The 72089-nt window shown below is 33.6% G+C and overlaps 1 protein-coding gene across 1 annotated transcript; it reads right to left on the reverse strand.

Moving 5' to 3' along the window:
- Nucleotides 1–13374: 13374 nt before the first annotated feature.
- K441DRAFT_583091 (uncharacterized protein) lies at nt 13375–13593 on the reverse strand (the record flags this gene model as incomplete). Its single annotated transcript, XM_067644486.1, has 1 exon — nt 13375–13593. A coding segment is annotated over one exon (219 nt), but the record flags the coding sequence as incomplete, so codon positions are not given.
- Nucleotides 13594–72089: the final 58496 nt, after the last annotated feature.

Consider the following 72089-nt stretch of genomic DNA (forward strand, 5'->3'; position numbering starts at 1 on the left):
GAATACTTATTTATACTAGTGCGCAATTAACATTATAGCCCTAGCCGTATAAGCTAGGTAATTAGTTAAAGGCTATATAGTTTGGCCTAGCACCTATTTACGCCTAGTACACAATTAGTAAGAAGTAAATATTAGGAAAATACTAGAACTAGAAAAAAAAGAAATATATAAGTCCCAGATCTAGAAATATTAAAAAAGTTCCTATATAAAAACTCCTATGAACTTTATAACGACTTAAAGCCCCCTTATATATACTTAGAGAAGTTCCCACGTAAATAAAAGAATACTTAAAAGAAAAAAAGATAAGAATTATAGAGGATATAATAGGGTGGCTGTATAAGTGCGAGTGGGGCTACCTAGGAGGTGCTGGATATAACGGGAACCAAACTTTCTTTAGAAAGTTAAAAAATAGATATAGATATTGCATAGAAATAGGAGGAAAGAACTACGTCTTTATAAATAAGTGCGACAGCTTTTTATATAGAGGAGGGTGTAGTTTCTATAGAACCTAGGCCAATAAGGTGGCAGAGGCAAGCCGACTAAAAATGCCCGAATAAAGAATTCTAAAGGACGAACCCCCCAGACCAACCCCTTTAAGGTCACAATTAGTGCAAGTAGAGCCAGTGTTTAGGCTGTTTTTTAACAAAGATATTGTAGAATAATCCCTATACCCTAAGGTGGGAATAGAGGAATAGCACAAGGGGAGGAGCACGAAGGACGTAGAAGATATTATAATATAAGCTACGGAGACTATAAGAGAGGAAGCGGTTGCTCCTAAGAGCCAGAACTTAGAAAGCACTCTAAATAATAGAGATTAGGGGATAGGACCCTAAAATCGCTAGCATTACACCGAAAAACCTAAATAAATATCTAACCTCCTAAAGTCACTTTTAGCTATATAAGAGAAAAAAGACCGCATAAGGATAAGAAACGAGGCGATATTAAAAACATACGCTAAACAATTGGCGAAAGATTTCGAGAATATGGAAAGGCTTATATAGCTAAGACTGGGTGAAACCATAAAGCAGGTATACGGATTAGTTACTAACGCAATTAATTAGGTATAGAGAGTAGAAGTATAGACCGAAAGAAATAAGCTATAAAAAAAAAGACAGCAGAGACGGGAAAAAAGGCCCCTGCTAAGGAAAATAAAACAAATACTGGAAATAATAAAACGATAACAACGCTGTGGACTACGGTTTTAAAAAAAGGCTTCTAACTAAAGATATAGGAGGAAGTAAACAAGGCGGCCAAAACTATAATAGTAAAGAGCAGCTATAAATAAGACCTTAGGGTCTTTCTAAGGTTTAGCGGGGAATAACCAGACGAGATAGCAATGGAACTCGCCATTAGGAAGTGCCTAACGCCGGAGAAAGGAAAAGGACTGGCCCGGGTAACGCAGACCAAAAAGGTAGTAGCGATAGTTATAAGAAGCAAGCATAACGTAGACACAATCATAGCTAAAAAAAAAAGAGATAGCGACACGTGTTGGAGCGGAAAAGATGGAAACTAATAAAAGATAGGAGAAGTTTATCTTCTAAGGCATTATAAGGATACGCCGGATCGAGGGGAACACGGTAACAGTTAGTGAGGTAGATATTAGGAGAGACCTAAAGAAACAATGGGATAGAAAGGCTAAGAAGATTCTGGTAATCCTATTAGCGAATAACCCGGAGAAGTATAACGTAATAGTGTTTACTAAGGAAGATTAAAGAATCGGGAACTATATAGCGCTATTTAGGAACAAAATAGGGGCCCTAAGGGTGGCTGAGAAAACCACGCCTAGATAGTGTAGGAACTGCTATATATTCTATATAGGGCTTTATAAAAGGGAAGCAAAGTATAAAAATTGCGGAAGAGCCTTATACGGTAGGTGCGAGGAATAGACAAAATACGGAGTGTGTTATAAAGGATACGAGAGCGCGGATCTAAGGTATCCGCTAAGACCTAAAAAACAAGGAGGACAGTGGTGCTACCCTAATAAGTGGGTAGTAAACGCCAAAAGGAAATAAACGAGGGAGGAAATTAAGAGGAAGGCTAGAGAAATTAAAGAGGCTAATAAGAATAAGAGTAAGGAAACGACCGAAACGCAGGCGAAGGTAGGTAAAGGAAAAGAAAGAGCCTAGCTAGTATAGGTCTAAATATTATCTATAACAATGTCGCGGAATCTAGAGCGTGCTATATAGCGCTACTAGTATAGGCGGCGAAAAGAAATGCGGATGTTATCCTGGTGTAGGAACCGACCATTCTCTATAAGAAGAGTAAGTCTATAATCTTACCGGAGGGATACACGTTATTCAGCCTATTAGAAAACTAGATAGTAGAAAAACCATGCTTGCTTATATATGTAAAGAACGGGTTAAGAACAAAAGCACTACTAAAGAGGTCGAGATGCGTAACAGGAGTATTGGTGGAAGGGATAGACGTATACAATATATACTTACCACTAAAAGAAAAGACAGAGAGCGAGACAGTTAGGGCAATTGTTAAAATATAGGGAAAGAAAAATAAGATTGTAATGGGAGACTTTAATAGGGCGTTTACGTAGAACCAAAACGGGGGAAGCTATTACGGACCAACGCTGGACTAGTGGGCGGAGGGCATATAACTAGTTAACGACCTAGAAGTCCCCACAAGGGGAGGAGCAACGCTAGACCTAATATTCAGCAACGTACGAGAAGCCGTAGGGGGGGTCAACGAGATCCACTCGGGCTCTGACTACCAAACGCTATAGGCGTAGGTAGAGACGAGAGAAAAGGTAAATAGAGAAAGGAAGAGAAGCAAGCTTAACCTAAAGAAGTGCGAAGAGTACTAGCTGCCCACTGTTTTAAATATAAGTCCTCCCTTAACATAAGGCAGATTAACAGGAGTTATTATACCGCCTATATAAGGCGGAGCGCTTATAAAGGGCTTAGCTAGAATGTTAATTAAACCATCTTATAACGCACCAACAGCTCCTTTACTATAGATAGGGAGTAAATATACGAGATTAACTGGCTAAGATAAGTCTACTACTTAAGCAGTATTCTACTCCGTAAAGGGTAGGCGTTAGAAGTAGACTATATAATGCTACTCCTACTAGGTAAGGCGTTATTAGGAGGTTATTATTAGCTTCCGGTTCTAGTTTATAACTTTATATAAACGCCTCCGAACCCTATACTATTGGGGCTATCTAAAAGCTAAGTTACCTATTTACCTTATCTTAACCTTAGGCCAGGCTCGTCAGCTATTGATTTATTAAGGCGACAGGAAGTTATATTAAGGCGCGTAATAGGGCTTAAGTAAAGCTATATAACTAGATAGGCATTGCTATATAAAGCAACACTTAACTAGCTACCTCTATATCGCCGTCTTAGAATAATTAGAAGAAAGGAGTTAATACTAGCCCTTATTGTTTAATATAATCCTCCTATAAAGGCATAGTAAGTAGGGTATAGATAGGGAAGGATTATGCTCTTATTATAGCTGTATTATAGTGCATTCGTAATACTATACTAGTATCCCTAAGTTAGTAAATTAGCTTAACTTTTAAGGCATAGTTAAAGCGGATCCTACTATTAGCTTTCCCATTAGCTAAGTAATAGAGAGGAGCAGGATATAAAAGGCCTCTATATCTTTTAACTAGACCTATATTAAGCATAGTATCCTTTAAGGAAATCCCTCCTTACTTTCTCGTAAAGATACTTAAACTATTAGCTGCCTTATCTCTTTAATAATAAGCAACTTAGAAGCCATAATAGAGGATACCACATTATATTAGATTAAGGTGCGCTCTAAACATTAAATCCTTTATGGGATACCGCTAACAGAGCTAGAATATACCGCTTATTTCCAATCCTAAGGGCTCCAATAAGGCCGTTAATATAGTAGGGTAGGTATATAATAGTTACTTCCCCATAGTTTTATCCATTTGCTAGCTTACTAATATAAGTAAAATATCCAGTTAGCACTAAAACGTAAGAGTGATTTAGAGAATAATAAGGCCGATACAGAAGGAACTATAAGGAAATATTTACCCCATATTAACGAGATAAAGAAGTCGTCTTAATATGGCCCGCTTAGTAACTCCTTCCAATAAAGCTTATTAACCCTAGCTTACTCTATTAGGGGCGATAAAGAGACTAGGTAGCTTAGTTAATTAACTTAGCTATAAGCTTAGCCAACTTAAAGGGAAAGTTAGCAGCCTTAAAAAAAGCGACTGCTATATTATAGGTTATCTAGGGAAGGTTAATAATTGGATTAACAGCCTAAGAAGTAACTGGGAAGAAATAGAAGATACTATTAGGCGGTTTTAAAACGAAATCCACACTCTTAAAAGAGGTAGTAATGAAACTTTAGATTATAAAGGTAAATGGGTTATAAAGGCTGGAAATAAGATCACGGCATTTAAGAGGAAAAGGGCACGCTTAGTCTAAGGATAGAGAAGTCTACAGAATTAAGAAGGAAATTTATTAGCTTAAATAGTACGCTCTTTAGTTATTATATTGTTTGCTTATTAAAGGAAATTTATATATTAGATTTAAGCTAGAACTAGCCCTACCCTTTATAGCAAGTATTTACTATATTTAAATGCTTAATTAGCAATAAGTTAGCAGATTTAACTAAGCTTAATATCTAAAGCGAGTAAAACCACGTTCCCTTATTATGTGTTTAAGTCTAGTCGCTCTTTACTAGCGTCTTCTTTACTAGTAAAGGATAGAATTTGTCCTTAAAATAGAAGTTAGTTTGTAGAATAATAGAAGAAAACGAGGGTTTTTAGGTCTAGAGGCTATAAAGGCTAATCTATAAATATATAAATAACTAAATAACATTAACTATTACGCCGCGCTATAACATACATATCCGCCTAGTAATGCCGCCATAATCTATCGGCTTTATTTAGGCCTTATTTAGTAACTTTTTTCTACCTATAAGATTTTACCGTTTTAACTATTAAAAATTTAAAATAGAATAAACAGGTTAAATAAATTAAATAGGTTAAAAATTAAACAGGTTTAAGCCTTCCGTTTAGTAGATTAACCTATTTAAATAGCTTAGCAGCTAAAATTAAGGCTTAAAACGGCCGTTTTAACTTTATCGCGTCTACCGCGATTCTGCGGCCCAAAGTAGTATAGAGTCCGCGATTTCTAAGTCTTAGCTATAAAATGGTTATTAAACAGGTGAAAATTAAAAAGTACCTCTTTAGGTACTTTTTAATACCTACCTAGCCGTTTTGATGTTAATCTAGCCATCTATATACTATCCTGCCCGATTTATAAAGTCTTTAATCGTGTATATTAAGCACGTGATTGCAATTAACGATTCTACTAAATGATAGATATCTACTAGTTTATTCTACACCCCTATAAGGCATTAACTCGTGGCGCTTACAATTAGAGCTATTTAGCGTCAAAGATTTAAATAGGTTGAATTTTAGTGGTCAAAACGGTGGAATCTTATAGGTAGAAAAAAAGTCACTAAATAAGGCCTTAGAAGTCTGTCCTATCTTATACACGGTCCCACTTTATACACAGTACTAAAATATATCTTTTTAAAATACTTATATCTTAATAACTATAATAGCTATTTATACAAAATTGTAAATATAGCTTATTAAATAATAAGAAAAGCTTTTTATAAAATAAAAATATAAAAATAATATAATTTATAGTAAAATATAAAAGGAAATTACTTTTATATAGGTTAAAAAATAAAATATATTGTATAAAGTCTAATTTTAAAAAAATTATTTTATAAAAAGCTTTTCTTACTATTTAATAAACTATATTTAAAATTTTATATAAATAGCTATTATAGTTATTAAGATATAAGCATTTTAAAAAGACGTATTTTGTATAATTTTAGTACCGTATATAAGGTGGGACTGTGTATAAGGTGGGACAGACTTTTAAGGTTACCAAATGCTTTCAAAAATTCTTATTTATGGCTTACTTTGACCTTAACTATACTTTCTGCTTTAAGGAATAAGAAATTTCTTATAAAGATTTTTGCAATTACGTTTATCTCTTTTAGCATTTATTAAGGATTAAGGCGTTAATTAGGATTTCCTTAGCTTAATATTGTGTTTCTATATAGTTACTTTTATATTAAAAATCTCTTATTATTATCCGCATATAAATAAATAAGTTCTTATATATTAGATTAAAGTTAGAGACTTGCTTATAGCAAGCAAGCTTAATAAGTCCTCTACCTTTATATGCTTAGTAGTAATAAGTTAGCTACCCTATAACTCGCTTAGTCCTTAAGGTTGTCGCTTTACGGATATCTTAGAATTAACCTTTATTAACCTATCCTCTTTAACCTAGTTAAAATGTGCTAGAGTCTTCTTAACTAGAATAAGATAGAACCTTTCCTTTAAAACAGTTAGTATATTCCGTATAATAATAGCAAGAAGAGGGCCTACTAGGTCTTATAGGTTTAGAGGCTATATAGGTTAATTTATAAACGTATAAATATAAAATTGACTATTGCGCTATATAAGAATATAGCAATCTATGTTAAAGTGTCGCTTTAATCTATCGGCCTTTTCTAAGAAGGTCCCCTTTTACTTTCAAAAGTTCTTATTTATAGCTTACTTTAACCTTAATAGTAATCTTTACTTTAGACACATAACTATAATAAATAATTAATAGCTTAGTAGCTCTTTAGTGTTTTTATAGGATAACTAGGGTGTAGGTTAACTCTGAATTTCATATTAATAAGGTAGGAATATTAAGAATAAATATAGGATATATCCCTTAATACTGGCCTAAGTTATAACTTTAAGAACTAAATCTTATTCTAAGAACTGGGTCCAATTCTAAAGACTATATTCTAATTCTAAAGACTATATTCTAATTCTAAAGACTATATCCCAATTCTATTTTTGGGAAATAGGCCTATTAACTATTAGGAACGCTTGCTAGGCTAAATACACTAAATATAGCTAAAAAGGTAAACCTACTTATTTACGGGCGGTTAGTAATTCTACCGCAACACTTTAGTAGTTAAGGTTTTAATATTCTTAAGATCGCGTATAGGCTATATCTATATAGCTAACAACGGTGTAAGGGATAGTGTTAAGCCAAGCGGCTTAATAGTCTTAGGAGGGGTAAGTATAGGGCTATTTTTACCCTAGCTTAAATTGTAACCCGACCCTAAAGCTAAGCCCTAACCCTAGCCCTAGGAGATAGCTAATTAACTATTATAAAAAGGGCGCGATCCTAAAAACTAGATCCGGTTTTAAGAAACTAGATCCTAATTTTAGGAAATAGGTTAATTAACCGCTATAAAAAGAGGTTAACTGTCTATATCTAGCATATTAGGTTTAGCTTGTTTTAGGACCAGCCACGTAATTATATATAGGCGCTTATATAACCAACCCCAGTTAACCTACTCTTAAGAGCCCTACTATATTAGAGCCTTACGCGTTACGGAATAAACTAAAACTAGTTATTATAGCTTAGTATTTAACTAAGCCCTACAAAGCCTTAGTCTAAGCCACGTTAGGTTAGCTTAACTTTTCCGCGCCCAATCTTTAATCTTCTATATTCGCTCCTACTTTACTTTCTTCCTTATACTTTTCTCCCTAGTCATTTCCTTATTATAAGACGCCCTTAATATATTCTTAGCCTCCCTATACTTATCTACTATTATACCGTCCTTATATACTAGCCTCTTTAATCTCCCCTTCTTGCCTACCTACCTGCCTGCCATGCGGCCCTCCTAACGTAGCTTTTAGCGCGTTTGCTTATAATAGTAAATCTCTTTAAATTAGAGATAATTAAAATAAAGCCTATTAGGGAAGGACTAAATAACTTTCGCAATTTATTTAACTTAACTTGTTAGAATTTAGGCATCCCTAGCTCTCTAGACTTATTATATTAAATAGGCGATAAAGGTATTTGTTAATTTATCTAATAAGTCCCCTCTAACATATATAGGGCTTAAAAATCTTATAGTCGACCTTATTTTGGCATTATAAAACCTTCCCACTGCTTAATTACTGCTATCTAGCGCTAGCCGTAGCACTCTTCGTAGCGACCTTCTCTAACTTAGCTCCTTAGTTAATTCTAACAACTTTAATATTAAACGGTTTACTTCTTTCCTAAAAACAGTTCTTAATCGCGAATTAGATAAGGACGTATAGAGTAATACTATCGCTACCGCAACAGAGTCTATACCTCCCCCCTAACCGCTACTATTCTATATTTAAACCCTATATTAACGTAATATAAGCAGCTTCGCTAACTTATCTAAATACAGGAAATATATAGATGATATTCTAAAGGAGGAGCTAGGCCCTCTTTATGTTGGGATTCCTAACTTATATAAAGTATTCTTTAGGGGAGTAGAAGGCCTTAGGGCGGTAAGCGCCGCCGTTTTTAAGAAATGTAAGGAAGGGGATAATCCGCTATACGCTAAGGGCGGCTAGTATAACTAGCCTAAAAGCGCAGAGCAAGATAATATCCTAAAGTGGTTTAATAACCTAATTAGATTATTTTTAGGCTTTATAGAGGAGTATAGGTCCGCCCTAAAAATATAATAAAAGCTCATTATATATACTAAGCAGCCCTTATAAGGGTCTACGGCAAAGCAAAAGCTAGATATTAGTTTTATAGATAATCTAATAGCTAGTAAAAGCTCTTAATGCTATTAGTTATATATACTTATACTAAAAGAGCTAAAGAGTAATTTAAATATTAATATACCCTCGTAGATATAGTTTAATTTAGGGAAATATATAAGAGAAGTCTTCGCCGCTTAGGACACTCGTTACTTTGTCCTAGGCTTTACCCTCTATAGATCTATTATGCGGTTATAGGAGTATAACCAGGTAGAAGGCATCACATTATTATTATTTAATATTAATAAAGACGGACTATAATTTACCTTAGCAATATTAGGATTTCTCTAAATAAATAAGAAGTAGCTTGGGTTTAATCTTACTATTCTAATATTAGATAGCAAACAATATATTAAGGTTGTGCGCAACGGTTAGACTAAGCGTCTTATCCTTAATAAACTTATAAAGTGTATACGCTGTATCACTGGTTAAGCGACTACTTACTAGAAAGTACACCGTAAAGGAACACCTAAGATACCCCTTATTATTAAAGACTTGTAGCAGTACCTAGAGCGCGAGGAAAAGGGTAAACTGCTGCTTAAGGTAATGGAGAAAGAAGTGGTTAACGTAGCTAGGTACTATTACTATAAAACTATTTATATAGGTGGATAAGATAATAATATCTTTAATATCTATAAGGGGCTAGATATTAAAAGAGTAACAAACTATAAGCTAGAAGGCTTAATAATGCCTCTAAGATCGGCCGTAGCGCAAATTAGTATAAGGAAAGGCCGTAGTTCTAGTAGAAAGAGGTTTTCTAGCTATAGCGCCCCATTACCGCCCGGTAAGCGCCTGTGTTTAACCTCTCTAACTAAGCGCTCTATTATACAAAATCGCGTATATTGGCGCGTTATTACTAGTAATTATAGGAAACCTCTTTATAAGGTAAGCTCTTAGGCTATAATGCTTACTATACTAAAGGGTGGTATTAAAGGATATAAGTCTTTATATACGTAGGCTAGCATTATTTAATATAATATTTTAATAGGTAACCTTATAATAAACAAGGAAGACAATAATCCTTTTTAGCCGGCATTTTTAATTAACTTTAATCTCGTGATTAAAGAGAAGCGAGAAGGACCTTTAGGAGTATAGGGTAAGACTAGTATAAGAGCATTTATGGCTATAGGAGTGCTTCTAGGTAAGAAACACTCCTTTAGGCATAATCTAAAGTTGTTCTTCTAGGTGCTTTTCTAGATATATATACACTATAATGGGCTAGGTAAAGATATCGGTCTAACTAAGTTTAAGCGTTAAAACTATAAGAATACCACTAAGTTAGCTAAGTTAAAATTAGGGCTAGTAAATAGGGAAGGGCATTTTCTTAATCGTATAGCTAAGGCATTTATACCTTACTACTAGCCACTAGTTCTATAGGTTAATAAGCTGTAAAAGGTAGTTTTCCTAATAGACGGGAGGTAGGAAAAGGAAGATAGGGGGCTTTATTCCTAGATAAAAGAGATTCTCTAGCAAGTATAAAAGAATCTAAAGGTGCTAGCAAAGTAGATAGAATAACATTTTATTATTTTATACTCTTCCACTATATAAGTAAAGTTTTGCTAAGATTTGGCTAGGGGCTTATAGCTAGCGGCTAAGGCGTAGGCAGTAATATTTAGTAAAATGTATATAAAATAGGGTAGGGCAAGTCGCCTAGGCTAAATAAACTTAGGAAAGTAGATAACCTAACCGCCTTATTACAATAATGTGTCTTGTTTTAACTATAGTATAGTTATAATTATAATTATAATTAGCCTTTATAAGGTATAAATAATATCCCCTCCCCTATAGAGACGTTATTATATATTAGCATCTCCGTATTAGCTAGTCTACCCCCGTAAAGGGCTCTTATATTAATTTAAAAGTTAAGTAGCCTTTTAGTAAGTAGGATAGAGAAACTGTTTTTTTAATCCCTCTTCTAGTTTCGCGAATTCTAAATCCTAAAACTGTAATTTAGGAAATAGGATCTAGATTTATAAATCGCAGAATTATGAATTAGGAAATAGAAAACTAATTTTGGAGATATAACCTTAACTTTAATAGCGCTAGCTAGGGGAGCGAGTGAAAGAAAGGCCCCTATTAAGCTAGATACCTATAATAATATATAAAACAGAATAGGATAATATCTAAGTAATTTCTTCCACTAAATAATTTGCTATGCTCTTTAAACTCCTTATTAAAGCTATTACTATTACTCTTCTTATTTATATATTTATTATTTTACAGCTTAAAAAACTAAAAGAATATATGCATTATTGTCTATATCCGCGGATATTCTTTAGAACCTTTCTATTATATAGGATAAAGCACTTCTTTAGAGATAATCTATTTTCTATAGGACCGTCTAAGACGTAACCTTCTTAGTTAAGCGCGAGAGCTAGCCCGTAACTTCCGTTACTAGCTTTATAAGGGCTATAACACTTATAACTATTAGCTATTAAATAGGGGACACCTACCTGCTTATGACGATAATCTAAAAGATAGTCCTCTAATGCCCCTAAATAAGGAGGACTGCCTAGACCTTATATTTAAGGATAAAGATAAGCGCTTCTATCTTCCTAAGTATAAGGGTTAAGGTTAAGTCTTTTAAGGACGTTAACGGTAAGTAGGTAATACGCGTAAACCTTTTATACTTTACTAATATAATAACAGTTAGCTTTAAGTAATATTAGTAATAGTCTACGAGCATTTTATTACTCTTATACTTTAGTTAAAGTGTTTTTAGTTACGGGATCGCACTATTAAATGTTTTTGTGTCTATATAGGATACTTTAATAGAACTATTAAGAAATGCCTTTATAGACTTGCCTACGTATCTCTTTAAGTATATTCCACTAATAAATAGTTAAGATTCCTTCTAATAGTAAATTCCACGGAAAGAGCGTAGGGTAACTCTTATTAGATATACCTTATTCTTAAAAAAACCGAAATAAATATAACTTTATATTACCTAACCAACGGATTCGCCCTCCTATTTTAGTAAAACAGCTACTACGCTAAGGACTATACTAAGATTTTCTTCCACATCCTAACTATTAGCTAACGCTGCCTTTTAGTTAATTACTTATGTGAAAACTATATATTAGCGAAACTATTCTAGATAGCCTTTTAAGCTCCGCCTAATATATATTTACGCCATATATAAAAATAGCCTTTAAATATTACGGACCGAAGATTTATTTTAAGTTACGGTAACACTACTTAATTAATTTAATTCTTCTTTAAACGGCGTATATAAGCCAAAACCCTTACTATAGGAGGAGTACGAGCCCTAAGCTCTATAAGGAATTTAAGAATATTAGCTATACCTAAGACAACGCTTACGCTACTTGCCGCTGTGCGCCTATACTAGCTTAGTGCGTTAATATTAGCACCTGCCTTAATAAGTAGCTGAAGCATATCCATATGTCCATTATTGGCCGTATAGTATAGTAGTGTATTAGCGCCTTAATTAAATAGGCTTATATCCTAAAAGTCCCTCCCTAGATCCCTGATCTAATTAGCGGAGATATCCGCGCCCTTGTTAATAAGAAGCTAAACAGCGTCTATAAATCCCTATCCGGTAGTAAAATATAATAGCGTAAAGCTAGAAATATTGCGCTCTAAGATATCTGCTCCTGCCTTAAGCAGTAGCTTTATTAAAACGGTTTTTTCTTACCCTACTAGGAGGTGTAATAATATATTTCTATAAGGATCTCTTAGGTAGATATTAACCTTTTTTTTTTTTTAGTAAGGATTTAAAAGTAAATACGCGGTTGTAAATAGCGGCCTATTCTAAAACTAACCCCCTTTTTCTTTCTCCGTAGTAAAGTATAATGTTACTAAGTCTAGTTATTAGATAGCTAAAGAGCTTATAGGTATATATAAGAGCAATAAAATAAAGCTTACTTATTAGAGCTATATATAGATAATTTACCAACTAACTAAGTAAGCTTAGACTTACTAGATTAAAATAATTTATAACTATAAAGAGGAGTTTTAGAGGAAGGTTAACTAAATAAAGGGCTACTATAGCTATAGAAGCGATTATTACCGGGCTATTAACCTAGTAAGAGGGTTAATTTAACTTAATTAACCCTATAAGGAGGGGTGTAAGTAAAGGTAGATATAGTAAAAAATCTTAAAGGTAGAAAATAAAGAAAGTTCGAGAGGGCTATAGTTATATAAAAAGGTTAACGTTAAAGCATTTATATAGAATCATAAGCACTGCCTCTAATAGTATGTTAATTCTTCTATATTTAAGGTGTAGTTCTATAGAGTTTAGATTTTAATTTTTCTAATCTAGTATACACTAAACTAGATTCCGAATTTGTTTTCTAGAAAAACGACTTTAGAATCTAGATTTTGATTTACGCTAATACGAATTTGTTCTTTAGAAAAATTAACCTTTAGTTTTAAGGGATATAATAGATCCTTTAATTAAACTATAATAATTGCCCTAGCTATATTTTCTGCAAACTTATTTTTAGGAACCTAAAACTTAAGTATTTAGGCAAATTTATTAAAGAAATAAGAGGTAGGAATGGTTAGGGTTACCAAAAGTTTAAATGGAATTCTACATTAAGCAATATAATAATATATATATTTTTTACTTTACGGTTAAATTACTTCCGCAAATATAAATCTAGTTATCGTAAGCATTAGTCCATTTAATACTGTTCTAGCTATTTCTACCATTTACGTTTTAACAGAACGCTTAAAAGAGGCCTCTTTAATACTTAATAATTAATGCAGCTAAATGGGGTATTTAAACCATAAATTATTACTAACTGCTAAAGTGTCTTTAGAAGCCCACTAATTACCCTTAGCTTACTTATAATCCCTCTAATTAATATATATACCTCCTTATCTATACTTTCTATAGTAAAGTATACACGCCGTCTAAATAATAGGACGCCCTTTAGTATAGACTCTATATAAGCCACTAGCCGCCTAAAGATAAGGAAAAAGAAAGAGGTCCTAATAAGGGTATAATAAAGGTTCTCTCTACCTTAATAATTAAGAGTTAAACAGCAAAATATAGTCCCTTAATATTAGAAGTTACCATTAACGAAATAAGGTACGTTATTAAGCTTAAGGTAGAAAATAGAAGTATAGATTAAATCCTTTACTAGGGTTGCTTATATACTAGACGTAATAGAATTATATACTAATTATTTAAGATCCTTAAGTAAAGATAAATTATTAATATTTAGCTCCGAACTATTAAAAAATATATTAAAACAATAGTATCGGCTACGCGCTTCCATTAGCACGCTATTATAAAACTTTTTCTATTCTCTTTCTCTATCTAAATTAGCTATAAATGCCTAGACTAGGCGCGAAATATATTAATCTATAACTAGGGATTGTACTCCTACCTTATATTCGTAAGTAGAAGAAGTGCTAGTCCCTAAAGAGAGTATAAAATCTAGTTAGCCCTTATCTGGCTAAAGAAATTGGTATTCCTAAAAAGCAATAAAACAAGGATTATTGCACCTAAGGCTACTATCTTAGTAAGTACCTAGGTTATTAAGTACTTTAGGCTTAAAATACTATAGAGCCGTAAATATACAAGAAGTACTTTCCCGGCGCAGTTAGTAGGAAACTTAAGTTAGGAAGGTAAGCTTTAGAGACTTACGCTTCACTAATTAATATATTATACTCTAGTCGCTAAGCCCAAATAAGTTAGTACCCTTAAGTTAATATTAGTAAAATTGGATAAACAATTATCTCTAACCTATATACCGCACTCCTAAGGTCTTTATCCTCTATTATAGTTTAATATTAGATAAGGCATAGTTAGTTGCGCAGTCGTCGTTGTCACCGCAACCTTTATATCATTCTTTAGTAGATTAAACATTTTAGGAGAAATGCCCAGACTCTATTAAAACGCGCTCTTAATAGCAGATAAATTATACTAATAGTCTCTAACAAAAGCGCTAATAAGTCTTTAAAATCTTCTTGTTAAGAAAAGGCGTTCTTTTTAATCTTATAGAAAAGTCTTTCTAGTAAGCTCCTCAAATTAATGGAGAGACTCTTAGAGATTATATGGCATAAAGTATATATTAATACTAATTAGGCCGCCTTAAAAGTATATTAGGAGATAAATTGTTTAACTAGTAACTAATATATACTAACTAAGGTCCTATAGATATAGTTAAAATAATCCTAAAGCGGGCAACTAAAATACTAAACTTATTACTTAATGTAATTAAGGAAAGTAAGAGGTATAACGCTATAAATACCGCCTCTATCTATATAAAGAATATAAGTGCCAGCCATAGGTAGAATGAATTAGAAGCTAGATATTTTCTAGGGTACCCCATAAAGTAAGCAAAAAGAAATAATAAACGTATACTTCTTTGACTTCGGTTTTTAACCAAAGGTCTTAATATATATATTATAGACCATATAGCCGCAGTTAAAGACCTTCTTAGGCATCCTTATTAGACAGTAAAAGTAAGATTTATAGCTCTTAAATAGTGCGAATTGTGGCTAAAAGGACTTAAGTCGTTAATAATATATAAGTAAGGCACTCTCCGTAGCGGGCTGCGATACCACTTTTATAAATAAGGCTTCCATTTCCTCTTAAATAGCTAAAATAAATTTTTGTTGCACATCTTTATAGATAGTATAATTATAAATCGCGTTTTTATAAGCGTTTATAAAAAGCGTATTAAAAACAAGCAACAGGAGGAAATCTACGCCAATTAGCTAAATAGTCGATTAGTATATTATATAACTCTTATAATAAGATCCCGGTATATAACTCGCTAGTAGTAAAGTAAAAGCAGTTAAAGGTACTATAAAATGCTATAGCCATGCCTGGCTTGGCATTTTACGGATTAATTCTTATAAATGCTTTTAGAATTCTTGTATGGTAAATCCTTAAGGATGAGATAACTAAATAAAATAGAAAGATAACTTATCTGAGCAAAATTTGTCTATTATAATTGTAGAAAGCGCTTTAATATAGCGCATATTAAAGAGAAATTTATTATATTAGCGGGCCTATACAGCCTTTGCAGAGGCTAAAAGAAGGCGTTTATATAATATAGAGGAATAAACGCTGCGATTCTATTTCTAATTCAATTTAAGGACTTAAATGCTATGGAAATAGGCACCTAAGTCTTTTTTAATATTGTCTTCTTATTCGTATTCCTTAACACTTTTTATAACTATTCTCATATTAGTTTAGAGCTTGGCTTCCGCAATAGATGGGTTAAATATAGTAGATAAAGTATTAAGAACTATAAGTATACGAGGAAGAGTAAATTAAGGGAGGCCATATGGTAGAGGCTTAGTAGCTTAGTATACTAAATACTTTAACACACTATAAAGCCCGCTTAGGTCCGAAGTAAAGTAATATATAACGTTTAAAAGAGGAGTAAGGACGTAAGTAGAAAGAGAATTTGCAATTTCTTTCGCCAAGCGATAACCTAATTTTAACTATTTAATCTATCTCACTATTTTATACCCGTTCTATAGGCTAGGTACGGAATCTAATAAACTATAATTATAAATCTTAGAGTTAATATATATTAACGGGCTGTTATCTCTTTATATCTTTAAGTCACTTTAAAGGTAGACCTAATAGTGGGAGTTTATTAAAGATGGATTGTTCTTCTTGCCGAGAATTTGCCTAAGAAGCTTAGATTTAGTTTGTCTGCCAATGAGTGTAATAAAGAAAGGAGTTACGTTAGGCTTTAATAAAAGAGACCTAAAAGTATAACGATAAACTCTTAATACACTCTTACTCCTTATATAGGTAATCCTTATCTAGGGTAAGTCGTTTATACTTAGGCGGAAAGAGATATAACTAGTACTAGCTTAACCTCTACTGTTTAATAGGGACTAACGGCTATTTATATTTCCAAAGTGGGCCTATTACATTATAATCTTGGCGTTTGGTTGCAAATTATATATAAATGCCAAATCTAAACATCCTAATTATAAAATCTAAAATCCAGATTTTGGAATCTGGAATCCAGCTTAGCGTGGGCCGGATCGGAAAAATGAAATGCGCGGTTTAACATTTCGATCGTGCTCAGGAAACCAAATCGCAACTTTAGATTTCTTTAGAAAGTAGCAGCTACGGGTATCCTCTTTCTAAGTAAGAATATGGCGTTTTAATGCCCTATATGAGGAGTAGGTATAAGGAAGGGATTTATACGCGCTATTTTTGTATTATTTATGCGAGCTTATAGGATTTCCACTTCGCGCTTTATATCTCTAAAGCTCTTTGCCTATTAATAATTACTACTACTTTAAAGCTCCTATATAGATTTCCATTTTAGCAGTAAGTATTCTCGCCGCTTAAGTATAACTACTTACTATACTAATAAACAGTTATAGAGAATGTTGCTGCTTAATCTACTAATTAAAATATTATTATTAATAGCTAAGAACCTATAAGTAAAGGGATATATTAACGCTTTCGCCCGGATAAATAACCGCCTCTATAGTATTTTAAATCCCTACCTTTATCGCCATAATGTCAAACGGGAGAATGGTATAGCACTAATATAGGCTGCGAAACGAGGATAAGATATAACTGCTTAAAAATCTCTTAAAGCCGCAAAAATTGGAGTAGTGACTTAATATTAATACTATGGGCGTGCGGATTTATTATAGGCAGTAAGAAACAGACATAAATTAGTAGTACGGCTATTAATTAGAAGTAGACTTAGCAGTTTTAACCTAGAGGACTTTTTATATAAGCTATTATGCGCCATAAGGTTTGGGCAAACGATAGTAGTGTAGCTACTCTTAAAAAGCGTTAATATAAACTGTAAATAGGAAAACGGCCGGATACCGCTATTACTAGCCGTAGAAAAGGGGCATAAAAATATAGTTTAACTACTTCTAGAATGTGAAAATGTTTATATTAATATAAGAGACCGTATTAGTTGGATACTACTATTATAGGCTGTTAATTATAAGTATAATACAGTGGTATAACTTCTAGTTAAGTATGGGGGTGTTAATATTAACTTAAAGGACTCCTTAGGCAGAACGCTATTATCTATAGCTAAAGTATATAGGGACGCTACGATAGTCTAACTGCTTCTAGAGTGTAAAAGTAATAGTCTAAAATCTATAGACTAGTGTAGTAGTATAAGCAGTCCTTTAATTTAATATTAAAGGATAGGTAAAGATTAGCCTAGAGGTAGTCTAACTCTAGTATATAAATTAATTAGCAGGTCAATAGTTCTTAATAATATAGTAGATATAAAATTTTATAAATTAGCTAACTCTTCTTCCTACTAATTAATGCAATTATTTCCTATACACCTCGACCTCTTAGAGATTTACTTCCCTTCTATACCAGTTCTTACTATATACTTAGCCCGGCTTTATATTTGGCTATAGCAATTATATAGTTAGCAGTATAGCCTAGTATATTTAATAACTATAACCTTAATTAGTATTTAGCTATATTTAGTAATAATTTCTAGTTATCTAATTTATACCTTATTATTTTTACAACCTAGTTAAATAGTAATCTTTTCCACTTATAAGATTGCTAAGAACTATATAGTTACTTAGTTATAACTGTAGTAAGATATAGGGTAATAAGTAGAGAGTAGATACTAGTAATAGTAAATTATACTAAACACTATTAGGTTTATATTTCTGTCTTATTAAACTCAGTCTTCTAGATTTAGGCCTTTATAAAGCTACTACTTTTTAGCTTTTCCCTTTATATAGTAGGCTTCTACTTAACCAAAGGTTTAAGTGCTTTAGTTATTAACTTTCCCCATTATAAGACCCTATTACCCCACTCTGCTAGATTTTCTATATCCCTACGGAGTGTTTCTACCTTACCTTAAACTTGCTTTAATTACCTAATTTTTTTTTAGCCTTAACACTATTAAATAACTAAGGAAATGTATTACCCTTTTAGCTGTAATACTATAGCTTCTAAAGCCTTAACTTAACTACTGCTTAGCCAATTAAAGTGGTTTTAGAATAATGGAATAGATATATAGAAATTTGCTAGCTCTATTAAGGAAGGAGACTAAAGAGTAGGGTCGTCTAATATATAATTAATGTCCGGAGTCTTACTGGGGTTATAATAGCGTAGGTCTAGGGTATTAGATAATATACTTCTTAAGATAATTAGAGGCTTAAATTGACAAATTAATAGAAGATATTAAGGTTTGTTGGTATATATAATATACTATATATTAAAGTGGTGGGCAAGGGTAGTTTATAATATATCTACTAAGAGCAATCCACTAGAGGACCTCTATTTTTACTTAAAATAAATAAGCGCTCTGTTTTAAGCTAAGACAATTTGCTTTTTAGGCTAAAAGGACTAATTTATTACTTTTCTAATCTTATATAGCTTATTAAACGGATATTAGAATTGGAAAACGGATAATAAATTTTTAAATAGATACTTAAAAAGGTAAAGACTATTTCTAAAATTACACTTAGCCTCCTATTCTATTGCTACCTTTATTCTATAACGTAAACAACTTAAATAATACTAGCTTAAGATAATGCTCTAAACACCGCCCATCTCCCTTAGTAGATGTGATAAAATAATGCTGTAAGGATTAGTAATTAAGGTAAGAAAATAATAAAATATCCTTACTGGCTTAGAGAATTTTACGAACACTATCTTCTTTAAATTAAATAGATTATCTAAAAAATCTATTAATTGGTTGTAGCTACTTTAATGTTTAGAATTATATAAGCCGAATACCTTATTAATAGCCCTTTGCTCTTAAATATAGTTTATATCTTTAAGCTATGGTTAGGGGCGCCTCTTTATATAAGCTAGTAATATAAACCCCAAATCTTCTAAGTTAGTGTTTAGGATGACATTAGGAGCATATTTAACAGCCTCTTTAAAGTTTGCTATGTTAAAGTTAGTATAATAAATAGAGCTCTTTATAGAAAACTTATAAAGTAGCACTTATACGTCTTGGCTGGATATATAAATTAATATAAGGCTAACCCGGTAATATAAAATTCCCAGCTTTCTAAGGTAGTTAAGTGCGTTAAAAACCTAACTCTTAGTACTTAACTATAAGTTAAAGAGCTTAAAAAATATACTAAACGTGTAATAAACTGTAACTGCGCTTCTTCTAGTCCAATATAAATATAGATTATTTCTTTAAATATAAATCGACAGTATTTAATACTAATTCTTAGAAATTCGCCTTCTAAGAATGCTTACTTAATCTTAATAATGTTATTATACGCTACTTACCTAAGAATATCCTTCTTTACTAGCCTATACTCTTTTTTAAGCTTCCTAGATATAATTATGCCAGGGATATACTTGTGCTAATATATTACCTATTTAGTTTCACCCTATATAAGCGTGCCTAGGGTAATAAGCTCTTGCAGCTGTTTAACACTAGAAGTATTATTTAATGTCGCGACTAAGACTTCTAGGGAAGCGGCAGTGTTCGTTTAATTTAAAAAGGCTTTTAGAATTAATACGCTAAGAGATATAATAGATTAGTGGATTATATTAGTATAACTTTTAGCTTTCTACATAAGGGCGGCTTTTGTTAAAGCTATTAGAGCACTTTCCTTAAGGTCTAGTATTCTCTATAGTTAAGGATGCCTGGTAAACGTATTCTTAATTATATATCTACTAGAATCTATATATAGTGGCATAATTACTTATAGGGGGAAGTATCTATTATAGTAAGAGGCAAGCGCATTTTAAATATCCTTATAAGATAGGAGTTGGCCAGTGCGAATTTAAAATCTAGGAAACCGTTATTAGGAAATTAAATTTAGTTTTCGTAAATTAGAGCTTAGTTATTAAGATTAGAACACAGTTCCATCTTCTAAACTTTAACTTTTAATATTTACGCTTAAGGCTAAGCTTAATATCTTTTAAATAGGTATAAAAAAGCGCCTTTAAGATAAAGTCCTTAATTTATAGTAAGCTTCCCTACTATTATTAGGCTTTTAACAAATTTTTAACTCTATACCTTTAATGCCCACTAAAAGTATACCTAAGTATCCCTATCTTTAACTACTTTGCCTAAGCTGGTTATCTAATAAGTACGTTTCTAAGCCTCCCTATTAGCGTTAAGAGTTAAGTCTAAAGGCTGCCCTAATTAAAATTACAGATAAAGTACCTTTAAATATCTTAACTCTAAAAGAATCTTTTAAACCCCTAATGCTAGATAACCACAAAAGCCAATAGGTATGGCTATCCTAGTTAAAGCATAACTTATTAAATCTAGCAACCATCTAAATATTTCCTTCTTTTAAGTAGTATAACCTTTAAGCTAAAATCTAGTTGTATAACTAAACACGGGACGTACTTAATGCTAAGGTTTAGCTACGCACAAACTTTATATAATAGTTAACTTAACTATCTATAGGTAACGCTGTATAGTATACTGCGTATAATAATATTACTACTATACTCTAGTAGTATACTTAAGATTACGCTTATATACTTACAGACAATAATTACCTAAGGGCTAAGATTTAGCGGCTTATAGTTTAAGTACTTTATATCTCTATACTTTCTACCTTTATAAACTAATAATAGCTAGTCTAACCGCTTATTAATTTTTATTTTTAACGCGTTAGCCCTAAAGGATAAACAAATTTACGTCCTCTAAAAGAGGTTATTTTAATAATCTAATAAGGCAAACTGTAAATATTATAGTAGAGATATAGCATTAGTAACGGAAAATTCTAAAGTAAGAAAAATAGAAGCGTTGGATTATACGTCTTCTTTATATTCCCCTAAAGTTTAGAAAATTTTACTTATACTATAAAATATAAAATACCTTGCCTATAGTCTAGCATTCTTAATTTCTAAGCGTTCTTATTTCTAAGCATTTTTATTTTCTAAGCGTTCTTATTTCCAAGTATTCTTATTTCCTAAGCATTTTTATTTTCCAAGCATTCTTAGTCTTTAGGCATTCTTAAATTCTAAGTATAATTCATCTTTAAAGCGCTAAATTAAAAAAGAGACGTAGAGGATTAAGTAGCGTGCCTTTAGGCTATTAGCTTTATATAGACACTATCTATACTATAAAATTACTCCTTAAGGTATAAAATAGGTATAGCCGCATTTTAAGGTGCGCTTATTGGTAAATACTTATTATACTACCTATTTATTCTAAAGCTGTAAGCAATTTAGCCATAAGGGTCCTAGGTAGGCATTATAATAGGCTTTTAGGTTATTAAGAAATAGACTTATATAAAAATAACTAAAGGAAGGTATTTAAACCTCTTTAATTCCTTATTTTTAGAATATTAGGAAGGTTTTTAATAAAGGTATAAACACGACCTTAGATTATATAAAAGCCATAAAATAAGGATTATTAATTACTTAACTAATATAATATGTAGGTTATATAAAAATTAATAAACTTAACGTAAAAATAAGAATTAGTAATAATTAAATAAAAGTAATAATAAAGTATAGATGACTGCGCAGCGTAATTAACTTAGTTACTTAACCTAAACCCTAAAAACTTAAGCTTATCTTATTTATGTTCTATACTACTAGGTATTCCCCTCTTTTCTAAGGACTAAGTTTATAGAAATTGCTAACTCCTATTATTATAAAGTAATCTTTTTTAAATTTCTTAAATATAGAATCTTTGTTAACGGCCTAGTCTACGGTAGGTAATTACCGGCCTATACAAGCGGATAATAATCGGCCTACGCGAGTAGGTAATAAACGGGCTGTTAGAGCAGGTAATCCCCTAAATAACTAATTATAGAATATATAGGCTATTCCCGCAGTAAGCCTAATAGAAGGAGATCTACTTCTTTTTAGCTCTTTACCTAGCATAAACTTAGAGAATCTGGCTTCTATAATAGTAGTAGAATTATAAAGCGCCTAGTTGGTAATATGCGCTTCCTATTTTAACTATAGAGTTATTTTAGTCTCCTACTTTTTCTTTAACTTGCTGTTAATATCCTAATTAATTAAGACGTAGTAAGGACTATACCTTTTATCTCCTTTTATATCTAGATTAAGCAGATTTAACTTAGTGTCTATATTAACTGCGTCCTCTATAAACTAAGCAACTTTAAAAATATTATTAATATAACGCCTTATATATTTATATTTACCATTATTTAGTTATTAGTCTCTATATTAATTAAAAGGGTTACTAACTTTTTAGTTTTCTAGTAGATTCTTTTTATACTAAGAATCCGCCGTAGATAACTTAATTTAATACTTTAGATAACTTTTTAGTCTATATTTATTAATATACTTAATACCCCTTCCGCTAATTTACCTAATAGTTATTATAGGCATACCCTTTACCTTCTTTGGACTAGGCCTATAATATAATAATTAATTATACTTAGGGTCCTTCTTTAAGTTATCTTTACCTATAAGGTTAATAGGCTCGTTCTTCTTACTATTCTCTATGCTTTTGTAGGGAATGCTATTTATCCCTTTAGCACCCTCGCTAGGCTCCTCTTTAACCTTAATCTTACCCTCTTCTTTTCCCTTAGCTTAACCCTATTCTTTCCCCTTAGGCTTAGCCTGTTCTTTTCCCTTAGGCTTAGCCTATTTTTTCCCCTTAAGCTTAGCCTGTTCTTTCCCCTTAAGCTTAGCCTATTCTTTCCCCTTAGGCTTAGCCTATTCTTTCTCCTTAGCCTTACCCTTTTCTTTCTTCTTAGGCTTAGCCTATTCTTCCTCCTCCTCCTCCTCTTCCTCTCTCCCCCTCCTCCTCCCCTCCTCCCCCCTCCTCCTCCTCTGACTACCCCCCGGATCCCTCCTATTTAGTCTCCTCTAATTTTTATCTAATTACCTAGCTAACTTATAGCTATAGCGAAATATTTGTCATACCGAGTACCCTAGGGTAATACTTCAGATTAGCACCCTATAGCCGGCCTTATCGGTTTCTATTACTTTCTATACTATAGAGCTACTTTTACTTCTAGCTTAAGGAGACTTTAGGTCGTTAACGGATTTTAGATATTTTCTTATATTTAGCTACCAATTTATTAGTAAGAGTAGCTATCTTAACCAATTATAAGATACTATCGTGGGGTGATATAAAAAGTGCCATTCTTATAGGTAAAATGCGGAACTAGAAATAGAGGTTAGAGTAAAATTAAAGTAGAATTAGGAAATGGAAATTAGAATAGACTTTAAAGTATAATTAAGAAAATAAAAGTTAACTTAGTAAGTTAAGTGCCTACTTAATAGGTTGCTTAAAGAATAAATTATAAGTTAGGTTGCTAGGTAGAGGTTCTTAAATAATTATTACGAAACAATGTACTTTAGTAAATAGGTACCTTTACTCTTAAGCTAATAAACGTTTACCTCCCCTAGGGGGCATATAGGTATAAATTCTAGTTTTTAATTTCTTGTTTATAAAATCCATTTTCCTATTTATAAAATCCGTTTTCTTGCCTATAAAATCCGTTTTTGTATTTATTAAATTCACTATAAAATCTAAATCTAGAATGTCTTTTTCTATTACCCTTCTCACCTTTTATATAAGCTTAAATAGTCGCACCTTTTATTATTTTACGTTTTTACCTAAAACTATATTCTTTCTTTAGGCTATTATATCCTCTTTAGCCGCTACTACTTTTGTAAGCACTATTTATTTCTATCGCACTACGGCATAAAATAATTTAATATCACTCTAATATATTTACTAGTTAGATAGCCTATTCCCAACCTATATACTAACTATACCATATTAAGTAGTATAGATTTTGGTTAGAGCTGCTAGATAGCTTACCTTTAATTCTAACTCTATTAGTATATTGGTTAGAATAGTACTTTAATTTAATTTCCTTAGTCTTAATTATATGTTAATATAAAGTTAACTTAAAAACCCTTGCTAAAAGAACGGCTCCTTTAATACAGGATTTAATTAATTTAATCCCATAAACGTAAGCGGTAAGTTTATTATAGATTTTAAGGTAGATATTAAGAAACCTTAATAGTTCTACTATACACAAACGTTCCATAAGTCTTATTACCATACCAGTATAGTTTTTAGCGTAAACCCTAGAGATAAGGCAGACCAGTTTATAGAAAATGCTTAAAACTCTACCATTAAAGCAGCCCTAGTTATGCTCCCTACTACTAATACCTATTCTTTCCCTTTTAAGAGCTCTAAGGTTTTATTATCTCCTATAGTTACTAACCCCGCGGTTCTCTTAAGTGTAGGTAAAGTTATATTAACTAGTAGTTCTTAAAGCTTATTCTTAATCTTGCCTAAAATTTCTAATAGCGCTAAAGATCTATTACTTAGATTAAGCCACTATATAGGAGGTATTCTTATAGCGTTGGTCTTATAATTTATAGACTTTTATAATTATTTGGTAACTTTAAGTAGAGAATAATAAATATAGAGATAGTTTATGGATAATCCGGATATATAAAGTATTAAATAAACTATCTATTTTTTGAAGTCTTAAAAGTAAATGCTGTGAGATTTAAAAAGATTAATGCGCTCGCTTATAGAAAACCACTTTTTTGTTTCTAGAATCCCGGTTCCTTTTTCTTGTTTTCTAAATCCCGGTTTATATCCTAGTTTGTATCCTAGTTCTTATTTCTAAGATTTTAACCTTTAGATATACCCCTTTTTAATTACGCCTAAAGTTAAAAGACCTTGCTATAATAGAAACTGGGAGATGTCTTATAATACCTTCTAGGCCTATTACAACCCTACTCCTTTAAGTCCGCTTATTAAATAGTACCTAGCTATTTCCTATCTTTTGTATAAATAGGGAGCCTAGTACTATATTACTTTAAGAGCCTTATAGAGATATTTTAAGAGAACCGCTTTTAAGTATTATATAAACGGTTAGTATACCTTATATTTAGATATTAAAATCTGGTTAAAGGCTTAAATTTTATATAATTATTCCATTATACCCATTCCACCCATTCCGCCTATTCTACCTATTCCGCCTATTTCCCCTAAGCTCTCCTTATAAAGTTTTAAGTTTAGTTTAATAGAAATATCAAACTAGAGATAAGCTAAGATTCTTCTTTTTTAGAAATGTTTCTATTATCGGATTTAAACGGGATTTGCCTTAGTTGCGGTTTTAGCGAAGAAGAGTTAAGAGGCTATACTTTATTATATAGGGATAGCACCTGCCTTCTATAATTATCCTCAGTAAATTAGGGCGGATTTATTAGTTTTTGCGGCCTATATAGTAGGCTTAGAGAAACTGGCGAAGGTTTTAGTTCTTATATAACGGTTATTAAAGGTAGCGGAGGATGCGGTAGTAGGGGAGGCAGGTAGAGGTATTAACTAGGATTTAGGGCTATATATTATCCTAATTAGCGCTGCTAAAAGGACCGGTTCTTTTAGTGCTATTTAGCGGTTAATAAGAGGCTTACTTAGATCTTATTTCTTTCCTCTACTAGTAAGGAGTCTACCTTATACTAAGAGAAAAGATAAACCAGTTTTTTTGCTTTTTTCTATAATACTTTCCTAGTGGCCATAACTTAAAGATTTTCATCTTAAGTAGTAGATTTTATAATCTTCCTAATAATGCGTCTATTTAGCACCGTGAATATAATATAATTTTTCTCTAAGTAATTTTAATAAAGTGGTTAAGGATAAAATATAATAGTAATAACTCTAAGGCTAATAATATTGTGTACGCTTAGCCGACTATATATATACTACGCTACATTGCCAAAAGGGTTATTTTATTAAACCCTAAATGGTAATTTGAAACTAGGATTTGAAAATCCGGTTCCGGTTTTACAGTTTTAAAAACTAAGCTATTATATATATATAAGTTTTGTATTCCGGGATCTATAAAACCAAATCCTAATTTAGAAATATAAGGAATATACCTGTATATTTAAGCCAGAGAAGCCCTCTAAACTAAGAGCATAGCACAGCGCAAATATAATTAAAATTATACTTCTTCTCCTTCCTACCCTATCTTTAGGCATTCTCTTTCCCTTTAAAAATTCTCTTCTATGCCTAATAAATCCTATTGCGTAGGTAAATGTAGGAGATAAACTGGATTTCTAGTACGTTTTAATACTAAAAACTTTTAGAGCTATACTAATAGGGCTATATAGATTATTTAATTCGCGAAACGCGTTATATAAGGTAACCTTAAACTTTATAAATCCTACCTTTTTCCCTTTCTCTATAATTATAAGACCTTATAACTGTTCTAGGGACTAAACCGCTAGCTTTAAGATTCCCTAAAGCTCGCCGAATGGCATAGCTACTCTTTAATAGTATTACCCCTTATCCCTCTTATAAGGGCCATACTTATCTAACCAAGACAGTACATTAGTTAACGCGCCACATTGTGTTCTCTTATAGATATTATAAGTGGCAGCGGCGATTATAATATATTTTAGGTAGATTAAGCAAGTATTATAGTACATTGGGAAAATATTCGCAGGATGAGATTTAAGTAGACTTTAGTTTTCGCGTTTCGCGTAATTAACATGCAATTTAACCAACTTAACACGTAATTAACCAACTTGATACGTAGTTAACCTACTTAACATACAATTTAACTAACTCGACACGCAGTTAACCTACTTAACATGCAATTTAATTAACTTAACACGCAGTTAACCTACTTAATATGTAATTTAACTAACTCGACACGCAGTTAACCTACTTAACATGCAATTTAACTAACTTAACACGCAGTTAACACGTAATTGACTAACTTAATATATTTAAAAGTTAAATAATACGCAGTTAACCTACTTAACATGCAATTTAACTAACTTAACACGCAGTTAACCAACTTAATACACAATTTAACTAACTTAATACGCAATTAACTAACTTAATACGCAATTCAACTAACTTAATACGCAATTAACCTACTTAATATGCAATTTAACTAACTTAACACGTAGTTGACCTACTTAATATGCAATTTAACTAACTTAATACGCAGTTGACCTACTTAATATGCAATTTAACTAACTTAACACGCAGTTGACCTACTTAATATGCAATTTAACTAACTTAACACGTAGTTAACCTACTTAATATACAATTTAACTAACTTAATATGCAGTTAACCTACTTAACAACTTTAAAAGCTAACTGCATATCCTTTAACACGTAGTTAACCTACTTAATAACTTTAAAAGCTAACTATATATTTCTTGACGTGCGATTAAGGTAAAGTTATATATTATATATTCAACTATTATATATAATCTTATACAATCTTATACAATCTCATACAATCTTATAGTCTTATTACTTGGAGGCTCTGCACGAGGCTCTACACGAAGCTCTGCGTATAGAGGCTCTGCACGAAGCTCTGCGCATAGAGGCTCTACACGAAGCTCTACACGAAGCTCTGCGTACAGAGGCTCTGCACGAAGCTCTGCGCATAGAGGCTCTGCACAAAGCTCTGCACGAAGCTTCACATAAGGCTCTACACGAGGCTCTACACGAAGCTCTGCGTACAGAGGCTCTGCACGAAGCTCTGCACGAAGCTCTGCACGAGGCTCTGCGCGAAGCTCTGCACGAAGCTCTGCACGAGGCTCTGCGCGAAGCTCTGCACGAAGCTCTGCACGAGGGTCTGCGCGAGGGTCTGCGCGAAGCTCTGCGTACAGAGGCTCTGCACGAGGGTCTGCGCGAAGCTCTGCGTACAGAGGCTCTACACGAAGCTCTGCATCGGGTCCCCGCTATATTCCCGATAGCCTCTACACGTGCCTCTACCCTATGTAGCCACCTTATTTTTTACCCTTCCTTCCTTCTTTATATCCTCCCTACCTAGGGAGGCACCAGAACGGCAGCCAGCAGAGGACCGTTGCTAGAACTAGACGACCGTCGCCAGAACCAGATGACCGTTACCAGAACCAGACGACCATCGCCAGCCAGACGACCGTCGCCAGAACCAGACGACCGTTGCCAGAGCCAGACGATCGTCGCCAGAACCAGACGACCGTCGCCAGCCAGACGACCGTTACCAGAACCAGACGACCGTCGCCAGCCAGACGACCGTTACCAGAACCAGACGACTCGTCGCCAGAAACAGACGACCGTCGCCAGCCAGACGACCGTTACCAGAACCAGACGACCGTCGCCAGAACCAGACGACCGTCGCCAGAACCAGACGACCGTTACCAGAACCAGACGACCGTCGCCAGCCAGACGACCGTTACCAGAACCAGACGACCGTCGCCAGCCAGACGACCGTTACCAGAACCAGACGACCGTTGCCAGAGCCAGACGATCGTCGCCAGAACCAGACGACCGTCGCCAGCCAGACGACCGTTACCAGAACCAGACGACCATTGCCAGAGCCAGACGATCATCGCCAGAACCAGACAACCGTCGCCAGCCAGACGACCGTTACCAGAACCAGACGACCGTCGCCAGAACCAGACGACTGTCGCCAGAACCAGACGACCGTTACCAGAACCAGACAACCGTCGCCAGAACCAGACGACCGTTACCAGAACTAGACGACCGTTGCCAGAGCCAGACGACCGTCGCCAGAACCAGACGACCGTCGCCAGAACCAGACAACCGTCGCCAGAGCCAGACGACAACGACTAGCCAGCCAACACTATAAACGATTCGATCAATCGATTAAATTAAGGTAGTACAGACAGGTAGGCACAAACAGGTAGATGCTGACGGGTAGGTAGATATAGATAGGTAGGTAGATGCAGACAGGTAAGCAGATATAGATAGGCAGGCAGATGCAGATAGGTAAGTAAATGTAGATAGGCAAGCAGATATAGATAGGTAGGTAGATGCTAACGGGTAGGCAGATATAGATAGGTAGGCAGATGTAGATAAGTAGATATAAATAGGTAGGTAGATGCAGACAGGTAAGCAAATGTAGATAGGTAGGTAGATACTAACGGGTAGGTAAATATAGATAGGTAGGTAGATATAGATAGGTAGGCAAATACAAATAGGTAGATATAGATAGGTAGGTAATGCAAATAGGTAGGCGATGCAGGTAGGTAGGTAAGTTAATAGGTAGATAGGTAGAAGAGAACCATCGCTATATTATATTAAATTATCTAAAATAATAATATTTATTTTACTAGCCTTATAAATAGCTTTAAAATAGCTTTTATTTATTTAAAATATATTATTAGTATAAAAGAGGTAAATATAATTATAGTTGCCAAATACGCAGATTGCTGGCAGGTTGCGCGTAGGCTACGTATTAAAAAAACACGACATAGGCTAGTCGGTCGAGTTGCTAAATGCCCTCAACTGCGCGCCAATTGCGTTAACCACCAACCATTAAGGCCATTAAAAGGGTACTATATTTTGCCGATGTAAGTATTACTTATTAGAATAGCACTAGCTTCCTTTATCCGTTTCTATAAGGTACTCTTAGTACGTTTAGTCTTGCGATATAAATAATGTCTTATTAGAATAAGTTGCAATTAAGGGGCAAATCTATACAATTAGTTTTAGTAAATATATCTATTAGATTAATTGTAACGTACTTAGGCCAATATTAATTAATATAGGTTTACTTATACGTAATACTATATTAACTATAAATAAACGTTATTTAACCCAACTCTAATAGCCTCGAAAGCATAATAAGTCTATTTTAATTCTTTATATAAAATAACCTTACTTATTATTGCCGTTATAGGCTCTAGAAGTAGAATATATCTAAATAGCTATATAAATTATTAAGGACATCCCCATAACTCTTAATCCTATTCCTTCCCTTATAACCTAAAAGTATACGCCTTTATACTTATTAGATTTAATATATATATTCCCATACCTCTAGAGGTTCTATTTTAGCTAAATACGCTTACTCTAACTCTAATTCTAAAATCTCTTTAAACTTTTATATCTTCGTTTATAAAGTATAATTCTCTTTACCTTTTACCACCTTTATTAATGCTAGCCACTCTATCTGCATTTTAATCTATCTTAAGTCTATCTTATCTATTAAGGTACCCAAATTAGGCTTATATCCGTACTGCATTCGCCTAAAAAGGTTTATTGCTATACGCTTACTTTTTTTAGTAGATCTTTAAGGCGTAATAGGAGTATTCTTATAAGGCGGGACTGCTTTTTACTTACGCTATATCGCCAACCTTTGCTTATAAGGCGAAGCAGGTTTATACTTATAAGGGGAAGCAGATTTGCGTTTATAAGTAGTAATTTCGTAGTTATTGTCCGTAGGTTAATTTAACGCTATAGCAGATATCACGGCACTGACCTAACGCATACTGTTTTATACTGTCTCGTACTATTCCCTACTATTAGCTAGCCCACTACTAGCGACTTAGCGGCCGGCCCTACTATTTATATATAATACCCCCTTTCCACCTTCTTCCCCTCTTTATACCATAACGTAGTTATTTAGTCTACTTTATTGCAGCACTGTGATAGTTTATAGTATCTTTAATTTGCGCCCTATCGCGATTACTAATTCCCTGTACCCTAGCTAATTAACCTCCGCCCCAGAGCAATCGCGACCTATACGCGCCTCTGCTAAAACTAATATATCCCCAGCACAGTCCTAAAACAATCCTTAGTTTTTACCTAGCGCCTAGATAGGCGATACTAATGACGCCAAAATAGCCGAAACCTAAAACCCCTGCGACGTTTTTGTAGACCTATTTATAGAGATATACCCTAATATCGCGTGGATAATCCGCCGCTCCCCACTATACCCTAAAACCTTTAAGCCTAGTAAAGCTTACCTTACCCTTATTAACTATACCAATGAGTTCCTTAATAATATTAAAGTAGGACTACAGTATATATATAACATAAACACCGCTAATAAAAAAGCTAATAAAAACCTTAGTGCCCTTATTGCTTCCTAGATAGGAACTATTAACTCCTAAGTAGAGACTATTACCGTTCTAAAATAATTAACCCCTATAATAACGGTAGTAACCTAGTAGAAAAAACGGAGATCTAAAGACCCGCCAATATTCAGCGGAAAAGGCACCCCACTAGAATAATAAGCTAATTTTAAGACCTAGTATATTAAGATTAAGGGAGTCTTTAACCGGGACTAGGACTACTTTAACACAGTTTAGTCCCAGATCCTTTATATCTCGGATATACTAGAGGACAAGGCCTATAAGTTTATTAAGTAGGGCTTAAAGCTTATATATGAGAACCCAAACAACATATCTATGTAGAAATGGCCTACTAAGGAAGATATACTTAAAGACCTTACTACCTACTATAAGGTCTTTAATATAACCTAGGTCGCAAAGAATAAGCTTAACTATTTCCCCTAAGGCGAGCGTAATTACTAGTCCTAAAAGGGAGAGCTTAATAAGCTAATANTCCGCNCTAAGAAGANANANGAATANAAGGTNGACCTACTNTAAAAGTTTATTTNTCTNAANATAGAAGAGCTGGTACTTAGACTAGCCTATAAAATTAATAACAGCGACTATATAGGTTAGAGCAAGTAGATAGATATATTCGCTAAGAACCTTATAAACTATATATACCGAGCCAACCTTAAAAAGAACGCTAACCACCGCCTACCTACCTAAGCCCCTGCCCCTATGTTAACCTTAACCCTAGTAGTAACTAGAGAACCTATAGACCTTAATAGAATCTTAAACACGGAGCGTAAGCGCCGTATTAATAATAGACTGTGCCTTGCCTATAGCCTACCCGGCCACTAAAAGGATACCTATAACCCTACTAAGATAGTAAACCCAGTCCTAATACTACCCCATTAAACGACGTAAATAAATAACCACAAACGCGGCGATTGTGGAGTCTATTATGGACGCGGCGACCGTGGAGCCTATTATAGCCGCGGCGGACAACCCCCCCCCTTTAATCCTACGGCTTAGTTACTCTAAACCATGCCCTATATAGGAGCCCAACCCGTTAATAACGCCTAGTATTGGCGACTTCACGCTAGCGAATACGAACACGGCCACGTCGTTGGTAAGGTATTATCTTCCTATACCCTAACTAAAACAGAGATAGACACCGCCAGCTAGATAGACACTAGACCGCCCCGCTAAGACAGCCTTATACCCCAGTTGTTAAAAGGCAGACCCTTAAACTAAGTTACGCCTAAGGGTCTAAACCATATAAGGAGGAAGACAAGAAGATTAGGTCCCTATTACTAAATTAATTAGTCCTTTCTATTAGTAAACTGCCACTTAATCTTAGATTAGCAAATAGTAATAAGAAATTAATCCTTATTTAAACCCAACTCTCCTTATTATATAACCTATACCCCCAAGTTTATATTAATATAGTAAGCCTAGTAGACTCTAGTAGTACTATAATAGTATTTGCCGACGCAGAGTCTATTATAAGAAAGTATAACGTTATAACTAAGAAGCTGCTAGCACCTAGGCCACTGCGCCTTATAGATAGCATCCCAACTTCGCTTATTATAGACTACTTTACCGCCTAAATATTAATCGGCCTCTATACTAAAGCTATACTCTTTTTTATTACTAAACTCTTGCCCGCTACCCTAATTATCCTAGGCATGCCCTAGCTTTAGAAGCACAAGCCCCGTCCTAGCTTTAGGAAACTTAAGATCCGCTTTAACTTAGACTACTACTTTAGGCACTACCTCCTATAGGGGATAGCCGACGTTAGCAGGGACGCCTTATATAGACACTTAGCACTACTAAGCCTAGTGCCTAGGACTATATATAAAGCCCTAATAGTAGAAGACGTTCCTAATAAAGGGGAGCCTATATAGCTGCAAAGAAACGAGATAGTGGAAGACTGGACTAACCTAGCACTTAAGACTAAAATGATAGGCTAGCCAGCCCTGCCGAGACTAAGGAAGAAGGTTTACTTTACGCTGCCATTACTAAGAAACTAACCCTAACCTAGGCACTATTTAAACCCTAGCCGCCTAGCCTAACACCTAGAACTAAGCCATATACCATATACGCATATAATAGCTCGCGTTATAGCAAGAACTAGCTATAAAACTACCGAGACCCAGATAATAGAAACCGCGCCACTATAACGCCTAACCTTATACCTATCTCCCGCGCGTACCATATAGGGCCACCGCCTCGTTTCCGCCCCCCTAGGCCGACCAAGCTATATTAGCCTAGCCGTAGCACCAGAGAGCCAGATATGCCCTAACCTAGACGATATTAAATGCACCTATACTATTAATTTTACCTAGTTCTATAAATAAAAAGACATAAAGGTAATAAGGATCTATATAGCGGAGCTAGTAGAACTAGTTAAATAAGATAAGCACCGATAGCTGCTTAAAGAGCTGCCCATAGGCCTAATAGAAGTACTAAACCTATTAGAAAGGTCTTTCCGCCGGCTAGTAAAAGGCAACTATATAATAAAGGAAGCCTATAAAGCGCTCCCCCCCTATTTCTATAACTTCCTTAAGATAAATCTAAAAACTAAACCTAAGCTTTTATATTGGAAGATAGTTAACACTAATATTAAAAAATTCCTAAAAGGCAAACTAGGATTAACCCACAAAGACATTCTATAACGCCTACTAAAGAAGTTTAGTAAACATATTAAGCACTTTCTCCCTAAAAACGCAGACAAGCTGCCCCCTTATTAACTATAGGACTATAAAATTAAGATTACCCCCGGAAACTAGGCCCTATACTATAAAAATAAACTACTCTTACCTACTAAACTTAGGTATATAAAGAAGTGGATTAATAAGATGCTAGATAAGGGTTTTATCCGCGAATTAACCTCACTAGCTACTGTACCACTCCTCCTTACTGCTAAGCCCGGCGGCGGTATATAAATCTACCATAACTACTAAGGCCTAAATACAGTTACTATTAAGAATTAATACCCACTACCACTAATCCGCGAGATACTTGACGCACTTTATGGCGCTAAGTACTTTACTAAACTTAATATAATTGCTGCGTTTAACCGGATCCGGATTACAGAGGGCTATAAGTAGCTTACAGTATTTATTACCCGGTTCGGACTCTATAAGATACTAGTTACACTATTTAGCCTCTATAACGCACCCGCTATATTCTAAAACTATATTAACTATATTCTATATAACGCCCTTAACGACTACTGCACTGCCTACCTTAACAACATCCTTATCTTTTCTAAAACACGCGCTAAGTATACTAAGTATGTAAATAAAGTCATCTAAAGACTCGGCAATGCTGGACTTTAGATTAATATTAATAAGTTTAAGTTCTACTCTACTAAAACAAAATACCTTAGCTTAATTATCTCGACTAATGGCATAACTATAAACCCTAAAAAGATACAGGCCTTATAGGAATGGAAGGACTTAACATTAATTAAAGAACTATAATAATTTCTTAGCTTTGCGAACTTCTACTAACGATTTATCCAAGGCTACTCTGCTATTGCTATACCTATAATAAAACTTCTAAAGAAGGATATTGGATGGCTATGGGGACTAAAATAAGCTAAATCGTTTAAGGCCCTTAAGGGAGCCTTTACTTTAGCACTAGTACTAGCATACTATAACTATATAAAGAAAACAGTGGTAGAAATAGACGTATTAAATTAGGCTTCTGGCGGAGTCCTTTCCCAGTACAATAATAACAGAAAATTAAGACCAGTTGCATTCTTCTTTATAAAGCACTTCGCGCTAAAATATAACTATAAGATCTATAATAAAGAACTCCTAGCTATTATTAAGGCTTTAGAGGAATAGCGTCCTAAGCTATAAGGGACTAAGGAGCCGTTTAAAATTATTACCAACTATAAAAACCTATAGACGTTTATAACTACTAAGCAGCTAAACTAGCGCCAAGTCTAGTGGGCAGAGTTCCTTTTATAGTTTAACTTTATAATTATATATAGACCTAATAGTAAAGCTACGCTCCCTAACGCCCTAAGCTGGCTACTAGAAATAAGGCCTAAGGATACTAATAACAAACGCCTCTGCTACCGAGCCTAAGTCATTATACCGCCCCAGAAAGTTAACCCTATAATCTTAAAAGAATTACTATATAAGTCCTGTAACTCTAACAACGCGGAGTTTATAGCCGCTCTAGACCCTAAAATAGCCAAAAAGTCACTAGACAAGTTAATTTAGCTAGGATATTAGGAGAACGAACTCGCAAGAGATATAGTGGCAGCCCTACGTAATTAGAAAACTCGCCGTTAGCTAAAGAAAATTAGGAAATTACTCCGTTGCAATAAGTTAGAATACAGTATTATTAACGGACAGATCTACTTCCGCTAATATCTCTTTATCCCTAACGCCCTAGACCTCCGCCTAGAAGTTACCTATTACTCTTATAGTAGCGGCCCCGCTAGTTACCCTAGCCGGGTTAAGACTCTTAACCTCTTAAACCGAATATACTGGTAGCTAGGAATCTCCTAGTTTACAGCTACCTTCGTTAAAGACTATGCCCTATACTTTCGCACTAAAACCCCCTATTCTACCCCACCTGGTTTTTTAAAGCCACTAGAATTACCCGCCTACCCGTAAACCGATATCTTAATTAACTATATTATAACGCTACTAGTATACTAACGCCACGGTAAGGCATATAAACATATCCTTATTATTATAGACCGCCTAACTAAAATATAATACCTTATTCTAGTAACAGGACTCTTAATAGAGGAGTTAGTTAATAGCTTTATTAATAACGTATATAAGCTCCACGGTACACTAAGCACGATTATCTCCGATTACGGCACATAATTTATTAGCGACTTCTAGTAATAACTAAGTAAACGCCTTAAGATAATCTTATAACTAAGCTTAGCCTAACACCTAAAAACGGACGGCTAAACTAAAATTATTAACGCCGCCGTAAATAAATACCTTTATACTTTTATTAGCTTTATATAGGATAACTAGGTTAACTACCTACTACTTACTAAGTTTGCTATAAATAACCAAGTTAACAAAAGCATAGGCATCTCCCCGTTTTTTACAAATTATGGCTTTAACCCTTGCCTTAGAATTAAGCCTGCTAGCCCCCGCCCACTAACACTATCAGTATAAGTAAAGAAGGAGTTCTTCCGCGTAGACTCTATAGCCAACTACTTTAAGCGGATATTAATATAGCTTAAGGCCCTAGCCCAGATTTTATAGCAACGCTATAAAGATAATGCTAATACCCATAGGGATAAGAGCGTGTTATTCTACAAAGGTAATATAGTTATAGTTAGCTTAGAAAATATAAAGATAAATAAACCTAAGAAGAAATGGGACAATAAATGGGACGGCCTATACCCTATACTCGCAGTATACTGAGGGGCAGTTATAGTAGACCTCCTAGACCATATCTAAATAAATAAATCCTTTTATACATCTAAGGTCCGCCTATAAGCTGCTGAAGAGATCCCTAGCTAAGTAAATATTAATACTGTAGAGCGCCGTAATATATAAGGACGAGTAGTAGAGAGAGATAATAACGGTAATATAGAAGACAAATAGGAGTTTAAGAAAATCCTTAATATACACGATAAAAACCCCTAGGGCCTAACTTATAAGATTAAATAGAAATATTATAAGGATATAACCTAGCAGCTAGAGGAAGACCTAAAGGGTTATAAATAAGCTGTATAGCGCTTTTATAAGCAACACCCTAAGAAGCTAGGACCCCTAGACTAGGCACAAGATAAGGAAAAGTTACGCTAAGGTTGCGGCCGACCACCGCATTAAAATTTATGGTGGTTGAGATGTTATAGAACTTTAACCAGCGGTTAAAGTTGTCTAATTGGCTAAATTCTCGCTAAGAAACGCCACACGGACCGATTTAGGTGGCGGTATAGAGTTCTACTAACCTTACTTACTAAACTAACCAATTAGGATTTTCCATACCCGGCATAGAAAATCGCCATTAGCTTAGTTAAGGGCGGTAAGCGGAACTAATATCTTTGCGGTAGAAAATAGGTAACCCCGTATACTACCTATTTTTAAGTTATCTATTTAGTTTAGGGACTAAACCATCTAGGGGAGAGGAGTACTATTACGGCACTAACCTAACGCATACTGTTTTATACTGTCTTGTACTATTCCCTACTATTAACTGGCCTACTACTAGCGACTTAGCGGCCGGCCCTACTATTTATATACAATACCCCCTTTCCACCTTCTTCCCCTCTTTATACCACAACGTAGTTATTCAGTCTACTTCATTACAGTACTGTGACAGCAGACAATATATCTTTATACCTTACTTCTAAAAGTTCGGATTCTTCTTAAATACTACTTCTCTCTAAAAAAAAAGAGTAGTTAGTAGGTTAAGATTCCGATTTTCTATAAAGGAGATACTAAAACGTACCTTTATCTAAAAATACACCCTTAACTTTAGTAAGGAATTCGGCGTTATCTATAGCTTCGTTATTAATTAAAGGCGCGTTCTTATTAATTCCACTATATTATCCTTTAAAGTTAAGCACCTAGCTAGATTTATTAATTAAGTCCCCTTCGGTTCTAGTTATACTATTAACTGCTATAAACTAGGTGCCTATAATTATGCTTTACTCCAATGCTATTATTATCTGGCTTAGAACTGGTCCTTCTAGGTTATTTAAAAATGCCGTACTTTTTACCTAGTTATTGACTATAGAATTCTTAGAGATTTTTACTTAGGTTAAGCCGAAAATAGGATCCCCTAAAAGAGTAACGTTAATAAAGCCGTAAATAAGAGCCATTAAGAATAGGTATGCTGTCTTTTTAATATCTTAGTATAGGATGGTTTCTTTAACTAAAGGGCCTAGGGGATGCCTATTTATATTTAGAAAGCTAACCTTTACGTAAGCCCCAAGACGATACCCTAAAAGGTAGTGCCGTAGCTCTACCTTATCTTCATTTACTGCAACTATATAAATTTTAATCTTAGAAAGGCAGATGCTCCTATAGAGCTAACGGGTTACTAAAGTACTATACTACCTTAGTCTAAGGACCCTTAGTAACGCTAAGTTTTAAATATTTAACTTATATGCTAGATTTATAATTAACAGGCCCTTAATTTTAAAACGAAGTAAAACAACTAAAGTAGGTAAGGGGATGCTATACCGCAGCAGACAGCTTAAGCCGCCGCAAGCCTATTTAGCCTTCTTACTTTTAATATTCTTAATTTCTACTATTAAAATTATTTATATGCCTAAGGCCCTAGCACGAAATACCAACCTACTTACTTAAACGAAACTTCTGCGCCCACCTAAGGCTCTACTCGGTAAGTGACCCTTAATTAGCACTTACTACTTATGGCTATTTAGGCAACTAAGGCGATTATAGCAAGGCTATTTATGCTCTACCTCGCCAGTTTATGCAGAACCCCTAAATAGTTTTACTTAGATGGCCCGTTATATATTATAATGGTATTAATTAGACTATAGGGTATATAATAGGAGTATAGCAAAGCTCTATTCCTAGAATGCACTTTATATCTACCTTATACCAACTTACCCCTCTTTAGTATCTCTATTAGTACAAAACAAAGTATAACTACTAGCACCCCCACTACCTACTCTATATATCTTTTGTCCTTACTTCTTTCTTTATATAGTTAATTTATTAAACTAAAATACCTAAATAAATTCACCCTAAAAGGCAACCGCATTTTACTAAAGATAGTAAGCCTTATTCTAAACCGAAATCCCTTAAAGAGATCTCACTTAAGGATTTTAAAAAGGTATTTATAGTAAGGAAGAAGATTATTATTCTAAGCGGTGCTAGCATTTTAGTAACTGCGAAAAGTAAGTCTTATATATTAGAAACCGTAGAGAGCTACTTTTCTAACTCTTAATACTTATAGTTCCTGACTTTTATACGCTTTATAGGCACTAATCTAGACGTAGCCCGTTTAAGATTAGTAATTGTAATAATGGTAATTCTACCAAAAATATGTATGGTAATGTTTGCATTATAAATAAGAAAGCTTCTTATGCCGTTCCTACTAACTCCCATTAACTTAAGTACGAGAATATCGTTTATACCCTTTAAAACCTTATATTTTCTAGACACCAGTCTAAACGTAGCCTATTTAACATTAATAATTATAATAATAATTATTTAACTTAAAATATATATAGGGGCTTTTACATTATAAATGAGCTAGCTTTTTATGCTATACCTACTAACTTCCACTGACTTATAAATGAAAACGATAAGCATATCCTTTAACACTTTACGTAGAATATTAACGGACTTTATAATAAATTCCAGTTATTATCTCCGGACTCCCCTCTAACTAAAAAGGGCCTATAAATAAAGACAATAAAACTCTACAGTTAACTAGATAGGGTAATCTGCTATAAGTATAAATAGCGCTTAGCCTTTAACCTAAAGTACTTTTAGGGATTAGAACTATTGGCTTATTCTAAGTATATTAGAAGAGATATAGACTAATAAGATAAAGGGAAACGGTCTAAAGATATTGGCGTACTTTAGCCTAATATACTTCTTAACGGAGAAATTAACAATTAAGATAAGGACGCGATTGTAGCTATGTCTTAGAATACTAAACGTCAAGTTCTAGATCTTATTCTAATTATAGGCACTCAGCTAAAAAAACTAGGTACATTTTAGCTAGCTACGCGCCTTTATAAGGCGGCAAAAACCGGAAATAAATATAATCCCGTTATATAGATAAATAAGAAACCCCTATTACGTAGATTAGGGCTAAAATTTCACGGCCTAATTAACTACGCGATCTATAGGGACTGCTAAGAGATCGCTAGATATCTTTTAGATAAGGCTACACCCCTATAACTTAATAGCGATACGAAATTAGGAGGTAGCTAGCACGAAGATAAATAGGGAGAGGATGACGTTGGAGTCTGCGACAACAGTTTGCTTAGCATAAGGAAGTTAACCGCAGCCTTTAATCTTTCTTAGTAACTAGTCTTCTAATTTATAGGAAAGTTAAGTATATATAGTATCGAAGCCTATATTATTATCCTTTTTAAGTAGTAGCTAAACTACTAGCTTATATATCTCGTCTATAAACCCTACTAGCCGCGTATTTAATAAATATATTTCTTTTATTTTATACCAGCCCTCTACTGCCTACTATAACGGCATTTCACCATACTTATCTTTAGATTTCGCGTCGACGCCATCCTTAAGTAACAGCTCTACTATAGTCTTACGTGCCTATTAAGCAGCCTATAAGAGCGGTATCCAACTATTACTATCCTTAGAGTTAGAGTTAATGCCTTTCTATATAAGCAGTAGCTTTACTATCCCCTCTTATTTACTTTCTATAGCCTATAAGAGCGGAGTCCGACCTTTAATATTAGTAGAGTTTAGGCTAATACCGTCCTTTACTAGTAGTAGCTTTACTATTGCCTCGTGCCCGCGTTCCGCAGCTACTAATAGCGGTATTTAATTATAGAAGCCCTTGGGGTTTAGGCTAACACTATCCTACGCTAGTAGTAGCTTTACTACCCCCTCGTGCCTATTTATCGCGGCCTATAACAGCAGTATATCTCTAAGAGCGCTCTTAGGATCTAGATTAACATTATCCTATATAAGCAGTAGCTCTACTACTACCTTATTTCCATATTCTGCAGCTAATAATAGTAGTATAGCCCCAAATTTATCCTTAGAGTTTGGATTAATATTATCCTATATAAGAAGTAGCTTTACTACCGCCTTGTAACCGTCACTTATAGCCAATAATAGCGGCGTCCAACCAAAATCGTCCGTTACTTAAATATTAGCTCCTGCTTCTAGTAGAATATAAGACTTTGCTTCTTATCCACATTCCGTAGCCCATAATAACGCTAAACTTTTAGAGTGCTGTAGTAATTCGGTTATTAATAAAAGCAGTGGCATTTCTAGACGAAGAAAGATATGTATATTAGCTTTATACTAGTAGGATCTAAATAAGTAATAAAAATCCGGTAATAGAAGGCTTACTATCTAAGTAGCTAGCTATATAGTAGTATTAAAGTATATTTTAAGGATATAAGGCTAGTAACTTAACCTAACAAATATAAGGTAGATTACTCTTTATTGTAAAAGCATTTAAAATATGTTTATAAAAGGAGAGGTAGTATAAGAGGTATTTATTCTATTGGGCTATTATTACTTATTTTTGCTAAATGTTAAATATAAAAAGATTTAGGATTTAGGAAACTAAAAATAGAAATCTAGAATTAGGAACTAAGAAACGGGAAAGCGAATAGGATTTCTTTAGTAGGAAGGGCGTACACTATCTATCTAACCAAGTATACGTAATATCGCATATATATAATACTACGCTTAAGCTATAAAAGGGCCTAATAGTAAAGAAATATAAATAAAAACCGCTTAAATATTAATATCTAATCTATTAAAGAGAGCAATATATTATAAACGTTATTAGGGAAAATAGAGATTACTAGTATAAAGTTATAAAGCTTAACATTTAACAAATATCTAAATTTTAGAAGAGTATACTAGGATTTGCTAAAAAGTAAGCCTAATTATATCCTATAAAAACCATTATTAATCCGCCTTAATAGGTTCTTAGCCTATCTTATTATATTTTTAAGAGCTTTAAGCTAAACGTCTTAGGCATTCCTTAGTATTTTAAGCTTCTTTGCCGTTTCCTTCTTAACCTCCTTGCACTCTTTCCTTACGGCGTCCTTTAGTGTAGCAATCTGCTTTTCTATCCCCTTTCTAAGTTCGTTATACTAATTCTACGTAGTATTCTTTAGTATAGTTACCTACTTTACTATCCTATTCTTAATTTCGGCTATTTATTTCTCTACCGAAATTTAAACCAGATTAACTATTTACTCTACCACAGTTATTATATAACTCTAAAGTAGGGGAGGTAAAGGTGGAGGTACGGTAAGGTTAGTTTAGCAGCTTTTTTTACGCCTTTCTCCCTAGTTCCAGGTAGTTAGTAAAGTTTTTAGCGTCTTAAGTAGTCTTAAATACATACATTCTTCTTATTGGGCTCTTTTATAAAAACAATATCCTAAATATTTCTTTTGGCCTTTACGGATTAGAATATACGTTATAGAAGTTATACTTACTTTCTTACCTCTTAGTATCCTTTCTTTGTATTTAATTCCTTCTCTTACTATATCCTAAGTAGTATAACTAGGCTTCCCTCTATAGGTGTGTTGGAGGCTAGTATATAATAAATCGAACTAAGGCCTAAATTAGGAATGTATACCGTCTTTAGTTATTCTAAGTTTGATTTGCTAGTAACTTACCGTTATATAGGCATTATAGTTATTAGAGAATTTTCTACTTTAAGCGTTAGGGGTTAATATCTATTAAGCTGGGTAAGAGGCTGAATAAGAAGTGTCTAGCGGTTAAGAGGTAAGAAGACGGCTATTTATACGTAGTAAAAGGCTAGGAGATAGCTAAGCAAGGTAGTACTTAAGGCGCAGGCTGCTAAATGTAGTATATAACTAGCCGACGCCACTTATTTTATATTTATAACGACATTAATATAATACTTAGGGTTTAGGGCTTATATACACATATAACGGAAGCCACCACCTACCTTATAGCATAAGAAGGCTAAGTTATACTAATTAGGATTTATAGGGATTCTACAGCCCTAGCTATATCTAAATAATATATATATAATTTTAAAGAGTAAAAAATAAAATAGAGACCACGTATTAGGAAATGGAGGTTCCTTTATAGGTAAGGCGCGCTCGCTTCCCCACCCTAGTTTAGCCAAGACCCAACCTCAACCTTAACTATAAAAGGCCTTCTCCCTCACTGCTTTTGCCCTTATGCTCTATCTCCTCTTTTCTTTCCCGCTACCATACTACCTCAGACTCTAGCTATCAGCCATAAGGCATTTTCTATCCCCTTAGCGTCTATATAGGTGCTCTACCCCTTCCCTAATCTCCGTATATTTTATACTAACGATTACCTAGCGCTATAACTCTTCGGCCCTTTCTATAGGATATATTTATACTCTCTTTTAGTGTTAACGTATGCTTCGGTCCTACTATATTCCTCCTTTCTTCCTCTTCTCTCTCCTCTCCTCCTGCCTATATCTCCTACCAATTAGTGCACCAGAATAACATTTTCGTTTATCCTCTTCTTTACCTCCGCCTCTAGTAGTGTCTTAGACATAACTATAATATATAACTTAATCCCTATCGGAACAGATATAAATGGCTATATTAAGAACCGCCTAGTAATAGATTATACGGGTTATAGCTGCTGTAAGCTGTAGGACGTATTAGGCAGTATCGCATTGCAGCGTTATAATAAAGGCGAAGCCGGACGCCAAAGTGGGTCCTTAGCGAAACTATAGGTTAATGCTAGTTACTTAGCTTAGTTAAAGCTGCGCCGCCAGAAGCTAAAAGCCCTTACCCTCCTTAGCGCCTTTTTAACCTAGACCTAGACCTTACTCTTCCCTAACAATTAGAGGATTATATTATAATTAGAGAAGCCGCCGGGCTTTAGTCTAATCCAGCCCCCTATTTAGCTGAGGAGGTATAGGTTATACGGAAATATCCTTTATATAGACCTAAGACTTATAAGGCGGAATCTGGGGGTAAACGGCCTATTTAGTAGCATAGCCTAGCTTTTAGTAGAGCTGGTGTTATAATCTTACTTTTAGCTAATAAATACTAGAGAAAAATTCGCGCATTTAATCTCCTAACGGAGACGGACTTTATACGGTAGCTGTATCAGCTAAAAGGATGCAGTAAGATAGATATAGGCGTAATCGCCTAATCTACTCGCGCTATCTGCCCCCTTATATTGTTTATAATATCTAGCTATAGGCAAGGATAAAAGTGAGGCTTTTATATATATTTAGGAGGTTAAGCAGCGGCTATAGGCTCCGTAGAGTATAACTAAGGAAGTTCCTTAGATCTAGGGGAGAGATTTAAGGATGCCCTTATTACTTAGAGTATCTTTTAATACTTATAGCAAAATTATGGCACGCCCCCTACCTATCTAACCCTAGGAACTATAGTCTTATAAAAGATCTAGTACAGAAGATCTAGTTTGCTAGTATAATTAGGTTAAAAAACGGATATATTAGCGCTAGCTTTAACTCTAAGAAATAAGGGTAGAGGTACTTTACCACTAACCTCCTTAATAAGGAGGCTTAGTGCGATGCCCCTGTTAGAGGCTAAATATGCTAGCTTAGTTAGTTAGGTCTTAATCGCAGTTTCCTAATAGGCGTTAATCTTATAATAGAGTTTAAGCCTATATAAACCTTTATACGTTATAAACGGTAATTACTAATAGAGCGTAGATTACACGTTTTAATTCGCTATTAAGTTAGTAGGGTTATTTTAGTATAGATACTGCGGATATAAGCTAGTAGCAAAGAGGGGACTAGCGTAGACTTAAAAGCCTAGCGTAACCCGTTCTTTAGGGCTATTAAAAAGGTATAAGGCAATAATAATTCTAATAATAATAGCGGTAATAATAGTAGCATCTTCTCAACCCCTCCATTTTAATTTATAAATTTCACTTAATAATATTAATTTCTACACTACACCCCCTGAAAAACTGAAGGCTTCTTAATATTATATAATTACGGCTTTTAAGGCAAATATAAGCAATATACTTAAAAAGAGGACGAAAAAGGGGAGAGTACCTCGCTTCCCTTTAAGAGATAATCCTATAAAATATTTAGCCTGGTTGCGCTTAGGCAAGTTATTCTATATTACCTTTTTTAAACATTCCACCTAATAAGGCACCTGTAGATTTTAAGGCTTTTAATAAGTATAAAGATATTTATAAGAATATAAGTAACAGCTAAGACGCTAGAGGAAGCAATTAAGGTAATTTAGTAATTATCCCCTCTTTTTCCTAATAACTATAAATATGTCTAACGGGTAGCAGCAAATCTAATATTTATTAAAGATAATATAGCTAACCTAGACTTAGAACCTAAAGCTAAAGGGGATAAAGCCGGTAATACTAATAATAAAGCTAATAAAGTTGGCGATTAACTAGCACCTTATGGGTTAGGTATATACTTCCCCCCTATATAATAGCCTTACTTAATAATTATTAGGTGGCGGAAATAACCATAGCGATAAGGACGATAAAGATAAGGAGTTACCTTCTTTAAAGGAGCTAGAAGATCTCTTTAGCATATCTATATATAACTATCTTAAACCTATAGTAGAAGACGTTAATAAAATAGATAGCCTAGCTAAGGAAATTAATGTTATAACTATCCCCTAGGCTATATAGAAGTTGGAGACCTACGTAGTAACTAACTAAGACTCCTTAATAGCCAATAATATAGATAATATTGGTAAGTTATAAATATTAAAAATATTATTACTATAACCTAATAACTATAATATATAGACAATCCGCTTATTAAGGAGGGTAATTATAAGAAAGGGAATACGGGAGGCGAATTATCCTTTATATTAAAGAAGCGGAAGCTTAAGCAGGATAACGTTACTAATTATAATTCTAATAACCCTACTAAAGAGAGTAGTAGGGGTAGTAAGGGTAGTAATAATCCGCGTCCCTAGAAGTAATAAAGGCTACCTACCTATTGTAAAGACTTGTCTTCTAGCCCCCCTATATCTAACCTTAACTCTTAATACCTATAAGTTAACTAGTAAGCGGTATCTACTTTATAGCCCACTAGCCCTTCGCTTTAAGAGCCTACCCTTCTCTATAGCTCTAAACCGCCGTATAATAAGGCTAGCAATCGTACTTATAATAAGGACAAGGACGGTAATAGCGGTGGCGCCGCTAATAACTAGAGCAACGTTTTAAACCTAGAGCCTACTATAAAGCGTTATACCCGGACTAAAAAAGATAAAATTAATAAAGTAAGCTTAGATAATAAATAGAAGATCAACAATATTTTAGGGGAAAGAATAACTAAGTTAGGGCGTAAATATAAGGTGGCTTAGAAGCCTACCTAGGTTTATAAAAGCGGGCTTTTAAATTCTAAAGATACCCTTAAGTTTTATTAAAGACGCGTTTAATAAGCCAAAGCTAGATCGTTATAGGTGTACTCTTTTTCTAAAGTTATGGAAATAAAGGGCAGAGTTACTATACAGAAGGGATAGGGCTAGTAGCTTAGGCGTATCCTTATATTTTAGTTAATCCCGCGGAAATAAGAAGCTAGGGTTTACATTTAGTAGTCTAATTATTTAAGTGCATTTTTTTTAACGCGGTGTTGCTATATACAGCCATTTTTATCTAAATTTTGCTGCTAACTTATCTGTGTCATATATATCTAATTAAAACAGAGCCTTATAAGTTGTAAGACCTATTATATTACTAGGCATTATAGCACCTATTCGTTTATATTATAAATTCTCTCTTTCACCATTAATATACTTAAAAGAATTTGTTAAATTATAAACTTCTCTATACTTAAGATATGCCAATCTACTAAGATTACTATTAAATATAAAAAGTGCTGGAAGAGACTAAGACATTCCTTAAAAATAAATCGCATTATACTTTACCCTAGCGCTATTATATAAGGCGGGTAAGCGTATCTTAACCTAATACCTATAACATAAAGTATAGCGTAGTTTAGGAGCTTGCTAGTAACTAGAGATTATCTAGCATGTCCTAAATAAAGGATAGTTAGTATATTATACTATATAGAAGGATAGTAAGACTAATAGACTTATAAAGTACAAAACTTACCTTTATTAACGCTAATAACGCCTAAGAAATAGGTAAGGTATAAATCTGGACAGAGAAGCCTTTAGATTTTTAAGCCAAAGATAAGATTTTATAAACGTTAAAAGGAAAGCCTTAAGAGTGTAGAGGAAATGCCGCGGCGCCGTTACTAGGGATAGATTCTATAAACCTATGAATAAGTTTAGATAGTTAAAATTCCTAGTTTTATAAATATACCTTACTTATCCATTTCTTTAATAACGTTATCTATATGGTTATATTTACCGTTTTAACAGCCTCTAATAATAACTCTAAAGGCCCCTAGGGACTTTAATTCGGGAAATATTCCTTATTTATAACGATCTTCTACATTATTATCGGAAAGCTTATAAAAGGCAATATAATATATTAAGATATAATAATAAGCCGATCTAAAGGCAAAAATTTTATCCTTTTAAGGTGTGCTTAGATATAGAGCTTAGGCTCAAACAGAGTATAAAGCAAAAAGAGGAGACCTATTAATTAATAAACTAGTAAAGTCGATTAGCTTTGCGTTTAAATGTTTATTTAAGAGAATATTATAGCATAAAATATTACCGTGTATAATATATCTAGAGTAAATATATTTAAGAATGTCCGTAAGCTATAAAATCTAACGCATTTATAAAATTTAATTAACGTCATTACTTCTATCCTAAAGAAACCCGTAGAGCTAGCCGTTTAGAGCGCGTTTTAGACATATCGCCGTATAGTTATCCTTCTAGAAAAGTTCGCTGCTATAGTATTATAAGAGTCTATTATATTAACCGAGTCTCTTATAGATCTCCTTTTTAACTTTAATAAAGCGTTAAGAATTCGCGTTATTTGGAGCTTTAATAACCTTGTTTTAAAGTTTATCGCGATATATAGTGCCCGAAATTCCCTAGCCAATAAGATTCTCACAGCTGCAGCTAGGGGGTAGCACTACAATAAGGTCTATAAGTGTTAAAGTAGTAAAGGGCTTTAAAGAGGTGGAAAAATCCCGGTATCTAGCTGACTAATCTATTATTTACCCTAGATTTTAGACACTATTCTTAGACGAGATTAGTCTTTATAGCAGATACACCCTAGGTCCTCCGTCTAAGCTATACTAAGTCTTATTTATTTTAAACCTCGTCTTAAAAATATAATAACGAAAATGTTTTACAGGACTCTACATTCCTTTATATAATTGGATGGTAGTATTTCCGTAGCCTCTAATACATAGCACCCTTAATTTGGCAGCGAGTAAGCCGGCTCACCTACCCCTATAGCCTAAGCTTTCTAGCCATCTATACAATCTATCCTTTATTCCGTTACTCTGCTATATATTCCTTAAGTACTTATTTAAAGGCTTCTCTTCTAATTTTCACCCCTCGCTCTATATTACAATTAGTCCAGAAAATTATATTATTAAAGGATATATACTTAGACAGTAGCGTAGAACTGCAAGTTTATTAAAAAGCTTCTTATAGGCTTTACTGGAAATATTATACGCACTAACTGTGTACTTAACACCTTCTTTATAAATCGTATTATAAAGGATCTCTAAACTTAACATAGTGTAGTTACTAAGAGGTATTACGACATAAACGAGTATAAAGTAATTGCCATCAGTCGTGTAAACGCTTTCATTAAAGTTAGCGGCAAGGACTTAAAATCTCACCGCTATAGGGGCGGCTTTAAAAGTTATAAAAGCGGCTATAAGAGTATCCTTAGGATCGGGAACCTCCCCAGGAAGATATAATATGGTAAGTAATAATAATGTTAACTCTGGAGGTCTAGACTTAGTAGTCTATTAATATATTAGCTGATAAAATAATAGTATACGCTATACTATATGCATATTAAAAACCGGTTAAAGGTTAAGTATACTATACGTAGCTAATATTTTGCTAAAACGATAAGGGTATACGTAGGTCCGAACCCAGTACGCCAAATGCATTAAAAGGCGGCGTTAGCAACTTAATACGGATATATAGTTATACATAGCAAAGGTTAGTAGAGGGCTAACTATAATATAGTTTAACCCTAATTGTTTAGAGGTAGTAAAAATATATATAGGCCCAAAATCAGAGGCGCCGATTAACCTAGAAAGTAAAAATAAAACACTAATTACCTATAAAAAAATCTATTAGTGGGCCACTATAGATATAGAGGCGTTCTAGTAGCTAAGCTGGCAAGCCCCAAAGTACTAAATTATACTAATATCCTCCTAACTCTAAGCTAAATAATAGGCTTAAGGTACGGGGCTATATATAGGGGCTTAGTTTTAATACTAGTTAATATATAGGAGCTAGTACGTTTTAGATTGACGAGTAAGAGAGTAGGTAGTATTTAGGGCTTTTTTAAATTAGTAGTTTACCCTATAAATCGCGGCTTAGACTTTAAAATATAAAAGTCTAACTATTTTAAAGGGGTAAAGTAAATGCGCTACACTTTGGCTCGTGCTTAGGTGTATATTCCCCCAATTACCCTAGTTACCTATTTATAATAAAACTTACAGATATTTAGACCGTTACTTATTAAGGCTTTATTATATAACTAGGAGTAATTAGCTAAGTTATAGAGCGCTAGCGTATCCCCACTCCTAGCCCTTAAAAATTTAGTATACTTTTAGTATAAAAGTTTTATATAATAACAAAAGACTCTATATAAGGCCTTCCCTCCTAAAAATAAACGAAAACTATAGTTTGGTTTTATATAATAAGGCATAGAGCTAGAGACGCGTTTAGTAGCTTTAATAGAGTGTATCTTAACCTTAGCTATATAAGGCAATTTTAGATAATACTACGTGCCTTTAAAGGAGAAGCTATACCTTAGCTAGGTTTTCTAAGGAAGTTTAAAAGTAGTAAAAGGCTTTAAGCTTTAATAAAGTTTATATATAGCTGCTACCTAGAAAGAAAATTCCTCCTAAATAACTTAATAGTTCCTTATATATACCTCTTACAACCTTAGCTTTTTTATAGCCTCCCCCCTTAAGTTGCTAAGCTCTAGCATCTAGGATATAAAGTCTCTCCACTCTTACTTAAGATATATACGTTTAAGGCATAACTAAAGTATATAGCGATTATCTCTAAGGAAAACCTTATCCGGTAGGAAGTCATCCATAGCTTTGACCTTCTTAGGTGGAAAGATGTAATCCTACTATAGGCTATATACCTTAGATTAAAGGCCCTTATCTAGCGGGGGATTGTCTATAGCTTTAAAATTCTTAAATAAAAAGGTCTTGCCTTCTCTCTACGCTTTATAGGTTATATTAACAAAACGGCTAACGTAAATTTTAAAACTACTAAGCTGGTATTAGCCTAAGAAGTAACTAAGATAACTAAAAACTAACCTATTCCTCCTACGATTAGTTTTAGTATAGGAGGATTTAGGGTTTAATATTATAGCTTCCTCTAAGTCATCAGGGCTAATAGGTCGGTCGGGGTATTTAGGGTTTAAATATCTCTATATAGCTTTCTCCAAGTCACTAGGGCTAATAGGTATGTTATAAGATATCACGTTATACTATTGGTATTTAATATAAAGCGACTAAGCTTATAGCAAAACAACGGCAACGTTCGTAACACATTCTATAAGAGAGTGTCCCTATTTCTATTAATAGAGGTCACTAGAGCGTTACCACAGTAGCTTACTAAAAGGAATAGATATATATTAATAAATGTAAAGTAAATACCAGAATATAGTATAAGAATAACCGTAGCGCATAAGAGCCATAACACTTTTAACCTTCTATATTTTTTTACTATCTAGGTAAAAGCAGTAAGAGTTATACCTAATAATATATTTACTAAAAGACCACCTAAGAAAGCTAACAAACGCCCTATTGTCTAGTATTATAGAAAGAATACTAGTACAAAGCCGGAAATTAGGAGTAGAAAGGCAAGTATAGTAATGCCGGTAACGACTAGGAAATCCTTATTAAAAATAGTTTTTAAAATATTTATATAGAATCTCCATAAGAATAGAGCCTAATTTTTAGTTAGTAATTTACTTTAAGAGGCTATATATANAAACCTTAATGGCTAGTCTAGTATACTAGGACAGCTCTAATAATATATATAACAACTTAGCCGAAATAGAAGAGATATTTTTAAGCTAGTAATAAAGGGAGACTCTAAAAATAGTTTAGAGAGGAAGGAAGTAAAAAATTATTTAAAAGTGGAGAGAACGCTATAAGGTGGTTAGTGAACAAAGCTATAAAAGCACTACTTAACTAAGAATAAGTAAATAAATAAACTTAGCGCTAATAAATGCTATAATAGGAAGTTTATACATTGTTTTAAAAAGCAGGGGTGTTCTACTAATAAAGAGATTAACCGAAGTAAAAAAGGGCAAGAAGGTAATAAGGTAATAAGGTAACAGTATAATAGGGCAGTAAGGTAATAGGGCGGCTATAAGGCTAGGTTATAGCCTAATTCCCTCTAACCACCTTTATAGAATATTGTGCCCCTTAATAGCAATCTCTTAGCAATTCTCTAAAAATCTTTTAGAACTCCTCTATAACTCCTCTAAAACTCTTATATAACTTATATAGGACTCCTCTAAAACTCCTATAGCGCCTTAAGAAACTAGCCTCCTTAAGCTAAAAAAAGGTAATAAGAGTGGCTAGGGTTATAAGATTAGTTTTAGTAGCTATATCTATAGTGCCGCCTTCTTTTATATACGCCTTTTTAGGCCTTAATGTCTTTAAGTACCTCTTTTACTAAGGTATAGGCTTACTTAGTACACTTTTTATTTCTAGTACTCCTGCCCTAGCGGCTTATAATTCTCTATTTAATAAGCTTAGCCCCTATAGCCTATACGTAATATGCTAACATAATATATATTATCCAGATTTTCGCTTTTATTCCTCCTAATCTTTCCCTAGTCTTACTAATAACAAGCCCTAGTTTTACCTTCCTTAATATCTATATAACAACTCCTTTAGCATTATAATTCCTCCTAATTATAGGCAGCCTCTTTACTTAGTAACGAAGCTTAATAAAGTCCGCAACCTTAAAGATCTATACTAATTCCCCTATAGCACCTAGCAGCCTCCTACGCAAATAACGAGTATCCGTTATTAACTGTAGTAGGAATAGTTTAAAGCCTTTAGTCCCCTACATAGCAGGAACTATAGATATCTTTTTTATACTATATAGAACACGTATTTAGAGGTATAAGAATTATAAGTAATAGAACCTATCTAATCTCTATTTACTAAAACTTAGGAATCTAGTATAACCCTATACGTCGTAATACCTCCAATACAAAAACGCGGTCACTCTATAATCTCTAAACCTCACCAAAGTAAGCGGAATGTTAGGCATTATTAGACTAAAAATAATATATAAGCCACGGATTATATATTATCTCTTAAAAAGGGAAGAGAGCCTTTAAAGAAATTTCCATATCTATTCTACACCTACTATTTTAGTAAGTTGTGTAATATCTAGAAATATATAAGGAAGTTCTATAAAGAAAAGAGTTAACTAAATAAATACTACTATATATACAAATAAGAGTTCTAAAGACTATTAAGTTTTACCCAGCATATAAATATTTATAAATTTAAGGCAACGCCCTCTAGTTCTTAAGTAGAGTTTAAGTAATTAGTATTACAGCTACGTAGAGAGCTATTCGGGCGTATATTAAGTATAGCACCCTTAAGTTTTTTAGCGGAACCAGTATAGCTACCTAATTAGAACACGTTTAATGCTACGCCCTTTAATCGCAATTAGGACATATTTAATGCTATACCCTTTAACAATTTACTAGAGCCAATATAGCTACTATCCTCCTAGGGCAATTCGAGCTCGTTAAGTATAGTAGCTACTAATTCTTTAGCGGAGTAAGTACGGTTATTTTATTAGAACACGTTTAATGCCACTCCCTTTAACAATCTATAAGAGCTAATATAGTAGCCGCCCCTATAGAATAACTAGAACACTTTAAATGCGATAAAGCAAGTGCAGTTATTTCGCTGGAATACGTTTAATGCTACGCCCTTTAACGATTTACTAGAATTAATATAGCCGCTATCCTTTTAGGACGATTTAAACCCATTAAATACGGCACCCTCTAATTCTCTGGCAGAAGTATAGTTATTTCATTAGAATACGTTTAACGCGACACCCTTTAACCTTCTATTAAAGTCGATATAGTAGTTGTTCTCCCTAAAGGGTTCTAGTATAACAAATACATCACTCTTTAATCTAGACTTAAATATTGCAAGCCTGGTATAAGCCTTTTAAAATCCCCACTATAGCCTAGTACTAACTAAAGCGTATTAGCGTAACTTGTAGAACCACCTCCTAAGCTCGCTAAATCGCCCCCCTTTTAAACTAAATCCACTTTCAATTATATACTACTAGTTCTCGTCTAGGCTTAAAGCAATATTTAATACTTCGGTAAAGGGATATATAGGAGAATCTATAGCTAGCTATAAGCAATAATCTTTATTCCTTTTACGTGCTACTTAATATAGTTATCACTTTTAAACTATATATTTACTACTTCTAGAGCAATTATTTCTAAACTACTCTAGAATCTTATTACTAGTTTAATTATCCAGCACTCCGCGCCTAGGATACCCGGTCTATATATATAAAACCACAATCACATATACTAGGGAAGGTGGTTCATTTTTAAGGAAAGGTCTTAACTATAATAGCTAGTAATAGTAAATAAAGCTAGAGGAAGTTCAGTAAATGCGAAAATATTTATAGGGTTTAAGAGTATATATATATTACCTCTATTAGCCTTAACATCTACTATTTTCCTAGTAGCTACTCTATAAGAATATGCATTAACCTAGAATATTTATATAATATTTTAATCTCCTCCTAAATAATAGTATATAGCCCCTATAAGATCTTTAGCAGAAGCCATTTTTTCCTATTTATAATCGCGCCCTAACTCTTTATAGGTTAGAGCAGGTTTAGATAAAAGGTAGGCGGTAATATAAAAGCCATTATCTTAAGCCGAGAAAAGTATTGTTTTAATAGCCTAAAGGGATATTAGTCTCGCTTATAAACTTTAGAAATAGCTTACCTTATTTAAAACAATCTCCCTTTTAACAAAGCTTAATAACTCTAATAACTCCGCTAAAGGGGGCTTAATACTTATAGCTCTTTTAAAAATAAAAAACCTATCTTTTATAAAAGCTTATAAAGCCTTACTAAGATCTTCTTTTATAGAGAGCCCTTACCTACTACGTTTAACGACTTTAATATCTATATACTTGTTACTTAGTCGTTCTGCCATTAGTTTAAGGTTATTATTATTTTACTACTTAAAATTTTAAGCCGCGCGGGGCAGGTTTAGCGGGGCATAGCTGTAATCTAAAGCCTTTAGTATATATAATGCTTTACCTAGTAAGATTAATAAATATTATTATATATCGACTTTAATAACTAACTATTAACATTTAATATCTCTAGCTTAAATGTATATAAGCTTATTTTATTAACCCTTTAGGTAACACTTACTAGATCTAACTACTTTAGGCTAAAATTAAAGAAGACTTAAGCTTAAGCTTAAGCTAAAATAATATCCTTAAGGAAGTATTTAAATTCTTACATACCGCGAAATACTAGTAGTAAAATCTAGAGAAGCGTACTAGTTATAAAGTAGGGGCTATAAAATCTATACCTTAATTAGACTAGGGGCAACTAGAGGTCTAGTAGGTATTAAACTCTTAGTTTAAAAATAAGGAAAATTAGGTTTAGAGGGAAAATAACCTTATTTAGGTGCTAACGTCTATCCTCTAAAACAATAAGTAGATTTTAGAGATAGAGGTTTTAGGGATTACCGTAAAATCGCTAGGGGATTCCTATAGGAGTCCTATAGAAGTCCTAAAGGAGTCCTATAAAAGTCCTATAAGAGTTTTATAAGGTTATTACGGGGCTATAACGGGATTACTAAGAGATTGCTAAGGGATTGCGAGAAGTTAATATAAAAGGTAAATTTCTAAAGGTTTAGACTTATAAAATATACCCTAACATAAAAATATCTAGCTAGTTTAAATAGTTTCCTTATAATACCTTTTAGCCAAATTATATCCTCTACTCTATCTATAATTTTAATTAACAGTCCGCTATGCATTTTAATAAGCCAACTATCTAATCTTTTTAGCTACTTTAAAGCTTACGGCAGTTTCTATCCGGGTAGTTATCTCTAAATCACGCCGTAAGTAATAACCCTAGATTAGATTAAAAGGTCTCTATACTTACATCCCTATAATATTAGGAGGACATAGTTTATAGGTCTCTTAGTATTTTAGGTACTACGTTTTTACTCTATTAATAAAATAGCCGTATTTAAGCGTTATTTAAATATAGTCGCATATTTTATAAGGTAATAATAACGATTTTCCGTCTAGGTAAAGTATGGGCAATATATAGATTCTAATATTAGAGCTATTCCGGAATTTATAGTATATATATACTACTTAACACGCGGCTAAGATAAGAGATAATAAAGGAGATGCGTTATAGGAATGTATATTATTAGAGTCCTTACTTCTAGGACTAGGTGCATAGCTCCTTATCTACCCTAGCCACCTAAGTTTATTAATTTTCGCCCTATATACACATTAAGACATATTTATTCTATACCCTTATAATAGTAACTAGTAAACCTATCTTATAAATAATACTCCCTTTTTCCTATATAATCGGAAATTATATAACCATAAACTAATATAAAAGGATGCTTAGCTCTAATCTCTACGCTATAATTCCTAGTATAATCTAGTAATTAGTCTATAGGAGTTAAACCTTATTAGCCCACACTAAGTATATTTACCCTTTTTTTACTTTATAGCAATCTTTAAAGTCCTTTTAATCTTTATATACTTCCTAAACTATTTCTCCTACTACTCTTTTCTAAGTCACGTTCTCCCTATACAGAGAGAAAGCCAGTTAGTGATATTTAAAGCGCCTATTTTAGGGCGTCTTTATAAGGTAGAGGTCTCTAAGGTAAAATAAATAGCACTTATTGCCACTACTATATACTTTTCCTCCCCTATATGGCAATATTAGAGACCACACTATACCAAATTTCTAGGAGATACACTAACGAGCTTTAAAAACCTTTTTAAATAAGAAATTAAAAATCTAAATAGAATCGTACTTATTATAAATAATGCTTTTAAAAATAATAAATATAAAATAGTCTATAACGTACTTAAAAGTATATATCCGCCTATAGAGAATACTAAGTCTATAATTGTCGGTATTGCGATCTTATCCCTACTAAAAGGTTCTAATTAAAGCGGGCAGTTTTAGCTAGAAAGTAAATATTATTAAGTATTACGGCAATTATAAGGCTTTATTAATACTGGCGTAGACATTAATAAGCTATAGGAGGAAGTCCTAAACCCAAAGCAAGACGAGAGTAAAGAAGCTATATTACTCTATACAAAATATACTAATTTAGCTAAGTTAAAGTATAATACCTTGCCCCCTTAAATCTTAGGATTAATTCTAAACTTTTTACCTAAATAATAGGTGGCTCTATAAATCTAGGCCCTACTATATACTTTAAACGCTAGCACTATACCTAAAATACTAGGGGCGTGGGTACGCTAAAGCCTTTACGTACTAGTTTAAAGCGATTTCGGTTCTTAATAGCATTCCGCTTAGTGTTTCTTCTATAATAGGTAGTAAGACTTTCTATACTAAATACGGGTTTAAGATAAAGGAGGAAGTCCCTATACTAGAATATTAAGATTATTTAAAAATCTTTCTTTATATATATATTTTCCAACTATCTATATAGCGTATCCCAGTAAATAAAAGGGAGTTCGCTAATAATATGGGATATATAGTAGATAGCATAAAATAGTAGAAGGAATTTAAAAACTTTAAGGTAGATTTCTCTCCTATTTAAACTATCTCTTAGATTAACTATAAATAGGACTAAGTCCAGATTAAGCTCAGATCTCTACTACTAGGCCACCTCTAAAATTTCCCTAAAGGATAAAATAATATTATAGAGGAAGAAATAAGGGCTATAAAATATAAGATTATCTAAAATAGAAACCAAAATGGGCGGTATATAAAAGGATAGTATATAGAGGATAAACGTAAGTCGTGTAATAGGATTGTTTAATTTTATATAAAAGCTGTCTATAAGGGAACTTTAAAGGAAATCCTAGCTAGGGAATAGGCGAATATAATATAATACTGCTAGAGTAGCATATAAGCGTTAGGATCGTTATCTTTATCCCTCTTTATAATATTAAAAGAGTAGTTAGATATATACTCTAGCACAGTAGGATACCCTAACTATGTTAGAGCTAAATTCTATTATACTATAATAGGACAGTTACAGCGGAGTTTAGCGGAGAATCTAGATAAGATAACAATTTATAAATATATTTAGCTTAAGTTTAGGGCCAAGTTATTATAAAAGAGCTCTCGCTAAGTAGGCTAGCGTATACCATTTACTAAGCCTAGGCCTTCTATAGTACTAAGCGTTGGTTAGTTAATCTATTTAGGGGCTTAGCTATTAAATTTTACTATATTAAGAATACACTATATACAATCAGGAAATTACGTAAAAAGAACTATACTTCCTTTACTAATTCTAGCATTAAAACAGGAAATTATAAAGGCGCTTAAAAATATCTATAGGAAGCAGAATATAGTGCTTAAGAGGGTAATCCTGTTTAACTTAGCCTTTTACCACTAGTTGCGTAAAAGGCGGTTATGGAACTAATTCTAATATAGTAGGTAAAAGTAGGCATATAGAATTGAGCCTAGTTTTATACGCGTGTATATATAGTATTTAGTATATATTACGCCAGGTTAATAGACGCTATGCTAACTGCAGTAAAAGACTATATATTAAAAAACTTCTCTAATTTTACCGCTGCTATAATTATAGACGCCTTAATTTTTCTTCTTTACTAGATATAAAGCTAACTTTTTTTATAGAGGCTAATACTCGCTAGTTATATAGAGTGGGGCGTAAGCTAGGCTAAGCCGACGCCGCCCGAATTATTTTTACGTTAATCTCTTATTGGGCACCAATGCCTTAAGCATTTGTGCGCCTATTAGACTCTATAACTTATTTATATTCTTAAATCCTTTCCACTCTACTTTATTTAAGTATATAATCCACCTCTTTTACACCTCTTTAATCTCTTTATCGCGTAAAAGCTGTATACTTACTATTACCTATACTAGTTCTTCCTTAGCTAATAAAACAAGCTGCTAAATCTATTGTATAAGATATAGCCTTTATTTACTTCCTAACTAGTATATTTCCTACTAGAACCTCCTAGGGCCCATTTCTATAACAACTTTAACGCCCTTACCTATAATCCTTAGGTCGCTATTTCCCCCTACTTTAGGTCCTTTTTAACAGCGCAAACCTATATAGAGAACGTATACTACTTCTAGATAGAGCTTAGCTTTGTCTAAATTTATACTATTTATCTACCGGCAATATATTCCCTCTTAGAGTTATACCTTTATAAAATTTATTATATCCGAAAAGGTCTATTAAAGCCAAACCCAGTTAAATAAACTTTAAGCTAACTTGGGATTTATATATAGGTTAGGGAGGGAGAAAAGCTAGACTATATATTATTCCATATATTCGATGCGGTAGATTACAATTAAACAATAACATTTAAAGGCGTATTTATTAGGATCTCTAATCCTAAAGCACCTAAAGGTACTAGACTACTTAAAGACATTATATAGGATAAATTGCATCCTATTCCTACTGGGTATAGGGTTAAGGTAATAAATAGCTAGGTAAAGATAATACCTAAGTCCGCTAGAGCTTAAATAAGTCGTATATTAGAACTGCCTCTTAACGACTAACCTAGAGGGTAATGGAGATATCTATGTTTTCTCCCTTAGGAATTAGTGTAGTCAAATATTCTATTATCGGAAGTCCTAGTCTTCTTTCCTTTTCTTATTAATTGCTAGTCTAGACTACCTTGGAAAGAAAGTCGCCTAAAAGGGGGATATAATTAGTGGGCGCGTTTATAAATATATATTGAATTTCTACAGTATATATTATTAGCACAGCCTTTAATATAACGAAGGTGAATCCTATTTACGTCTATATATAGGCTTATTAATGCGCCTCCGTTTCCTTAACCAATTTAATACTATAGGTTTTTCCCTATCTTCTATAGCGGCTAGTAGCCGTCAGCTTTATACTTAAAAGTTCTTACTAAAGTAGACCTTGCCTTTTAGGAACTTATGATATTTTTAGGATTCTTATAATAGCTCTTTGGTTCCTAAACTATTTAGTATATAATATATATCGGATAGCTATACCTAAATATTCTTTAGGTCAATTCGCTCAACCACAAAGTCAAATATATCCTTTAATATCAAATTTACCGTCTATATAGTAGGGTTAAAGGCCACTATTTAAGAAATTATCCCGTCAGGACTTAGGCTATAAATCCGCTCGCACCTTTCTTAGGTCACCTATTTCCTTATTTAGGTTATATCCGAATTAATGACTAAATCCTTTAAACCGCTAAAGAAAAGTGCTATATTTTTTGCGAATATCCCTCAATTCTTTAAGTTCAAACTAGTAATAGTATCTTTTCTATTCTCTTATGCCTGGTTTAACCGCTATTTGCCCTCCTTATAAGCTAACTCTATACATCTTTTTTTAAGTGCTTTAATCTCTACTAGGAGCTTTTCTATAGCCTTAAAAAGCCTTACACCTAAATCCTCAATCATTTAATAGTTACTTTTTATAGGATGTATATAAGAGCGCGGGACACTTCTAATAACCCGTTTAAGCTTCTTAGCAAGGTCTACAAGTTATAAGATAAATTTAGTAGTCGCTATATTAGGGGTTAATCCAAACGTTATAAACTAAGCTAGGAAAAGGAGTAGTTCTAAATATCTCTCTAAGGACGATTAGGGGCGGGGGCTATTAAGAACATTATTATCTTATACATATCTGCAAGCTTTTATTATAGTTAGGTAACTAGGGTAGCTAAGGGGTAATATACCTAAGTTTTATAAGCTAGGGTGCAACATATCTATTTACCCCTTTTTTGCTATTTAGCGACCCCAAGTTAGGTTAAAACCTTTACTAATCTTTACCACCTATAGCATATAGCGGGAACTTCTTTATATATAAGAATAAAAATATAGAGCAAGTAGCGTCTTTCCGTATTTATACGGTCTAGTGATTCGGATTTAGGCTGCCTTTACGCGCAACTTCGTATTTTATATCGTTTGCAGCTTAGCTTAAGTCTATATACGCTCTCGTTGCTCTAATAAGAATTATTATATAGCTTGGCCTTATAGACATACATACATAACCTCCGCTTAGTATTTCACTAACTAATATATAAAAAGACTATTAAAGGCCTCTAAGGACCTCTAAAGACTTTTAAAGACCTTTAAAGACCTTTAAAGGCCAGCAACTATAATATACCTACTAAAGGTAAGCAGCACATAACCTACCCCTTCTATATCATTAATAATCTAACTACTACCCCTAGATACCTATCCCTATAATAGATACGCCCAATATAGGTAAAACTTCAATCTATTAGGTTCTAATGGTAGGGGAAACTATCCTTAAGGAAGAGAAAAGAGGAAAGGTCTCCTATATAGGATAGAAAGAAGAAAATTTAAGAGAGGTAAAGGTAAGTAATTACCTATATATTAGGTAAGCAGGTCCCTAATATCTTAAAGATTCGTAAAATTATCGCCATTGTATATATTATGCCCAATATTCGCCAGCTTACGGTTCCTATATATAATTTATTTAATCAGCTTTTTTTAGGCAAACCTAGCTACCGTAGTAGTAGAGTAATTCTAGCAGAATTTAAGTATAAGGGAGCATTAACAAGGTCCAGAGCCTATTCCAGCGATATAGCGTTTATAAAAGGTAGAAAGGAAGCTTTAAAACAATTGGAGATATATATATAGGAGCTTAATAAAGCCACCTAGGCTGCCACGCCTCCTTTTACGTTTAGATTTATATACTAGGCTAGGCCAATACTTATAGCAGCTATAGTACTTCCATATAAGCAATAGTGTCTTCTATAGTTATAGGCCCGCATTTTAACGAATATAATTAGATAACCCAAGGTGCCTACTACCCTCCTAAAACCGCAATTGCGGGTAACTAGTGCGTAAATAGCTTTCATTCCTATACGGGGCATAAGTATATATACTTGCTTACTCCTATAATAACAAGGCCCATATAATAGGCCATAGTAGGGGCAAATTGCTAGTAGATCTGGGAATAGGAGAACGAAAGCTATAGGGCATTAATTCCCATAGGGGAGAGGAAAATATAGCTATAGGCTCCCGTAGGGGAGTAAAAGCTATATAAAAGTATAAGCCGTAAGGGATTAGTTCCCGTAGAGCGGTAAAATATATAGGCATTAGCACCTATAGGGGATTCGTTAAAGTAAGGGATTTATTAGCGTAGGGGATTTATTAAAGTAGGGGATTTATTAAAGTAGGGGATTTATTAGCATAGGGGATTTATTAGAGTAGGGGATTCGTTAGCGTGGGGGATTTATTAGCATAGGGGATTTATTAGAGTAGGGGACTAAATCCTATAGGGGATTTATTAAAGTAGGGGACTAATTCCTATAGGGCGGCGAAACATATAGGCAATTGCTCCCATAGGGGATTTGTTTAAGTAGGGGACTTATTTAAGTAAGGGATTGGTTAAAAGATAGGATTAATTCTCTTACAGCCTCTATTTAGGCGGTATAAAGCGGCTTCTAATAGGCTAAAGAGTAGATTACGCGCTTTATAGAAAAATAAAGCCTATATAGGATAATGGGGTATAGGGACCTAATAATCTAGCGGAAGATTAGGTTATCTACTTTCCTAAGTTTTATTTAGCCTAGGCAACTCGCCCAACACTGTTTTATATACGTTTTAATTAAGGCTACTACCTAGCCTTAGCCGCCCAAATCTCTATAAAACTTTAACTCATATAGTAGAAGAATATAGGATAATAAAATGTTATTTTATCTACTCTGCTAACACTTCTAGATCCTTCTATACTTGCTAAAGAATCTCTTTTATCTAGGAATAAAGCGCCCTATCTTCCTTCTCCTACTTTCTATCTATTAGGAAAACTACCTTCCGCACCTTATTAACCTACAGGACTAGCGGCTAGTAGTAAGGTGTAAATGCCTTAGCTATACGGTTAAGAAAATACCCTTCCCTATTTACTAGCCCCAATTTTAACTCAGCCAACTTAGTAGTATTCTTATAGTTCTAACGCTTAAACTTAGTTGGACCGATATCTTTACTTAGCCTATTATAGTATACGTATATCTAGAAAAGCACCTAAAAAAACAACTCTAAATTATGCCTAAAGGAGTGTTTCTCGCCCAAAAGCACTCCTATAGCTATAAACACTCTCATACTAGTCTTACCCCGTGCTCCTAAAGGTCCTTCTTACTTCTCTTTAATCGCAAAATCGAGATTAATTAAGAATAACTTCTAAGAGGAATTATCGTCTTCCTCATTTATTAAGAGGTTGCCTATTAAAATATCATATTAGAGGATGCTAGCCTGCGTATATAAAGACTTATATCCTTTAATGCTACCCTCTAGCGTAGCAAGCATTATAGCTAGAGAGCTTGCCTTATAAAGAGCCTTTCTATAGTTATAAGTAATAACGCGTCAATGCACCTAATTTTATATAATAGGGCGCTTAATTAGAGAGCTTAAATACAGGCGCTTATTAGGCGGTAACGGGGCGTTAATATAGCTAGACGACTTCTTTCTACTAGTACTTTGGCCTTTCCTTACACTACCTTATACTCTAGCTACACTTAAAGGTACTATTAAGCTTTTAGGCTTGTAGTTTATCGCTTTAGTAATATTCAGCCCCTTACGGATATTAAAGATATTATTATCTTATCCACCTATATAAATAGTCCTATAGTAATAGTACCTGGCCACGTTAATTACTCCTTTCTCCGCTACCTTACGCAGCAGTTTACCTTCTTCCTTACGCTCTAGGTACTACTACGAGTCTTTAATAATAAGAGGTATCTTAAAGGTGTCACCCTTACGGTGCGCTTTTTAGTAAGTTATTACCTAACCGGCAATGTAGGGTGCCCGCTTTATAAGTTTATTAAGGATAAGACGCTTAGTCTAATCGTTACGCACAACCTTAATATATCGTTTACCGTCTAATATTAAAATAGTAGGGTTAAACCCAAGCTGCTCTTTATTTATTAAGAGAAACCCTAACATCGCTAAGATAAATTATAGTCCGTCTTTATTAATATTAAATAGTAATAATATAATGCCTCCTACTCGGTTATACTCCTATAGCTATATAATAGATCTATAGAGGGTAAAACCTAGGATAAAGCGACGATTGTCTTAAGCGGCAAAGACTTCCCTTATATATTTCCCTAAAGCAAACTATGCCTATAAGGCTATATCGGTGTTTAAATTACTCTTTAGCTCTCCTAGTATAAGTATATATAACTAATAGCATTAAGAGCCTTCGCTAGCTATTAGATTATTTATAAAACCAATATCTAGCTTTCGCTTCGCCGTAGACCCTTATAAGGGCTGCTTAGTATATACGATAAGCTTTTATTATATCTTTAGGGCGGACCTATACTCCTTTATAAAGCCTAAAAATAATTTAATTAGGTTATTAAACTACTCTAAGACATTATCTTACTCTATGCTTTTAGGCTAGTCACGCCAGCCGCCCTTATCGGCGTATAGTGGATTATCCCCTTCCTTACATTTCTTAAAAACGGCAGCACTTGCCTTTTTAAGACTTTCTACTCCCCTAAAGAATGCTTTATATAAGCCAGGAATCCCTATATAAAGAGGGCCTAGCTCCTCCTTTAAAATATTATCTATATATTTCCTATATTCAGACGAGTTAGCAAAGCTGCTTATATTGCGTAGATATAGGGTTTAAATATAGAATAGTAGCGGTTAGGGGGGAGGCGTGGGCTCTATAATGGTGGCGATAGTTTTACTCTAAACGTCCTTATCTAATTTACAATTAAGAACTGTTTTTAGGAGAGGGGTAAACTATTTAATATTAAAGTCATCGGAATTAACTAAAGGGAGGAGTTAAAAAAGGTTATTATAAAGAGTGCCGCGGCTAGCGCTAGACGGGAGTAGTTAAGTAGCGGAAAGGTTTTATAATGCTAGGACAAGGTTAATAACGAGATTCTTAAGCCCTATATATATTAAACGGGACCTATAGTAAACTAATTAATAATTACCTTTATCGCCTATCTAGTGCAACGAGTTTAAAGAGCTAGAGATACCTAGATTCTAATAAGTTAAGTTAAATAAATTATAAAAGTCATTCAGTCCTTCCCTAATAGGTTTCGCTTTAATTATCTCTAATTTAGAGAGATTCGCCATTATAGGTAAACGCAACAAAAGCTATATTAGGGTGGCCGGCGTAGCAGGCGGATAGGTAAGTAAAAAGGGGAGATTAAAGAGGCTAGTATATAACAGACGGTATAATGGCAGAGAATTAAATAAGTATAGGAAGGTTAAAAACACGTTAGTGGTGTCTTATAATAAGAAAATAACTAGGAAGAAAAGTATAAGGAAGAAAGTAAGGTATAAATAAACACGCGGAGAATCAAAGATTGGGTATAGAAAAGTTAAGCTAATCTAACGTAGCTTAGACCGAGGCTTTGTAGGGCTTAGTTAAATACTAAGCTATAATAACCCAAAGTATAGGAAACATTGTTTACAGTCCTAGTTATATAGGTTAAAAATATAGTGCGCATATAGGGTTCCGGTATTATTGGAAAGTTATAGGTAGTATTTATTAGTAATTATAGTTATTGGCTTTTAGTTTGTTCCATAACATATAAAGCTTAAATAAAGTAAGGCTCTAATATAGCGATACTAAAAGGCGCTAGGTAAGGTACAGCTGGCAATAGCGGGTTAATTATTAGGTTGGTCGTGTAAGCACCTATAATTAATTATATAGCTAGTCCTAAAATAAGCTAAACCTAATATGCCAAATATAGATATAGCTAACCCCATTTCACAGCGCGTAATTAACCTATTTCCCGTAACCGGGATCTAGTTCTTAGAACCGGATCCTTTTTCAGAATCGCGCCCTTTTTATAGTAGTTAATTGGTCTACTTTATAAACCTAAATTAGGATCTTAGTTTTAGAATTAAATTCCGTTCCTAGAATTATAATTTAAGCTACAACTAAAAATAGCTCCTCTTTTCTAAGACCATTGAACCGCTTGGCTTAACGTTATACCTTTTTAGCTACGTTTAGTACATTTAGCTTAGAATTAGGATAGAATATAGTCTTTAGAATTAGATCTAGTTCTTAGAATAAGATCCTATTTTTAATATTAAGAGAGATATCCTATATTTATCCTTAACATTCCCACCTTATTAATATAAAATTTAGAGTTAACCTACACCCTAGTTACCTACAAAAACGCTAGAGACTTTAACACTTTAACTTTAATTCTTTATAGAGGACTAAGTAAGTCATAGGGCGGCTAACTTATTGCTACTAAGTATATAAAGGTGGAGGACTTATAAGCTTACTATAAGCGAGTTCTTAACTTTAATTTAACGTATATGCAAACAATAATAAGATACTCTTAATATAGAAGCAACTAGATAGAAAAACAATACTAAGTTAAGGAAATCCTAATTAGCGCTTTAATTCTTAGCGCCAGAAAATATAAATATAATTGCGAAAATCTTTTCTTATAAGAAATTTCTCATTTCTTTAGCTTTTTAGAAACTCTATCTACGGTATAATCTACCTTTTTTTTACATGTCCCTCTTATTAATAGATCTTCTAAATAATTATCTAGCGCCTCTCCTAGTTAGTCTCTTTGCTTATATAATTTACCCCTCCAAGCTATCTCTATTATAACATCTTTAAGCGGTTTATATATCCTAGTATAACAATAAAAGTAACGTGGGTTCTTAGTATAGTATAATATAAGTCTTTTATACGGTATACCCGCGGGTAAAACCTAGGTAGGATACTAGGATACTATTATAATAGGATTATATATAGATACAACTAATCTATATCTAGGGTTTTAGAGACGCTTTAAGTCCTTTATTATATAGTAAGTTGGCAACTATAATAAGAGATACTTTAGTTGTCCGTCTAAAATTATAGCATCGGAAATTGTTAACACTTTAGTCAGGGGAGGTATATCTCTAAGGAAGTTTATAGGATTGGCTAAACTATTTTCTACTTAATTATTAGTATTGCTAAATAATATATAGGTGTTTTATAAACATACCTGGAGGTACTAGCAAACCTTTAATATAAACCTCTTTTAGTTAAGGTAAGTCTGTCTTAGCCTCGCCATAGCTCTCCATTAGCTTAGGTAAAACTGTTTTAGTTTTACTACGGCCTTCTAGGCTCTTAAGGTAATTAGCATACATTTCTATATCCTCTTATATATTACCCTCCGTATTATTATTAATTTTATAAGAGTTAACCTCCTTAGTTATATAAGCAGGTATAGAGGGTATTTACTACTATCCTAGTTAATCTCCTTACTTATATAGTTTACCCTTCTTAGCTATCTTAATTATAACATCTTTAAGCGGTTTATATATCTTAGCATAACGGCGGAGGTAATAAGGATTCTTAGTATAGTATAATAAAAGTTTCTTTTGCGGTATAGCCACCGCTAAAACCTAGGTAGGATACTAGTATATTACTACAATAGGACCGTATAAAGATATAATTTCTTTATAACCGGGGTTTCGGAGACATATTATGTCCTTTATTATATAATAAGTAGGTAACTAGGATATAAGATACTTTACTTATCCGCTTAAGATCTTAGTATCGGAAATTATTAATACTTTAGATGGATATATAGGGACTAAACCATTCTCTGCTTAATTATTAGTATTGCTAAATAATATAGATGTCTTATAAATATACCTCTAGGTACCAGCGAAATATATTTAGAACCTATAACTATATTTATCTGCTAGAATAAGCCTTTAATATAGTTCTCTTTCGGTTAAGGCGAGTCTATCTTAGCCTCGCTATAGTCCTTTATTAGCTTAGGTAAATCTATCTTAGTTTCACCGCCTTCTAATCCCCTAAGATAATTAAGGTATATTTTTTATACACCTCCCCAAACCGTATCCTCTTATATATCGCCCTTTATATTATTATCACTTTTATAAAAATTGGCCTTATTAGGTGTTTAAGTAGGTATATAAGGTATCTGTTTCTGTATAGGGTCGGAAAGCTATAATTATTTCTCCTCCCCGCTACTAGATGCCGTGTCTTTATCGTTAATACAATTCTAGGATAATTTAAGGTTTCCAGTAGGTTAATAATTAGGTATATTATCTTTAGGGCAATAGTATATTATAATATTTTTATAAGCACTAATTAAGGACCTATAGGTTATATTAGCAATATATCTAAGCTTAGTTAAGGTAATATATATAATATCTAGTATTCTTATAAAGATAGTAAGGGATATATAGTCAAGAGGTTAGATTTAAAGGTAAATCAAATTAATAGTATATAAGAACTAGGAGTATAATATTTATATTCCATTTCTCTTTTAAGGCAGAGTTAGGATAGAAGGTAGAAGGGAAAGGCAGAGTATATTAGCCACCCCTTTCTACTTCATATAGTGTCTATAGTACAATATTTAATAGCTATAATTACTCTTAGCTTATATATCGTCTGCGCCCGAGACTATAGGTACCTAGAGTGGTCTATAAGTAAGGTATTATTAGGGGTAGCTATTAGCTAAGCTACTGCTAAACTTAAATAGCTAACAATCCCTAACGGACGCTGTATGCCTTAGTAGGGTTCAGAAGCATTCGTATAAAGTTATAAATTAGAATTAGAAGTTAACAATAACCCCTAATAACGCCTCTCTTAGTAGGAATAGCATTATATAATCCACTTCCGACGCCTATCCTTTTTAGGGCAAGATACTGCCTAAGTAGTAGACTTATCCTAGCCAGTCAATCTTATATATTAACCCCCCATCTATAGCAAAGGAGCTATTAGTGCCTCTAGGGTGGTTTAATTACTATTTTAGCTAAGCCCTTTATAAGCGCTCCGCCTTATATAGGTGGCAAATTAACTCCTATTAATCTACCTTACGTTAGGGGAGATCTTTTACTTAAAGCGCTAAGTAGCCGGTACTTAGAGGTCTATAGGCTTGTTTTATATCCCAACAATATTAACTACAATTTCTCCTTAAGTGGTATCCGTAACCCTAAGTACCTATAAGCGCAGCGTCCCTAAATTATTAGCTAGTAAGTGGGCGTTTATAGATAAAGAAACCGACTTTAGAGATGACAGCAATATAGAGGCGTTAGCTAGTTAAGAAAGTAACTTTAGTAATAAGAATTAAGAATAGAACGCAGAGACATTATATAACAGAGAAAATAGTTTTAGCACTAAAGATAAAGAAATAAGGGTAGATAGCAATAAAGAGATATTAAGCGACAAGGCCATATAGGCAACGGTTAGATATAGTAGCCTTAGCTTTATAGTCTTAAATTTATAAGTACAAGATATAAATATAAAGAAGATTTCTAATAAAAGCTGGTAAAAGGGTTAAAACTTTAGCCTCTTTTTATTTAGCCTATTACGAAACAAAATAATATTTTACTATTCCTACTAAAGTCTCTACCCGCTTAACTTATAGCGAGCTATAAAGCATTCGCGATAATCTATGCTTTCACTTAGATAAATTTATTCACTACCTTAAAAGCAATAATAGTAGGTAAATTTATGCTAACGACCTAGGATTTTTTGAATTTCTTATAGACCTAGGACGCATACCACCTTAGCAACTATTAGTCGTGTTTAAGACTACGGTACTTATAGATTTATATCTTAAGAATATAAATATATTTTTTTATAGTGTTTTCTTTTTATTTAAATCATTTCTCTACTTATAGTATATAGCGGTTGTTCATCTATTCCGGTGTAGTAGGGAGGGGTAGTTAGGTTACGCGAAAGGGCTTAGACTTATAGCTACGCTTATAAGGCTATTTATATAGGAACTTCTCTAAGTGTATATAAGGGGTCTTTATATAGGAACTTCTTTAATATTTCTAGATCTGGGACTTATATATTTCTTTTTTTTATAGTTCTGGTATTTTCCTAATATCTACTTCCCATTTACATGCTAGGCGTTAATAGAGGGCGCTAGGTTAGATTACCCTGCTCGCATAATTACCTTACTCGCATAATCGCCTAGCTTGCACGATTACCTAGTTCGTATAATCGCCCAGCTCGTATAATTACCTAGCTTATAGAATTGCCCAGCTCCTATAAGCACTATGCTTATATGGTTACCTAGCTTATATAATTACCTAGCTTATAGGATCGGCCAGCTCTTATAAGTATCCAGCTCGCATAATTACCTAGTTTATATAATTACCTAGCTTACATAATTACCCAGCTTATAGGATCGCCTAGCTTACCTATTAATATCCTATTTGCACGTTAGGCGTTAATTAGAGGACAAACAAAAGTTATATTATATATTTAGTTGTAACGGAAAAGATAATCTATTAAGCACCGCTATGCTATTACTAAGTTATATCTAGGAGCTTCTTAAGGCCTATAGTATATTTAAATTCCATATCTTAATATCTCCTATCCTTCCTATAATATTTTCTCGGTAAGTATCTCTTATTAAGTCTTACCCCAATTAAGGTTAAGCAGTATCTCCTTTAAATATTAAACTTTCTCTAGATTGTTATAAGCGTTATAGTAATTAATAAGGTTTTAGAAAGCCTTATCTTCTTTATCGTCCGTTATTAACCTATAGTCTTTAAAATAAGAGTAAATAATATCGCGTTATCTTTCAAATTCCTTCTTTTAGTTATTACTAATTTCACTTTATTTTAGCGTTAGAAGCTAGATTAGCTGCAATATATAAAGCTATAAAAACTTACACATAAAGACTGGCAATCGTTCTATATATTATATACGGAACACATTACTAGGGACATAATTTTATAGATATTAGAAACGCTAGGGGAGTGTTCTTAGAGCCAAGTATATAACTATCTTTGATTAACTATATACCGTATCCTCGACCTTAACTCAGACAAATTAAAAGACTAAAAATGTTAAAGAGTGAAGAGATTTGTACAAAAGTATATGTAGGTCTAAAATCGAGGGCGTTAAACAACCTAGAAAACGAGAACAAAACGCTAATTACCTATAAAAAAATTTATTAGCGGGCTATTGTAGGCATAGAGGCGTTTAGATAGCTAAGCTAGCAAGTACTAGAGTGCTAGATTATACTGATATCCTCTTAACCCTAAGCTAAGTAATAGGCTTAAAGTACAGGGCTGTATGCTAGGGCTTAGTTTCGGTTTTAGTTATACATAGGAGCTAGATATACGTCTTATATTAACAAATAGGAGGGAGTTAAATCGTAAGGCATATGCTATTTCGTCTACAACGCGTCTTATAGCCTATATATTAATCGCCGGTTTATATCATTTGTATAATATATAAGATGGGTACTATAGGGTATATAGCAGCGAAACGAGGTATATTGTCTGCGTGTGCACCTTAGCTATAACCGTATATATTAACGTTAGGGATTAATATAAACGTTTTCTATCTGGCTCCTTATTTCCCTATTAACCCTTTAAAAGCCTAATCTCTTTAACAACGTCCAGTATAAATAAGCCTCCTTAAGTAAGAAGACTTAAAAGTGGGGGCGCTGCTAGAGTTAATATATAAACTACTTAGAAAACTAAAACAACCTTTCTAAGCAACACCCCCCTACTTTTATGTCTTACAGGGCCTATAATATATAGGTTACCGGTCTGTATCTCTTATAGGATTATATTACTTAGTTAATACCTAGGGTCGATTAGTCGATTCGCTTACTTCCTCCCTAGACACTGCATTTAATAAAGCTAAAACTTAAGTTAGTATAAGTGTTCTAACTATAATATAACAAAACTAACAATAGGCTTTCCTAACGGCTTATGCTATACGCTAATTAAGGACTTTAGTAGCCACCTAAGGTATACTCTTAGCCGCTAGCAGCTCGTTTAAACGCTCTAGAAGCTCCTCCTATTTGTCTATAGAAACCTTAAACTAAGTAAAGCGTGTTAGATATAATAAGCGAAGTCGTTCAGCTTCTTCCTATATAAGTGTTTGCCAATCTTTATTACTAAAAATTGAGGCTATACTTATATCCTTGTTTACTAAGAACCGCTTCTATTAAGTTTTGGAATATCCGGCAATAGCCTATATATTACTAGCTTTAGATCTAGCGGTAAGACTTATTATACGTAGTGGCGTTAAAATAAGAAGTTAGTATTGCTGCGCGGAGTGCCATTTACTAAGGTGGGGCTATTAACCACGTTAACTCTATTAACCCTATTAACCCCATTAACTATATTAACTATATTAACCACATTAACCTAATTAACCGCTAGCGATATAAAACCGGCTAACGCCACTAGTCTCTACTTTTACCTTCTCCTAATATAGCTAATAAAGTTATAGATATGATAATAGGTCGGCCTGCATAATAATACTATATTAGTGCCTCTCCGGGTGCACTAACCCCGCGTTTACCTCTATTTACTAATTCTCTTTATATTTTAATAGGCTTATCCTATAGGTAGCTCTACATTACTCTCTTTGTCATAAGCCTATAATAATTACCCTGTTTTATTATAAGATACTAGCCTCCTCGGCATCGCGTCCCTAAAGAGTCAAATCAATTACTTAAACTAGACAGACGGGAGATTTTTAGGATAAGTCAATGCGAGCCTTAATTAAGGTTCTATACTATAAAAGCCTTTCCTACTAGGAACTAATCGGATTCTTCCCTATATTCCTTAGAGAATTGACTTAATCCTAAATCTAAGTAGGTGCTTTAATATTACTTTATTAATAGCTGACCATATTAAGCCTGGGTTCCGTTTACCATTATAAAATTTAGGGCTTACTGGCAGAGTTATAAGGCCTACGGGCTAACTAGGCTAAAATATAGTTGCCTTCTTTCCTTTACCGCAATATACGCTCCTCTACCTGTAGCCGCCGCGTA

The sequence above is a fragment of the Cenococcum geophilum genome, assembly GCF_001692895.1.
Source record: "Cenococcum geophilum 1.58 unplaced genomic scaffold K441scaffold_54, whole genome shotgun sequence".
Taxonomy (NCBI): domain Eukaryota; kingdom Fungi; phylum Ascomycota; class Dothideomycetes; order Gloniales; family Gloniaceae; genus Cenococcum; species Cenococcum geophilum.